This window comes from Ambystoma mexicanum, chromosome 7p (assembly GCF_040938575.1).
Source record: "Ambystoma mexicanum isolate Mex_15411 chromosome 7p, UKY_AmexF1_1, whole genome shotgun sequence".
NCBI classification, from domain to species: Eukaryota; Metazoa; Chordata; class Amphibia; order Caudata; family Ambystomatidae; genus Ambystoma; species Ambystoma mexicanum.
In genome coordinates, this window is record NC_090939.1 from 398,604,115 (window position 1) to 398,676,203 (window position 72,089).

The following is a 72,089-nucleotide window of genomic DNA, read 5'->3' on the forward strand; positions in this document are numbered from 1 at the left end:
GCGGGAAGTTTCACACGCGATTGGAGCGGGGTACGTGTATTTCGTGGGTGCGCTGGAAGTTTCACACGCGATTGGAGCGGGGTACGTGTATAACTGGGGTTCGCGGGGAGTTTCACACGCGATTGGAGCGGTGTACGTGTATTTCAGGTGTGCGTGGGAAGTTTCACACGCGATAGGCCCTGTGCGAATGGGGTAGATGCATTACTGGGGTGCGCAGGAACTTTCACATGCGATAGGCCCTGTGCCAGTGGGGTACGTGTATTTCGGGGGTTCGCGGGAAGTTTCACACACGATTGGAGCATGCTATGTGTATTTCGTGGGTGCGTTGGAAGTTTCACACGCGATTGGAGCAGGGTACGTGTATAACTGGGGTTTGCGGGAAGTTTCACACGTGATTGGAGCGGGGCACGTGTATAACTGCGGTTCGCAGGAAGTTTCACACGCGATTGGAGCAGGGTACGTGTATTACTGGGGTTCGCGGGAAGTTTCACACGCAATAGGCCGTGTGCGAATGGGGTACCTGTATTACTGGGGTGTGCGGGAATTTTCACACGCGATTGGAGCAGGGCACGTGTATTTCGGGGGTGCGCGGGAACTTTCACACGCGATAGGCCCTGTGCGAGTGGGGTACGTGTATTACTGGGGTGCACAGGAAGTTTCACACGCGATTGGCCCAGTGCGAGTGGGGTACGTGTATTACGGGGGTGTTGCGGAAGTTTCACACGCGATTGGCCCAGTGCGAGCAGGGTATGTGTTTTTTGGGGGTGCGCGGGAAGTTTCACAAGCGATTACACTCTCAGAGCGGGGTACGTGTATCCAGTGTGGTGCATGTGGAGTCCCACACGTGAATTAGCACTGTATGTCCTCCCAGGTGTCCCCTCTACCCCCCACGGCCCCTGCAGGCAGCCCACACCACAGGGGACTACCCTGCACCACTGGTCATGTTCCGCAGCCAGTCCATCCACCATGGGCATGCCCCCCAGCCAGGCCACATGTCACCTTGCACTAGTGATCACCAACTCATGTCCCCCAGCACCCCCACCCCCCAGCAGTCAGGGGCACCTGCCAGCAGGCCCCCACTCATGTCCCCCAGCACCCCCACCCCCCAGCAGTCAGGGGCACCTGCCAGAAGGCCCCCACTCATGTCCCACTCATGTCCCACAGCACCCCTACTCCCCAGCAGTCAGGGGCACCTGCCAGCAGGCCCCCACTCATGTCCCCCAGCTCCTAGCAGTCAGGGGCACCTGCCAGCAGGCCCCCACTCATGTCCCCCAGCAGTCAGGGGCACCTGCCAGCAGGCCCCCAATCATGCCCCCAGCAACCCCACCCCCCAGCAGTCAGGGGCACCTGCCAGCAGGCCCCCACTCATGTCCCCCAGCACCCCCACCCCCAGCAGTCAGGGACACCTGCCAGCAGGCCCCCAATCATGTCCCCCAGCACCCCCACCTCCCAGCAGTCAGGGGCACCTGCCAGCAGGCCCCCACTCATGTCCCCCACCCCCCAGCAATCAGGGGCACCTGCCAGCACGCCCCCAATCATGTCCCCCAACACCCCCACCCCCCAGCAGTCAGGGGCATCTGCCAGCAGGCCCCCACTCATGTCCCCCTGCACCCCCACCCCCCAGCAGTCAGGGGCACCTGCCAGCAGGCCCCCACTCATGTCCCACTCATGTCCCCCAGCATCCCCACCCCCCAGCAGTCAGGTGCACCTGCCAGCAGGCCCCCACTCATGTCCCCCAGCACCCCCACCCCCCAGCAGTCAGGGACATCTGCCAGCAAGCCCCCACTCATGTCCCCCAGCACCCCCACCCCCAGCAGTCAGGGGCACCTGCCAGCAGGCCCCCATTCATGTCCCACTCATGTCCCCCAGCACCCCCACCCCCCAGCAGTCAGGGCACCTGCCAGCAGGCCCCCACTCATGTCCCCCAGCACCCCCACCCCCCAGCAGTCAGGGGCACCTGCCAGCAGGCCCCCACTCATGTCCCCCAGCACCCCCACCCCCCAGCAGTCAGGGGCACCTGCCAGCAGGCCCTCACTCCTGCCCCCCCCTACATGAAATACAGATGTACAATCATGTCCCACTTCTACACCAAAATACCAGAGCACGCCACCCCATTCTTGAGACGCAATGATTTCCCGATTCACCCCATACTGACATGCCTCAAGACACAAACCAATAGTCAACTATGTACATCAACACATGTCCGTCACACACACACACTGGTTGGTATTGATTGTGTAAACCCACATTTTCACATGCATCAACCCAATGAGTGAATCCCACACATGGAACTAAAATATGAAAATGTATTATGTACAAAAAAAAAAATCAATGACATGAAAGCATAAAAAAACAGCAAACATGAAATGAAAAGCATGTGCAAAAGATGAGTAAATGAAAAGTATAACCAATCCAAACAAATCCGAAAGAAAAATAGTCCAAACGCTCCCTCCAACAACGCAAATCCAAAGGAAACATAAAAAGAAAAATCCATTGATCCATGTTGAAATCAAATGAAAAAGGTCAAAATAATCCATTGTCCAACTATGTACAATCCATTGTCAAGGGTCCATGAGCCCAACGAGAGAATTGAAACCTAAATAATAAACTACCTAATAAAAAAACTATATACAAATGTGTGTGGCATAGTCCATTCACCACAAATCAAAGAAAAAGGAAAAGGAAACCTAACTCTAAAAACTATTTACAATGCCAGCGGGCTAGCCCGACGGCTCACTTTTTGATGTCCCGGGCCAGGGCATCATCGAACTCCGGCTCAATGTCCTGGAGGCGGTCCACTTCCATGGCCCCGAGGGTTCGCAGGGACGACATGTTCACCGCCAACTCCCTGCGAATTGCCTCGAGGCACTCGGCCCGCCTCAGTGCCCTCCGCATGGAGTTCTCTGCCCTGACCATTGTGAGCCGTGCCTCTTCCGCCCGCTGCCGCTCGCATCTATGGCATGGCCCAACCCGCTGCCACACGGACACTTGAAATCCTGGGTCCTCCTGCCCTCTGGCCGATGCCTGCCCCTCCGATGTTGAAGGCCCCGAGCCATCATTGCTCCCACCATGTTGCTGCTGCTGCTGTGCCTGTGCCTGCACCCTGGCTCTTGCTGCCTACACGTCCTCCTCCGGCTGGGGTGCAGTTGTCGTGGTGGCCACCCCTGCTTGACATCCGACTCCCGACTGTGGCAGGGATGTGTCCTCCACCAGCCTGGCCGCTGGGTCAGAGGCAGCTCCACAGGGTACCCAGGTGATACATGGTGGGAGGACGACTGGCGCGTAGGGGGTTCAGGTGAGGAGGGGGGTTGCAAGAAGGTCCAGCACACGGAGGAATCCAGCACCGGTGACCCATCCCAGCAGGTCAACGTGGTCAAAGAGGCATCCAAGATGACGTGCAGTCTCTTCACAAAAATACCGCAGGTCACCTCGCATGCCCCGTTGACGCAATGCTATCCCGGCCAGGACAGGCTCAACACGGTCCCGGATAGCCATGTCCGCAGGGAGTGGAAGGCCAGTTGTTGTGTGCACATTCCCTCCCTGAAAACGGGTCTGGACGTAGGCATCCCTGCTGGTGCCAGATGATGCAGTGACAGGATCAGGGACATGATTGCACACAGGGACCTCTGCGGCGGCCTGTGCTGCCTCCTGTCCCTGCCCCTGCACTGCACCACTAGCACCAGTGGAATCCCTACCTCCAGACCTCGTGTGTGTCCCTTCCGCGGCCTCCTCCTCCACCAAACCCCCCACCAACCTGGATGACTCGGTGCCATCTTCCTCCGTTGGACCCTGTGGTCCACCTCCGCCTCTTGGACCTACCCTCGGCAGCTGCAGCCTGGGACGCGGCACCAGACTCCTCACTCCCCGACGAGATGACAATCTGGGAGGGGAGCCGGGCCTTGCGTCTCCGGCTGGTGGTGCGATCCCTGCCGCTGTGCTCCACAGCACCATCTCCGCCCTCTTCATCAGTTGACGCTGCAGACAGGGAGAGATAAAACACAGACATCAGGGCACTGTACAATGGACTGATACACACATGACAGTGCACATGAGTGGCAGTGTCAAACTTCAGACATGGCATCACACTCCACGACACACATGTCATTTCAACTCACACACATGAGCATTTCCACAGCAATATTGCACCAGGCAGCTCCATCCATACACATACAACAGCATGAACAGCCGAAGGTGAGCCTGACATCACATGAAACACAGGGAGTGCACTAGACATGCACACACGCCACCACACTTACATGCATTTCTACATCTCCTCCAACTGTCGCAGTGATGCGATCGCCATACATGTCACATCTGGCATTCAGCCTTTTACATATCAGTGTCACGTGCATCCATGTTGCATCATAGTTGCACACTTGTCAAATACACACACATGCACATGTACACAGTGCTGCTGCATGCAGCAGGAACCACCATACATGTGTGACACCACAACCATGCCAACATACATACACAGAAAATCAAACATGTGTGCTCCCACACCTGCATTTGCACAGCATGCTTACCAACACATACACCATTGATGTGTCTCACACCTAAGAGGACTCACATGTGGCAGCCTCACACCCCTATTCATACACAGCCCTACATGGCCCTACGAAAACACATGTGCAACCTGCACACTACTGGCACACCACCACACGCACAGCGTCTAATCAGTATGCATGTACACTTACTGCTCGACTCCAGACGGGTCTGCCTCTCAAGGACTTGGACATGGAGCGCTGGGCATATGTGTTCCAGGACCCTCATTTGGTGGTCGGACAGGTGGCCCTGGCACCCCTTGGCATCCGCTGCCTTCAAGAGGTGCCGGGCCTTGTCGAGGGTCCTGGACCTGAAGTCCTCCCAGCGTTTCTTGACATGTTGTAAGTCGCAGACTGCCACCCCCTCCGCGTTGATGGCTGTCACAATGTCCATCCATATCCTGGTCCTTCCTTCATTGCAGGCGTGCAAACTTCCAAAGAGGGCATCATACTGCCCCAGGACTTGCTCCACCAGGACACTAACTTCCCTGGCACTGAAGCTGGTGGCCCTCTGCCTCTCTAGCCGGGGGTTGCCAGTGGTGCCAGATGGTGTTGTGCCCGACATGGCAACCCCAGAGGCAGGAGTGGGTGGGCAACTGGGTCCTGGGGCTGGGCTGTGGAGCGATGGTATCCCAGTCGGAGGTCTTCGGTTCCAGCAGGGGTGGTCACAGCAACTGCAACCCTGGCTGACATGCAGGCAGCAAATAGCAGGGCACGTGGGCAGCAGGCAGTCAGGCAGCAGCAGATGGCAGGTGGGAGCGTGTTCGGGGCTCTGGGGGGCAGTAATTCGGCCTTCTGGGCAGAAGCATAGTCTTCCGTGTGTTGTTGCGTGGCCAGCTTGATACAGAGTGCTTTGGCACGTGAAAATCTTGCACGTCAGCATGTAATTCGAGGAAAGGCCCTTCGCGCGTATGCGCGTCAGCACACATACGCGGTTTCATTGGACCAAAGGCCCTTAGCACGTGAGCATTTCTGTGACGTGACTCGCGCAGGCATTTCCCTCGTGACGTGGGCATAGTGGTTCAGCACGCGTGAAAAAACTGTACGTCCGCGTGTGAATGCGTCTAATCCGAGGAAAGAGCCTACGCGCATAAGTGACGTGACAAGCGCAGGCATTTCCATCAACACGGGTGCATGTTCATCATAAACGTCCAAAAACTGCACGTCCGAGTGTCAGCTCGTGTAATTGGAGGAAAGGGCCTTAGCGCGTACACGCGTGAGTGACGCTGTACATGTGGGCTGCTTTAAAAGGTACATGTAGGACACCATTCCCTTGTACGTGCTTTTCGTGAAGAGCGAGTGGGTGAATTCTGTACTTCTTGTCGGTTCACACACGATTACTTCACAGCGTTTCAAGTTCGTACTCCCTGTTACCTCTGACAGCGTTTTTTTTTTTTTGGGCCTGTTTCCTCAAACAGCGTCCCCTTCTACTTTTGTCCTGTCTCCTCAGACAGCGTACAATTCTTCTTTTGGCGGGGGTGTTGCCTACGCACACGCATGTTTTTTTCACGTTATTTTTCCAGGCAGACGGTGAGTCGCACATGCATTTACCACCTGTGCTTGCCCCGTGTGTCGCGTAACCCTTCAGAGGTCATTGTAGGCTGCGTGTAACATGCGTACGCTTGTTTTTGTGTTTCTGGGTGCCACAGCGTAGTGCAGGTTAATTTTTCCACGCACGTGGTCTACGAGGGGTTGCGTGCACATTACTTTTTGCTTTTTGTTTTTGCTGTGCCTGTACGTTGCGTGACCCATCATCTTCCCCCAGGGGTCACAGACAGCCTTGCTAGAGCACTAGTGTACGAATTCCATCTAGTACCCTACCCCTTTCACCCCCAATTGGCCAGGACAATTGTTTACTGCAACTCCCATATGCACAACAACATCAGTGCCATGGTTGGGAGGCGACCAAGCGGTAAGGGAGGCAAAGGTGGCCGACCTCCAAAAGGTGGGCATGGTGGGTGCGGTAGGGGACGTGGCAAGGATTTTCAGGGTGCCCCTAGACCCTCATGTGTGGAGGACCAATCAGGGACACCCATGCTCCCCCCCCATGGTTGAGGGAAACGTGACACCATCCCAGCTCAGCCCTTGTTGGACGAGCCCATTGTAGCACCTGACCCGGCACAGGATGACTCCCAGGCTAACTTCTAGGTCAGCAAATCTAAGCCACGTGTGCCGGTGCAAGTTGGTGCCACCAAGCCACGTGGATCTGGGGCAGCAATGTCATCTGCTGCCCAAGTAGGCAGGGTAGGGATGGTGCAGGGGCAGCTGCAGCTCTATCCACCCCAGCTCTGATCTCCCAGCCGGTACAGTGTGGGTCCTGGTCCATCAAACTGGCGTTGCCCCTGCCAACATCACACTTCAGCCAATGCCTGCACCAAGACCTATGGTCATTGTGCCTTTGCACACTCCCAGTACCCAGTCCACCTGCGCTTCTGCCCCTACTGACCAGAGCGGCGCAAGCCACTCAGGCTCTGCTCCACCTTTGAAAAAGAGGAAGAAGGGTGCTTTGGCACTACAGGCTGAGACCCCAGACATGGCTACACAGTCCGGCACGTCAATGAAGCCTAGCTTTAATGACCCCGAACTTGATGCACTTGTGACCTATGCGTCGGCACATAGCCGCGAAATGGTGGTGACTGCAGGGTGCAAGACCACACCTGGTCAACGTAGGGCACACTGGCAGACCATCGTGGACTGCATAAGTGCCCTTGGATTTGTGAGGGGCACAGCTGATGATTGCTACAAGCGGTGGAATGACCTGAAACGCAGAGCAAAGAACAAGATGGCCTCCAATCATGCCGCTACTCTGGTGACTGGTGGTGGGTCTCCACCAGAGGACAACAAACTCACTGAACATGAGTCTGTTGCTGGGACCTTCATCACAGAGGAACAGATCCAAGGCGTGGGAGAGCTACCTGATTACGGGGCATTGTCCGGTGAGTGCCCATGCATGTGTGTGTAATCCATGTGTATGTTGTTTGGGTGACGGGTTCTGATTGAGTGCCAGGAGAGGGTGTGTACTCCTGAGTGTAATAGGTCACCTATGTGTTTCCTCCAATCCATTCATGTGCCCTTGATTTGGGTATCACAGTATCCCTTCTGAACACAGTAGCCAATTAGCCCCACATTACTGCTGTTGCACTTGAACTATCATCTTGCAACATTATTCTGTTTTTTTCTGTGTTCATTCAGGCTGATTGTTTAGATTATCCCATTTTTCATATGCTTTTTTCATCCCTAATGCCACATATGTGACATGCTCTGTCATTGTTTACACCCCACATTGTGCCAATTTAGGTACCTGGTTATGTGAATGTTTAAACCATTCAGGGCGAGGGAGTATTGGCCTTCTGAAATTTATTTTAGGGCCTGTTTGCATGTAGAACTTGATAGTTGTTTCCTGTTATGTTGAAGTGACCAACCATTGATGTGTACATCTGCCTACAATCACTGTCTAATTGTACACTGGATGTGTTGCAGTGTGCGGGACATGCATATTTTGCAACACTATTCTGCATTAATCTTCTCATCATGTCCATGTGACATGGATGTGTGACAGTACTCATTCACTGACATATCGCTGTAGTTGTCTAATTTACCATGGCTATGCTACATGACATCTGTGTGCTGGCATGTGTCATATATTTGTATTGGACATGCCACTCACAGGCTGATGTGTGATGCCAGTGCTGCACGACATGCTGCAAATGTGTTGCTTTTCCATATTGGTGTCCTCATTGTCTGCCTTTTTGACTCCCCTTCAGAATCATTGACAGTGCATGCATGCCAGGGTTATGGCCATGTGGGACATGTGTTAATCATGTAAAGGATCTCTGTCTTGTCAGTCCTATATGTGTGCTATGGTGCTCATGCTTGTTTCCATTTCTTGTCTTTAATGTTTTTGCAGGTGACGACACACTTGATGCTGGTGTGGTTCAGGAGATGGTGCAGACCCAGGAGGATTCTCAGACACAACCAGGCACCAGTGGGGGATGTGGTGTGGTGGTGGGTGAAAACACTTTGGTACTGCAGACCATACTGTTGAGGGGTGCCACTGGGTGCAGCTCCCCAGATGCTGAGTCGGATGATGAGACTTATGTGCTGTCGCAGGTCAGTGTTTCTGGCAGGGATTCTGTTCTGTCCAACTCACCTGGACCAGGGGTAGAACCCTCTATGGGGATGTCAGTGTTGATAGGTCTGCCTTTGGGGGTTACGGATGCAGGGTCACACTCCACAGCATCTGATCCTGTTCCTGGGCCAGCAGATCAGAGGGGGAATGCAGTCCTGCAGCCTCAGGCAGTGCCAGCACAGCAAGGTGCAGATCGCCTTGCCCCAAACAGGTTTGGTGCCCGCCGACACGGTGGCCGTGCGCCACCAGGCAATACTGTATGGGAAAACTCCATGTACGGGTACGGTATGGCAACCCAACAGGCAGCATCAGTAGAAAAGATGGCTCAGGCAATGGAGAGGGTGGCCACTTCCATTATCCCCCCTGAAAAGCAGATGGAGCAACAACAGCAGGAAACAGACTCCATTTGCCAATCACACAGGGAAGACATGTTGGCGTCCAACAGGGACCGACGGGCGGCACTGGAGACTCTGCGCGAATCCATATCAATAGAGTCACAGGGCCACAGGGAAGCCCCGAGGGTGGAACTCCATAACCTCAGGCAGAGTCTTCTTGAACTTGAGGCTTCCCGAAATGTTAGGGCAGAACAGCAGGTGGAGCAGCTCACACGTTCGCTCTCAGCTGAGCTGCAGGCAGCACGTGAGGAGATCCGGGCATCCCGAGAGGCCATGCGTGCAGAAGTGCAGGCAACCCGTGCCGTGCTGCATGGGGATCTCCACACTTTAATCCTCCAGAATCAGACCTTCCAGACCCGCATGCTTGCTGCTATTGGGGTCCATACCAGGGCTTTGCGTGGGCTGCCTCCCATAGTGCCACCACCTCCTGATGCAGCAGCAGAGGGTGAAGAGTCCGACAGCAGTTCTCCCACAATGGCATAGCCGTGCAGGCCATCAGCCCATGGAGGTATTTTTTTTTCCGCAACATCCACGCAGGTGGGTGTTGGTTTGCACCCTGTCCTCGGACCTCCTGGTGCCCCCCCGGGCCCCCACATGGCCATTTCTGATTTTTTTATTTTTTATTTTTACGGTGTGTTGTCTTGTGTGGCTCCTGTGGGCATCCACTGTATTCCAGCTGGGCACATGCAGGCTTGTCCTGAGTGTGGGTTAGATGCTTGGGTTCGTGACACACACACCCCTCCTGCTTCCCGTTTCCATGGGCTTGCAAAGGGTGTGACCAAGTGACAGTGACCTACACAGTGACATTGGGCTCCCATAAGCTGTGTGGGCAGTCTGTAGTCAATACTCTGTGTACATCCCTAGTGGGTAGTGTTGTATTATTGTACACTGCATGGTGTATTGATATGTGCTTGTGCATCCATGTCTTCCTCCTATTTTGCAGGTTCCTTCCTCATGTCTTCACAAGGCCATCTCCTTTGCAGATGGAATTCATGTTGTATGCAGTACACTGACACATTTGCGTGGCAGCAACACTCTACAGTTGGAAGGGGTCGATGTGCTGGCTTATTCAGGTTGTAAGACTACCACTACTTTGACTTAGTACTGTCATGTTTTTGCAATGTTTCATGGTGTGTTGCTGTATTGTGTTGGTGGTAAGTATTTGTTCATGTGTGCTGTTTGTTATTGATTACTGGGAGCATATTGTTTGTGGACAGTTTCCATTGGGACAGTGCACTTTGTGACACTTGTGTCCGGTCTTGTGCATTGCTTTGTTTGCTTTCACATTGCATGACATGCCATGGTGTATTGGGAGGCGGAGCTGGGGAGGGGTTGTGTGACATGGCGCTATTTTCATGTTGTATTTTGCAAGGGGATAGTCATTCATGCAGCATAAATGTGTGTTTTTTTGGTGACACAGCATTGGTTGTCTTTCGGCAGGTAGGGATGCACACAATGTAACACTTCCAGGTGACCAATCTCAGGCTGGTATGGTTGTGACAGTTGACTGTCCCTTATGTCATCATCATTGATTGTCAGCTGGTATGTGTCAGGCTGTGTGCACTCCACAGGGGTGTGATTTTAGGTGAAGTAATTAGCCACCAGCTGCGTACGGGCTGCCTCACCACGTGCCCTTTCCCCTCCCATGCGCAGCGGCTGTGCTTGTGGTTTGGGGATGTGGGGGCACCACCATGTCCACGGGCAGGCCCTGGCGTGTTGCAACATTGTGCAGGACACATGCTGCCACTATGATCCTGCACACTACTAGGGGCGCGTATAGCAGCTGCCCACCAGAGCGGTCAAGGGAGCGAAAGCGTGACGTGAGCACTCCGAATGTGCGCTCCACTATGCCCCGGGTTGCAATATGGGCTGTGTTGTATCTTACCTCGGGGGTGTGGTGGGGTTCCGAATTGGCGTCATCATGTGGGTGCTCAGTGGGTAGGCACTGTCCCCTGGGGAGGTGATGATGGGTATCATTAGTGGGGTTGTGACATTACTCAGTATCCGACATGCATGCATGTGCAGGGGCATTTATATCACCAAGCAGCCATGTATCATGCCACCCAGCTTCTAGGTCCCGGTTTAGTGTTAACATTCTGTAAATGAAACTATCATGGGTGGACCCTGGATAGTTGGCATATACTAAGGTGATGATTCCCTTGGCATAAGGTATATGTGCCTGCGGACTGATGGGCGTGCAGTCATGATGGCCAACACCTGGTGCAGGCAGCGTGACTGCGTGGCCTGTGAGACCCCCCCACTATGGCAGTTGTCCGCTGGAATGAACCAGTGGCCAAAAAGTGCAGTACATTGACCACCTTTTCCAAGGGGCTCAGTGCTTGGGAGCACAGGGTGGGTGATGTGAGGTCATCCTCCCACTCACTCACCAGGTCGAGTATTATGTGAGGTGGAAACCTGTACCTCCCATACACCTGGCCATCAGGCATCCCAAAAAGGCTGGTTCTGGGTGTTAAAATTCTGGGCCTGACTATCCTCCTCCTCATCCTGCGGTATCCCACGACCACTGCTGCGAGGAACGATACATTCATCTTGGCATCTGAGCTTGTTTGTTGTTTGCGTGCACTTTTATGCTGCGCAGGTCCACGTACGCCTGCTTCCTGCTGGCGTATGTGTTTCCGGATTAGCGTGTCTTTTTTGGTGCACGCATTGGCTCCGTTCGATTCCATGAATACGTGTTGTAGACGCGCGTTTGGGCGTTCCACGCATTTGGCTCCTGTACTTCCCCCGTGACACTCACATTTTCACACATTGTTCCCCATTCTCTGTGTTACGCCCCCTGTTCTGCCTACTTTAGTTGTGTGCGCTGCACTATGTGCGCTTTCGCTATGCGTAGTGCACGCTGTTTGGAGACGTGTGTGCCAGCGTGCGCCACGCAGGATTTTAGCACACATCCAGGGATTGACACGAGCACGGACTTCCATGAATCGCTGTGCGCATGTTTTGCTGTGATTTTCGCACTTGCGCTGCGATTCGCACACTTTCGCACGCTTGCGCAGGAATTTTCAGCGAATCGGCCTCTATATATGTAAGACTTCTTTGTTGGGCCTGATTCACAAACGTGTTTTTCAATGGGAAAATCCCATTGAGAAATGCTGTGTTAATAAGGCCACACGTATTTTCCGATATCCTCAGGTACCCTTTACTGTGGAGTGAGGGAGGCACCGGGGACGATTTTACTGAAACAAAACAATTAGTGAAACACTGTGGCCCTCATTACGACCCTGGCGGAAAGTGACTGACCGGACCGCCACAGCGTAAATAGCGTTTCCGCCATTGCACGAAGGAGCAAAGTGCGGCCCATTCCGACCCATCGGGCACGAGCACCAAGGCATGGCGGAAGTGCAAAGTCCGCGATGGCGGAAATGACCCCAAAACGGCCCACACCGCCGCCGTACGGCGCCCTAGGTGCAATACCGCCACCCATCACAGCGGACACCGCAGTGTGCGCCTACCGGAAAGTACGGTGACCGGAAATATACGGAAACGGAAGTTAAAACATGGGCCCGGAACGGGAAACATCCCGCCGTACACCTATAAAACCACTAAAACCACACAACCACTAAAAACACTACCCTGAGACACACCCCAACCCGTCATCCACCCTAGCGAAACCAAGAAAAATGGGAAAAGTAGCGAAGAAAGCGTGCGACCGCAAGCGGCAGGTCCACTTCTCCCGTGAGGAACTCACCGTGCTAACAGAGACCCTCCAGGAGAATGCTGCCGTCGTCTTCTGCACGCAAATGACCAGGACGGCACTTGCAAACAAGAAGGCCATATGGGCTCTGGTGGCACAGCGGGTAAGTGCGGTGGGGACCGCACCCCGCACCCCACAGCAATGCCGAAAGCGATGGGACGACCTGCGGATACGCGTCCGCAGCATACTCTCTGCCAACCGCAACATTGCCACAGCCACCTGGGGAGGTCCTGAATCACCCATCAAGTTGACCCCCTGGGAAGAAATCTGTGCCTCCACCATCGGAATGGAGAGCATAGAGGGAGTCGGAGGGATGGAGAAAGGAGTGCAGACATCCGAAGATTCAGGTAGGTGGGCCAAATAAAACAATGCCAAATCCACAAAGTCCATCCATGTGAAGTACCATGTGTCCACATGTGTGCAACAGAAACACATGTCCAGGAGAACGTCCACACACATCGGCCTGATAGCGCACGTTAAAACCCACAATAAATACATAAATAATTAAAAACCCCTAAAACACGCACTACACATGCAGCAGGCACACCCTAACTGCAGGCTGCCCAACAACTGCACCCTCACTCCACACACAAATGAAAGCACCTCCAAGGCCCCGACCCAAATCACCCTCAGGTACCACCCCAATGCATGTGATACAATGCCATTCCAATTCCCACAGACCCATCAATAACCCTCGCCCTCCTTTACTCCACCACAGGGTCCGATCCAAACGACGAGCTTCAGGACACCCCTACCAGCACACCTGCAAAGAGGGCCAAGACCAACGGCCAAAGACCCTCCACCTCAGCTGCACGCATCAAGACACGGCAGCAGCACAAATCAGGTGGCAGCACAGAGGAGGGAACATCAACAGGCACCCCAGCAGCCAGCATGCCCACACCACCACCACCACAGGTCCCCCCAACGGATGCCACAGAAGGCACTGCCTCTGGTGGCAGCAGCACCATAGGTGACACCCCATTGATGGCAGCATGCTCCGACACAGAAGACGGGGATGTCGAAGTCAGATCCATCCATGACCTGTCCCAATCCCCCTGTCTGTCCCATCCCGTACAACATGAGGATACCACGCAGGGGCACCCACAAGACGACGACTGGCCATCCCCCACAAGCCCTGTGGCAAGGCAACATGAGGACAACAGCCCCTCTGTGACACCCCCGCAAATGGCCATGGCCCAGCAGAGGCAACAGTCCCTCGACCAGTTAATCGTGCAAAAGCAGCAACTGGCCACGCTCCTCAAGGACCATGCCGATGAATGTGGGGGCACTAAGGCAGACATAGAAACATCAACTGAGACACTTAGGGCAGAAATGGAGAGAGGTACAGAGACACTAAGGGCACAAATGGAGAGTAGCACCGAGAGCCTGGGAGTCCAAATGGAGAGAAGCACCGAGAGCCTGAGGGGGGAACTGCATGCGACGTCCAAGGACGTATGTGCCGAACTTGCCGCAGTGCGCCGTGTGCTCACTGAGCTCTCGCAAACCCTTAGGGACATGCATGGACGTGAGCAGGCAGAGACATCATCCGTTGCAAGTTCCGTCCAGGGCAGCCCCCAACGTAGATCTGGGAGGAACCTGCGCTCCACAGGCAGGGGTGCCCCTGATACCCGCAGAGGGGGCTTGCAATAGCGACTGCCCACTGACAATGAGCATCTTTGGACACTGGTGTTCGGGGGGGAGGTAGGAGGGTGGAGGGGGTGTGTTGGGCTCACTTGGGTGGCGGGTCGATAGGGTGTACAACATGATATCACATATGCCATAAACAGTGCACGATCAACCAATGAGATGTGTGGACATTGATCTTTGTGTACTAGGCCATCATAGGCGTACAGTCCATATTGTGCATGTCCCAGACACACACAGTGCCACGAGTCCCGTGTCCATGTATCAGCCACCAGGCGTGAGTGCTAGAAGCATACATCAATGAGATGCTGACGAATGTCACGGCCCTCCGGTGCCTCGCAGACTCCTTGAGGTGCTGCCACATCCCCACCCTCATCATGACCATCATCAGGTGCTTGCAGTTCTGCGTCAGGGGGCATGGGCACATTTCTACGTACGCACATGTTGTGGAGCATGACACATGCCATCACCATCTTTGCAACCTTCTCATGGCGGTACAGGAGTGCCCCGCCAGACCTGCTGAGGCAGCGGAAACGACCCTTCAGTAGGCCGAATGCCTGTTCAATGACTACACGGGTACGTGAGTGGGCATGGTTGTAGTCCTCCTCATGCTGGTCCCGTGGGTTCCGGACTGGTGTGAGGAGCCATCTCTTCAGTGGATATCCAGCATCACCTGTATGTGGACGATAAACGTATGATGTGGAATGCCATTGCTACGTACGCACACCCCCCCCCCCCTTCCTGCCAGGTCATTGCCGAATCACATACCCCACATTATCATGCATGTAATGAGACTCACCGAGTAGCCAGGATCTGTTCCCTGCGTGTCGCTCCATGTAGCGTGGTATTGTAGAGTTCCTCAAGACCATAGAATCATGGGTTGATCCAGGGAATCTGGCACAACAATGTGTAATGATCCTGTTGGAGTCACACACCATTTGTACATTCAGAGAATGAAATTGTTTTCGGTTGCGGTACTGGGCCTCCATGGCATGTGGGACGACCAATTCCACATGGGTGCAGTCGATGGCACCAATGCAACCCGGTATGCCGGCAAGTGCATGGAATCCCACTTTTGTGTTGGTAATTTCCTGCTCCGAGCGTGGTAGGGAGATGTAGTCGTCTGCGTGCTGCAGGAGGGCATCGAGCACTTGCAATAGTGTCCGTGAGAACAGTGGCTGAGAAATGCCATGCAACTGTCCGACTGTGTGCTGGTAGGTGCCTGTGGCCAGGAAGTGGAGTACAGACACCACCTTCAGTAGGGGTGGGATGGCGGTTGGGCTATCTATCATGCTGACAAGGTCAGCCTGTGTCATGTCCACAATGGCGGCTATGGTGTCCCGGTCCAGACGGTAGAGGGTGTGGATCTGCTCATCAGTGAGGTTGAACGGATGTGCTCGGAGGCGTGGGATTGCGGGCTGCCTGCGTGGTGGTAGTGGCTGTGCTGGCGGCCCTTGCTGGCCCTGCCTTGCCCTCCTCCTCCTCCTGCGTCTCCTCCGTGCGGCCGGTTGTAGTTGGTGTTCGTCTTCTTCTTGGAGTTGGAGTACTTGCAGTGCTATCATGTCCCCCAGGGCCAACATCGCGAGTCCTGCCGGTAGCATTTCGGTGTGGTTGTGGGAGGAGACTGGCTGTGCAATTTATGTGTTTTCAGGCTGTATGGCCTCCACCTGTGGTGATTCATTCCACCTGTGCAAACTGCTCTCCCCTTTGGCCGAGCACGTCCCGCGCACAACGCTGCAATTCGGGGAATGGCATCTTGCTATTGCAATCATGTATTTGTACCCGATGGCCGTGTAACATTGGTTGATATGTTCATTCTGCTGTGGTCCCATTGTTTCACATACTATCTGTGCAGTCGCGAACAGACTTGTGAAGGGTCAGTGGAACGTAGTACTCGAGTAACGGTGGGCCCTCATGCATCACTGTACCGAGTTGCAACGACGGGCGGGGCGTCCCATTTGTGGGTGAAGGCAGTTGCCATTTTCACACACAGCCGCACTCGATGGATTAATTAGTGATTTCAAACGGCCACAGATGCCTCTTCGACGTGATGTTGCAAATGAGGAATTCGAAGGGCGGCGCTTTCGGTTTTCAGCTAGCGGCGAGGAAATGCCCACAGGTCTGACTGCAAATATAACGTACTATTGTTCAATGTCCTTGGGACAGGGGCCATGGCGAGGATGCAATGATTGATATGAATGGTTTGGGATGCGCAATGGCGACGTGGGCGATGAGGCCGGACGTTCCCAAATACATGTTACTTCACTACACTGGAATTACGGGCTGGGGCACTGTGGATTTTGCAGGCTGCATAACGCACAGACTCAATGGATATTTCTAATGTTATGTGAGTAAATATTCAGGCGTTTTAATCCCGGGATGAGGGAATGATGAATGGATGCATGGGCAGGTGATTTGATACAGGGTTTGCCATGTACAGGGCTTCTTGGGATCTATCCGCCTCCCCTACGCTATGTGATGCAGGGCTGCCATAGTGGGACCATCGTCTATCTGGCCTTGTTGAGCCCTCCCTGTCTCGACGCGCCCTCAGACACTTGTGTCCATGCACGTTACCAATCCCATCTGATGGATTCTGTTTTGACAGACGCATGCACAGGTACACTCGTTTGTGATGGTGTTTACACCTCGATATAGATAGTTATGAGTCGCAAGTGGTTTTTGGGTGGTGATGGACCTTTGGAGTGGGCTAGCATGCATATGGCTGTGGATTTAATGTGATCATTGAAGTGAGTTGTTGGAATGTAGTTCTGATGGCCATTCTGTTCTTTTTCTTTTCTTTTGGTTGACAGGTATCTCCTCCCCTTTTGCCACTGCCATCTGTATGCCACTCCTGCAGATGGGTTTTACTCCCGACACCTGCTGCTTCGTGTTAATCAGTGGAGCAGCATTACGATCTTATGGGACGATCGCCAATGGGCCACATGCCCTTACGCAGTACTGGTGGCTCGGAGCAACATTTCGGCCTTTCAGCTGGACTAGTGCCTCCCCATTGGGACGGCCCTGCGGTTCTGTGCGCTTCCATGTTGCCTTTTCGTACGTGAATGTGGCTCTGTGTACCATGATGGAACAGGGCGTCACACAAGTAGTGGCTGGTCATTTCTTGCGGATGCAGCCCACAATGGTGAAATGTGTTTTGGAGTTCATGGCCTGATGGCTGTATGGGCTTGGTGATTTTGATGTGCATTAAATTTCTATTCTGATTTGGCCCGTGTAGCGTTCTTCTTTGCAAGTGATGTGGCATATGCCTATTTGGGGAGCGATGTATTGTGAGGAGATCTGCATTGGGTTCCAGCTTCGGAGTTTAGTTGCGTGGTACTGTACTGGGCGCGTTTGCCTACGAAGCCCGTGAGGTCAGGGATGGGGGCTGCCAATATGACTGTTTGAATGTTGTCATGCTCAGGGGCGGGGGATTGGGTTTTGTGTAACAGATGCCGGTCAGCCAGGTGGACTGGTGGAATTATGTGATTTTCGGAATATTGCTGGTCACAGGTGCCTGTGTTTGCGTGCGTTTCTTGGTGGGGGACTGTGGTCATGTCCATTGGGATGGCTTCTGTATTCGTGCCATCTGTGCCCTGCAGCTCCCATTGGCCCCTCTTGTGTTTCATTTGTTCGTTGGCATGCATGGGTGACTTGTACATTTCAATGGTTGCATTGTGACTTCATTGCACCTACGGGGAGTTGTACTTTGTGGGCAGGGAGCGGTGTACAGGCACTCAGTGGGGCCGTTTATGGTTGATTCGCGATGCCGTACTTCTCACCATGGCGGAATGGTACATTCCGCCATGCTTGATGGTGTTAGGTACATGTCCGCTAGGGTCGGAATTGGCGTACCCTTGCGCCATGGTGGTGTTTACGGTTTGGCATGGCGCGCGCGCGCGTGCTTGGTGCAGTTAGCGTTGGCGTTCACTACGGTGTCGCTAATGGCTTCGTACTTTGCGGTGACGGGTCATAGTCGCACCGAGCGCTATTCGATGGCGGTATTGCATTTCCGCCATCGTTTTCCGATTTCCGCCAGGGTCGTAATGAGGGCCTGTGGCCCTCATTACGACCCTGGCGGAAAGTGACTGACCGGACCGCCACAGCGTAAATAGCGTTTCCGCCATTGCACGAAGGAGCAAAGTGCGGCCCATTCCGACCCATCGGGCACGAGCACCAAGGCATGGCGGAAGTGCAAAGTCCGCGATGGCGGAAATGACCCCAAAACGGCCCACACCGCCGCCGTACGGCGCCCTAGGTGCAATACCGCCACCCATCACAGCGGACACCGCAGTGTGCGCCTACCGGAAAGTACGGTGACCGGAAATATACGGAAACGGAAGTTAAAACATGGGCCCGGAACGGGAAACATCCCGCCGTACACCTATAAAACCACTAAAACCACACAACCACTAAAAACACTACCCTGAGACACACCCCAACCCGTCATCCACCCTAGCGAAACCAAGAAAAATGGGAAAAGTAGCGAAGAAAGCGTGCGACCGCAAGCGGCAGGTCCACTTCTCCCGTGAGGAACTCACCGTGCTAACAGAGACCCTCCAGGAGAATGCTGCCGTCGTCTTCTGCACGCAAATGACCAGGACGGCACTTGCAAACAAGAAGGCCATATGGGCTCTGGTGGCACAGCGGGTAAGTGCGGTGGGGACCGCACCCCGCACCCCACAGCAATGCCGAAAGCGATGGGACGACCTGCGGATACGCGTCCGCAGCATACTCTCTGCCAACCGCAACATTGCCACAGCCACCTGGGGAGGTCCTGAATCACCCATCAAGTTGACCCCCTGGGAAGAAATCTGTGCCTCCACCATCGGAATGGAGAGCATAGAGGGAGTCGGAGGGATGGAGAAAGGAGTGCAGACATCCGAAGATTCAGGTAGGTGGGCCAAATAAAACAATGCCAAATCCACAAAGTCCATCCATGTGAAGTACCATGTGTCCACATGTGTGCAACAGAAACACATGTCCAGGAGAACGTCCACACACATCGGCCTGATAGCGCACGTTAAAACCCACAATAAATACATAAATAATTAAAAACCCCTAAAACACGCACTACACATGCAGCAGGCACACCCTAACTGCAGGCTGCCCAACAACTGCACCCTCACTCCACACACAAATGAAAGCACCTCCAAGGCCCCGACCCAAATCACCCTCAGGTACCACCCCAATGCATGTGATACAATGCCATTCCAATTCCCACAGACCCATCAATAACCCTCGCCCTCCTTTACTCCACCACAGGGTCCGATCCAAACGACGAGCTTCAGGACACCCCTACCAGCACACCTGCAAAGAGGGCCAAGACCAACGGCCAAAGACCCTCCACCTCAGCTGCACGCATCAAGACACGGCAGCAGCACAAATCAGGTGGCAGCACAGAGGAGGGAACATCAACAGGCATCCCAGCAGCCAGCATGCCCACACCACCACCACCACAGGTCCCCCCAACGGATGCCACAGAAGGCACTGCCTCTGGTGGCAGCAGCACCATAGGTGACACCCCATTGATGGCAGCATGCTCCGACACAGAAGACGGGGATGTCGAAGTCAGATCCATCCATGACCTGTCCCAATCCCCCTGTCTGTCCCATCCCGTACAACATGAGGATACCACGCAGGGGCACCCACAAGACGACGACTGGCCATCCCCCACAAGCCCTGTGGCAAGGCAACATGAGGACAACAGCCCCTCTGTGACACCCCCGCAAATGGCCATGGCCCAGCAGAGGCAACAGTCCCTCGACCAGTTAATCGTGCAAAAGCAGCAACTGGCCACGCTCCTCAAGGACCATGCCGATGAATGTGGGGGCACTAAGGCAGACATAGAAACATCAACTGAGACACTTAGGGCAGAAATGGAGAGAGGTACAGAGACACTAAGGGCACAAATGGAGAGTAGCACCGAGAGCCTGGGAGTCCAAATGGAGAGAAGCACCGAGAGCCTGAGGCGGGAACTGCATGCGACGTCCAAGGACGTATGTGCCGAACTTGCCGCAGTGCGCCGTGTGCTCACTGAGCTCTCGCAAACCCTTAGGGACATGCATGGACGTGAGCAGGCAGAGACATCATCCGTTGCAAGTTCCGTCCAGGGCAGCCCCCAACGTAGATCTGGGAGGAACCTGCGCTCCACAGGCAGGGGTGCCCCTGATACCCGCAGAGGGGGCTTGCAATAGCGACTGCCCACTGACAATGAGCATCTTTGGACACTGGTGTTCGGGGGGGAGGTAGGAGGGTGGAGGGGGTGTGTTGGGCTCACTTGGGTGGCGGGTCGATAGGGTGTACAACATGATATCACATATGCCATAAACAGTGCACGATCAACCAATGAGATGTGTGGACATTGATCTTTGTGTACTAGGCCATCATAGGCGTACAGTCCATATTGTGCATGTCCCAGACACACACAGTGCCACGAGTCCCGTGTCCATGTATCAGCCACCAGGCGTGAGTGCTAGAAGCATACATCAATGAGATGCTGACGAATGTCACGGCCCTCCGGTGCCTCGCAGACTCCTTGAGGTGCTGCCACATCCCCACCCTCATCATGACCATCATCAGGTGCTTGCAGTTCTGCGTCAGGGGGCATGGGCACATTTCTACGTACGCACATGTTGTGGAGCATGACACATGCCATCACCATCTTTGCAACCTTCTCATGGCGGTACAGGAGTGCCCCGCCAGACCTGCTGAGGCAGCGGAAACGACCCTTCAGTAGGCCGAATGCCTGTTCAATGACTACACGGGTACGTGAGTGGGCATGGTTGTAGTCCTCCTCATGCTGGTCCCGTGGGTTCCGGACTGGTGTGAGGAGCCATCTCTTCAGTGGATATCCAGCATCACCTGTATGTGGACGATAAACGTATGATGTGGAATGCCATTGCTACGTACGCACACCCCCCCCCCTTCCTGCCAGGTCATTGCCGAATCACATACCCCACATTATCATGCATGTAATGAGACTCACCGAGTAGCCAGGATCTGTTCCCTGCGTGTCGCTCCATGTAGCGTGGTATTGTAGAGTTCCTCAAGACCATAGAATCATGGGTTGATCCAGGGAATCTGGCACAACAATGTGTAATGATCCTGTTGGAGTCACACACCATTTGTACATTCAGAGAATGAAATTGTTTTCGGTTGCGGTACTGGGCCTCCATGGCATGTGGGACGACCAATTCCACATGGGTGCAGTCGATGGCACCAATGCAACCCGGTATGCCGGCAAGTGCATGGAATCCCACTTTTGTGTTGGTAATTTCCTGCTCCGAGCGTGGTAGGGAGATGTAGTCGTCTGCGTGCTGCAGGAGGGCATCGAGCACTTGCAATAGTGTCCGTGAGAACAGTGGCTGAGAAATGCCATGCAACTGTCCGACTGTGTGCTGGTAGGTGCCTGTGGCCAGGAAGTGGAGTACAGACACCACCTTCAGTAGGGGTGGGATGGCGGTTGGGCTATCTATCATGCTGACAAGGTCAGCCTGTGTCATGTCCACAATGGCGGCTATGGTGTCCCGGTCCAGACGGTAGAGGGTGTGGATCTGCTCATCAGTGAGGTTGAACGGATGTGCTCGGAGGCGTGGGATTGCGGGCTGCCTGCGTGGTGGTAGTGGCTGTGCTGGCGGCCCTTGCTGGCCCTGCCTTGCCCTCCTCCTCCTCCTGCGTCTCCTCCGTGCGGCCGGTTGTAGTTGGTGTTCGTCTTCTTCTTGGAGTTGGAGTACTTGCAGTGCTATCATGTCCCCCAGGGCCAACATCGCGAGTCCTGCCGGTAGCATTTCGGTGTGGTTGTGGGAGGAGACTGGCTGTGCAATTTATGTGTTTTCAGGCTGTATGGCCTCCACCTGTGGTGATTCATTCCACCTGTGCAAACTGCTCTCCCCTTTGGCCGAGCACGTCCCGCGCACAACGCTGCAATTCGGGGAATGGCATCTTGCTATTGCAATCATGTATTTGTACCCGATGGCCGTGTAACATTGGTTGATATGTTCATTCTGCTGTGGTCCCATTGTTTCACATACTATCTGTGCAGTCGCGAACAGACTTGTGAAGGGTCAGTGGAACGTAGTACTCGAGTAACGGTGGGCCCTCATGCATCACTGTACCGAGTTGCAACGACGGGCGGGGCGTCCCATTTGTGGGTGAAGGCAGTTGCCATTTTCACACACAGCCGCACTCGATGGATTAATTAGTGATTTCAAACGGCCACAGATGCCTCTTCGACGTGATGTTGCAAATGAGGAATTCGAAGGGCGGCGCTTTCGGTTTTCAGCTAGCGGCGAGGAAATGCCCACAGGTCTGACTGCAAATATAACGTACTATTGTTCAATGTCCTTGGGACAGGGGCCATGGCGAGGATGCAATGATTGATATGAATGGTTTGGGATGCGCAATGGCGACGTGGGCGATGAGGCCGGACGTTCCCAAATACATGTTACTTCACTACACTGGAATTACGGGCTGGGGCACTGTGGATTTTGCAGGCTGCATAACGCACAGACTCAATGGATATTTCTAATGTTATGTGAGTAAATATTCAGGCGTTTTAATCCCGGGATGAGGGAATGATGAATGGATGCATGGGCAGGTGATTTGATACAGGGTTTGCCATGTACAGGGCTTCTTGGGATCTATCCGCCTCCCCTACGCTATGTGATGCAGGGCTGCCATAGTGGGACCATCGTCTATCTGGCCTTGTTGAGCCCTCCCTGTCTCGACGCGCCCTCAGACACTTGTGTCCATGCACGTTACCAATCCCATCTGATGGATTCTGTTTTGACAGACGCATGCACAGGTACACTTGTTTGTGATGGTGTTTACACCTCGATATAGATAGTTATGAGTCGCAAGTGGTTTTTGGGTGGTGATGGACCTTTGGAGTGGGCTAGCATGCATATGGCTGTGGATTTAGTGTGATCATTGAAGTGAGTTGTTGGAATGTAGTTCTGATGGCCATTCTGTTCTTTTTCTTTTCTTTTGGTTGACAGGTATCTCCTCCCCTTTTGCCACTGCCATCTGTATGCCACTCCTGCAGATGGGTTTTACTCCCGACACCTGCTGCTTCGTGTTAATCAGTGGAGCAGCATTACGATCTTATGGGACGATCGCCAATGGGCCACATGCCCTTACGCAGTACTGGTGGCTCGGAGCAACATTTCGGCCTTTCAGCTGGACTAGTGCCTCCCCATTGGGACGGCCCTGCGGTTCTGTGCGCTTCCATGTTGCCTTTTCGTACGTGAATGTGGCTCTGTGTACCATGATGGAACAGGGCGTCACACAAGTAGTGGCTGGTCATTTCTTGCGGATGCAGCCCACAATGGTGAAATGTGTTTTGGAGTTCATGGCCTGATGGCTGTATAGGCTTGGTGATTTTGATGTGCATTAAATTTCTATTCTGATTTGGCCCGTGTAGCATTCTTCTTTGCAAGTGATGTGGCATATGCCTATTTGGGGAGCGATGTATTGTGAGGAGATCTGCATTGGGTTCCAGCTTCGGAGTTTAGTTGCGTGGTACTGTACTGGGCGCGTTTGCCTACGAAGCCCGTGAGGTCAGGGATGGGGGCTGCCAATATGACTGTTTGAATGTTGTCATGCTCAGGGGCGGGGGATTGGGTTTTGTGTAACAGATGCCGGTCAGCCAGGTGGACTGGTGGAATGATGTGATTTTCGGAATATTGCTGGTCACAGGTGCCTGTGATTGCGTGCGTTTCTTGGTGGGGGACTGTGGTCATGTCCATTGGGATGGCTTCTGTATTCGTGCCATCTGTGCCCTGCAGCTCCCATTGGCCCCTCTTGTGTTTCATTTGTTCGTTGGCATGCATGGGTGACTTGTACATTTCAATGATTGCATTGTGACTTCATTGCACCTACGGGGAGTTGTACTTTGTGGGCAGGGAGCGGTGTACAGGCACTCAGTGGGGCCGTTTACGGTTGATTCGCGATGCCGTACTTCTCACCATGGCGGAATGGTACATTCCGCCATGCTTGATGGCGTTAGGTACATGTCCGCTAGGGTCGGAATTGGCGTACCCTTGCGCCATGGTGGTGTTTACGGTTTGGCATGGCGCGCGCGCGCGTGCTTGGTGCAGTTAGCGTTGGCGTTCACTACGGTGTCGCTAATGGCTTCGTACTTTGCGGTGACGGGTCATAGTCGCACCGAGCGCTATTCGATGGCGGTATTGCATTTCCGCCATCGTTTTCCGATTTCCGCCAGGGTCGTAATGAGGGCCTGTGTAATTTACCAGCGTTATACACCTGTAAATGAATCCAAAATGAAAGTATATTCGGATACATGGTGTCCTTTGCTTGGATTCGTTTTTTAACGTGGAAAAAAAACAGCTTGCAGCAAAGGTAAAATGAGGAAAGGTGGATGGACATAACAAGTGTTGTGCCTTCAGTCCTAACGAGAGATAAAGAGGCTTTTGCTTACCTTGAATTATGTAGTCGCTGCTTTGATTTCAATCATGTCACTTCCAACTTGGTAGATGGGCCACAGAAAATACTCAGGGCCCGATTCACAACCTGGTCTTAAGTACCGAAAAGGTTGTTTAAAAGGGTTAACAACCTTTTCCGTACTTAAGACCTATTCTGAAGGTGGCGCATTCTTCCGAAGTCGGTAGGAATGCGCCACTTTCGGAAAACATGTGGTGGTTGCTAGGATGAGCTGGAAAACAACCTAGTAACTGCAACATTCCTTACCTGGCTTTTTAGAAGGGTATTCTTGTGGCACTCCTCCAGTTTTATATGTGCGCTAAAGTTGCATACATATACAGTACCATTTTGGTGCCTTTATACTGGAGCAGTGCCACAAGAAGCCTTGTTTGGTGTATATGAAAGTGTTCATATACACCCATGTATATGATCATTTTCATATAGACCAAAGCAAGCAGCTTCAAGGTTGCATTCTGCAACGTTGAAGCTGCTTACTTTGGTGTACATGAAAGTGTTCATATACAACACACGGGTGTATATGAACACTTTCATTTACACCAAAGCAAGCAGCTTCAACGTTGTAGTCTGCAACATTGAAGCTGCTTACTTTGGTGTAAATGAATGAACACTTTCATTTACACCAAAGTGTTCATATACACGGGTGTATGTGAACGCATTCATTTACACCAAAGCAAGCAGCTTCAAAGTTGTAGTCTGCAACGTTGCTGCTGCTTACTTTGGTGTAAATGAATGAACACTTTACTATACACCAAAGTAAGCAGATTCCACGTTGCCACTGCTTACTTTGGTGTATAGGAAAGTGTTCATATACACCTGAGGTCTCACCAGCATTTTTGTAAAATAACGAATGTCGTTATTTTACAAAAATGCTGCTGAGATTTCAGGATTGCGCCCGTTATAACTAAAACAGGTGCAATGCTGAAGGTACACTGTTGTGCACTACGAGGACACCAAGGCCAACTTGAGAATACTGGTGGAGCCTGGGCGTCCTCATTTGGCACAGTGAATCGTGATCTTTAGCATGTTCACTGCGGCAAGTTATGAATCAAGCCCTCAGTCTTTTCACGAGCAAACAACAAGCCTGTATTTCATAATTAATTGAGCACATGCAGAGATCTATCTGTGCACAGGCACATCCCCATACTGTTGCAATGCATGGTCAGTACCAAGGAGATAGTGTTGAGCTCAGAATCCTACAAATAGTGCAGGGACATTAGTCAATGCTACCCACCCCACCTCTGATTGTGTCCCTATAACAGAGTGCACTGTAAAATGAATGATAACAAGTGTTCCAAAGAACAGCTAATTTTACTGCTTTAATTCAAAAGTAAATGGTACACTCTAGGTGTGCCAATAATGGCTTGGGTTAGAGGCAGGAGTCTGAAGGAGATTTCAAATCAAAGACAGGGACTCTGTCCAACAAAAGCTGGGCTAATCTACTCGTACAGGAGGATGGAGCTTAGGGCCGATCACATAGGCCTGAGCACTTTCATGTTCAGATCGGGCCAATCTAATTGGGCGTGGCACTTCCTCATCATTTTTTTTTTGACATGGGGTATTGTCTTTCCCAACAGCTCCAAACAGATCCATACTTCAATTTCATTTTGACTGCCCTCACTCCTTTCAATAGACCAAAGTCATATGGACTGCTGGTCCACAAAATGCTTGGTACGTATTCCAAATGTTCTTGGGGAATGGTAGGTTCCCTTTTCACTAGTGACATTATTCAACTGATATGTGAGAGTTATATTAAATATCTCTTTGTCATCGGAATAGTCATCTGTAAACAAGTCTTCTTCTGTTAAGTCAGTTTATCTGTGCTCTTCATCAAGAGCTATTACTGTTTTCCAGTTTGCCTTTCTTCATCAACTCTGTGCAGAATTACTCTGTCTTCCCTCACTATTGCTGCTTCTAATTCATTGTAATTATCTGCCGTTAATCCACATCCATGGGTACTTCTGGCTGAAACAAGAATTCTGTAGGTAATCTCAATAATCTGTTCTGTATTCTTGGATGCCAAGCTAAAAATATTTGTACCCTGTAAAGGAATGCTTCTGGGTTTAATGGCATGCCTCATTGCGCTTCCTAGCCATAGAATGCTGTTATGAATTCTTATGCATTCACATAATGGATTCCTGTGGTAGAATATATTATCCCCTAAATAAATGATATGATATGGCATTTATAATGCACCTATACACACATGTTTCAAGGCGAGACAAGGCAAGGGAGGGGAAACAAAGGGAAGACAGAGACAACAATCTTACTAGGCCAGGTGGCATTGAGATCATGCAAGTGCGGTAGTGGGGAGAGGAAAAGTGCAAGGGGAAAAGCGAGGGGACAGTGCAGTACATGGGTGCAAGGGGAAAGGGAAGGGAGCAAGTTTAATTTGCTCATTAAGTTCTCCTCAATATGTTAATTGGTGTCTTGTGGAAATATAATAATGGCATGGACATCTTGTGTTCTCCAATAGTAATAGGCAAAGCATCGGTGAAAGGAATTATAGTTGTCACCCCAGAAAGTCCTTATGCATTCATGGCAATGGCCCTCATTACGACCCTGGCGGAAAGGGGAAAACGATGGCGGAAATGCAATACTGCCATCGAATAGCGCTCGGTGCGACTATGACCCGTCACCGCAAAGTACGAAGCCATTAGCGACACCGTAGTGAACGCCAACGCTAACTGCACTAAGCACGCGCGCGCGCGCCATGCCAAACCGCAAACACCACCATGGTGCAACGGTACGCCAATTCCGACCCTAGCGGACATGTACCTAACGCCATCAGGCATGGCGGAATGGACCATTCCGCCATGGCGAGAAGTACGGCATCGCGAATCAACCGTAAACGGCCCCACTGAGTGCCTGTACACCGCTCCCTGCCCACAAAGTACAACTCCCTGTAGGTGCAATGAAGTCACAATGCAACCATTGAAATGTACAAAGCACCCATGCATGCCAACGAACAAAAGCAACACAAGAGGGGCCAATGGGAGCTGCAGGGCACAGATGGCACGAATACAGAAGCCATCCCAATGGACATGACCACAGTCCCCCACCAAGAAACGCACGCAAACACAGGCACCTGTGCCCAGCAACATTCCGAAAATCACATCATTCCACCAGTCCACCTGGCTGACCGCCATCTGTTACACAAAACCCAATCCCCCGCCCCTGAGCATGACAACATCCAAACTGTCATATAGGCAGCCCCCATCCCTGACCTCACGGGCTCAGTAGGCAAACGCGCCCAGCACAGTACCACGCAACTAAACCCCGAAGCAGGAACCCAATGCAGATCTCCTCACAATACATCGCCCCACAAATAGGCACATGCCACATCACTTGCAAAGAAAAACGCTACACGGGCCAAATCAGAATAGAAATTTAATGCACAACAAAATCACCAAGCCCTTACAGCCATCAGGCCATGAACTCCAAAACACATTTCACCATTGTGGGCTGCATCCGCAAGAAAAGACCAGCCACTACTTGTGTGACGCCCTGTCCCATCATGGTACACAGAGCCACAATCACGTACGAAAAGGCAACAAGGAAGCGCACACAACCGCAGGGCCGTCCCAATGGGGAGGCACTAGTCCAGCTGAAAGGCCGAAATGTTGCTCCGAGCCACCAGTACTGCGTAAGGGCATGTGGGCCACTGGCGATCGTCCCATAAGATCGTAATGCTGCTCCACCGATTAACACGAAGCAGCAGGTGTCGGGAGTAAAATCCATCTGCAGGAGTGGCATACAGATGGCAGTGGCAAAAGGGGAGGAGATACCTGTCAACCAAAAGAAAAGAACAAGAACAGAATGGCCATCAGAACAACATTCGAACAACTCACTTCAATGAGCACACGAAATCCACAGCCATATGCATGCTAGCCCACTCCAAAGGATCATCACCACCCCAAAGCCACTTGCGACTCATAACCATCTATACCTAGGTGTAAACACCATCACGAACGAGTGTACCTGTGCATGCGTCTGCCAAAACAGAATCCATCAGATGGGAATGTTAACGTGCATGGACACAAGTGTCTGAGGGCGCGTCGAGACAGGGAGGGCTCAACAAGGCCAGATAGACGATGGTCCCACTATGGCAGCCCTGCATCACATAGCGTAGGGGAGGCGGATAGATCCCAAGAAGCCCTGTACATGGCAAACTCTGCATCAAATCACCTGCCCATGCATCCATTCATCATTCCCTCATCCCGGGATCAAAACGCCTGAATAATTACTCACATGACATTAGAAACGTCCATTGAGTCTGTGCGTAATGCAGCCTGCTAAATCCACAGTGCCCCAGCCCGTAAATCCAGTGTTGTGAAGTAACATGTATTTGGGAATGGCCGGCCTCATCGCCCATGTAGCTATTGCGCATCCCAAACTATTCATATCAATCATTGCTCCCTCGCCATGGGCCCTGTCTCAAGGACATAGAACAATAGAACGTTATATTTGCAGTCAGACCTGTGGGCATCTCCTCGCCGCTAGCTGGAAACCGAAAGCGCCGCCCTTCGAATTCCTCATTTGCAACATCACGTCGAAAAGGCATCTGTGGCCGTTTGAAATCACTAATTATTCCATCGAGTGCGGCTGTGTGTGAAAATGGCAACTGCCTTCACCCACAAATGGGACGCCCCGCCCGTCGTTGCAACTCGGTACAGTGATGCATGAGGGCCCACCGTTACTCGAGTACTACGTTCCACTGACCCTTCACAAGTCCGTTCGCGACTGCACAGATAGTATGGGAAACAATGGGACCACAGCAGAATGAACATATCAACCAATCTTACACGCCCATCGGGTACAAATACATGATTGCAATAGCAAGATACCATTACCCGATTTGCAGCGTTGTGCGCGGGACATGCTCGGCCAAAGGGGAGAGCAGTTTGCACAGGTGGAATCAATCACCACAGGTGGAGGCCATACAGCCTGAAAACACATAAATTGCACAGCCAGTCTCCTCCCACAACCACAGCGAAATGCTACCGGCAGGACTCGCGATGTTGGCCCTGGGGGACCTGATAGCACTGCAAGTGCTCCGACTCCAAGAAGAAGACGAACAACAACTACAACCAGCCGCACGGAGGAGACGCAGGAGGAGGAGGAGGCCAAGGCAGGGCCAGCAAGGCCCAGCAGCACAGCCACTACCACCACGCAGGCAGCCCGCAATCCCACGCCCACGAGCACATCCGTTCAACCTCACTGATGAGCAGATCCACACCCTCTACCGTCTGGACCGGGACACCATAGCCGCCATTGTGGACATGACACAGGCTGACCTAGTCAGCATGATAGATAGCCCAACCGCCATCCCACCCCTACTGAAGGTGGTGTCTGTACTCCACTTCCTGGCCACAGGCACCTACCAGCACACAGTCGGACAGTTGCATGGCATTTCTCAGCCACTGTTCTCACGGACACTATTCCAAGTGCTCGATGCCCTCCTGCAGCACGCAGACGACTACATCTCCCTACCACGCTCGGAGCAGGAAATAACCAACACAAAAGTGGGATTCCATGCACTTGCCGGCATACCGGGTTGCATTGGTGCCATCGACTGCACCCATGTTGAATTGGTCGTGCCACATGCCATGGAGGCCCAGTACCGCAACCGAAAACAATTTCATTCCCTGAATGTACAAATGGTGTGTGACTCCAACAGGATCTTTACGCATTGTTGTGCCCGATTCCCTGGATCAACCCATGATTCCATGGTCTTGAGGAACTCTACCATACCACGCTACATGGAGCGACACGCAGGGAACAGATCCTGGCTACTCGGTGAGTCTCATTGCATGCATGATGATGTGGGGTATGTGATTTGGCAATGTACTGGCAGGAAGGGGGGGGGTGTGCGTACGTATCAATGGCATTCCACATCCTACGTTTCTCGTCCACATACAGGTGATGCTGGATATCCACTGAAGAGATGGCTCCTCACACCAGTCCGGAACCCACGGGACCAGCATGAGGAGGACTACAACCATGCCCACTCACGTACCCGTGTAGTCATTGAGCAGGCATTCGGCCTACTGAAGGGCCGTTTCCGCTGCCTCAGCAGGTCTGGCGGGGCACTCCTGTACCGCCATGAGAAGGTTGCAAAGATGGTGATGGCATGTGTCATGCTCCACAACATGTGCGTACGTAGAAATGTGCCCATGCCCCCTGACGCAGAACTGCAAGCACCGGATGATGGTCATGATGAGGGTGGGGATGTGGCAGTACCTCAAGGAGTCTGCGAGGCACCGGAGGCCCGTGACATTCGTCAGCATCTCATTGATGTATGCTTCTAGCACTCATGCATGGTGGCTGATACATGGACACGGGACACGTGGCACTGTGTGTGTCTGGAACATGCACAAAATGGACTGTACGCCTATGATGGCCTAGTACACAAAGATCAATGTCCACACATCTCATTGGTTGATCGTGCACTGTTTATGGCATATGTGATATTATGTTGAACACCCTATCGACCCGCCACCCAAGTGAGCCCAACACACCCCCTCCACCCTCCTACCTCCCCCCCCGAACACCAGTGTCCAAAGATGCTCATTGTCAGTGGGCTGTCGCTATTGCATGCCCCCTCTGCGGGTATCAGGGGCACCCCTGCCTGTGGAGCGCCGGGTCCTCCCAGATCTACGTTGGGGGCTGCCCTGGACGGAACTTGCAACGGATGATGTGTCTGCCTGCTCACATCCATGCATGTCCCTAAGGGTTTGCGAGAGCTCAGTGAGCACACGGCGCACTGCGGCAAGTTCGGCACATACGTCTTTGGACGTCGCATGCAGTTCCCCCCTCAGGCTCTCGGTGCTTCTCTCAATTTGTGACCTTAGCGTCTCTGTGCCTCTCTCCATTTCTGCCCTAAGTGTCTCAGTTGATGTTTCTATGTCTGCCTTGGTGCCCCCACATTCATCGGCATGGTCCTTGAGGAGTGTGGCCAGTTGCTGCTGTTGTTCGATCAACTGGTCGAGGGACTGTTGCCTCTGCTGGGCCATGGCCATTTGCGGGGGTGTCGCAGAGGGGCTGTTGACCTCATGTTGCCTTCCCACAGGGCTTGGGGGGGATGGCCAGTCGTCGTCTTGTGGGTGCCCCTGCGTGGTATCCTCATGTTGTACGGGATGGGACAGACAGGGGGATTGGGACAGGTCATGGATGGATCTGACTTCGGCATCCCCGTTTTCTGTGTCCGAGCATGCTGCCATCAATGGGGTGTCACCTATGGTGCTGCTGCCACCAGAGGCAGTGCCTTCTGTGGCATCCATTGGGGGGACCTGTGGTGGTGGTGTTGTGGGCATGCTGGCTGCTGGGGTGCCTGTTGATGTTCCCTCCTGTGTGCTGCCACCTGATTTGTGCTGCTGCCGTGTCTTGATGCGTGCAGCTGAGGTGGAGGGTCTCTGGCCGTTGGTCTTGGCCCTCTTTGCAGGTGTGCTGGTAGGGGTGTCCTGTTGCTCGTCGTTTGGATCGGACCCTGTGGTGGAGTAAAGGAGAGCGAGGGTTATTGATGGGTCTGTGGGAATTGGAATGGCATTGTATCACATGCTTTGGGGTGGTACCTGAGGGTGTTTTGGGTCGGGGCCTTGGAGGTGCTTTGATTTGTGTGTGGAGTGAGGGTGCAGTTGTTTGGCAGCCTGCAGTTAGGGTGTGCCTGCTGCACGTGTAGTGCGTGTTTTAGGGGTTTTTAATTATTTATGTATTTATTGTGGTTTTTAACGTGCGCTATCAGGCCGATGTGTGTGGACGTTCTCCTGGACATGTGTTTCTGTTGCACTATGTGGACGCATGGTACTTCACATGGATGGACTGTGTGGATTGTTTTATCTGGCCCACCTACCTGAATCTTCGGATGTCTGCACTCCTTTCTCCATCCCTCCGACTCCCTCAATGCTCTCCATTCCGATGGTGGAGGCACAGATTTCTTCCCAGGGGGTCAACTTGATGGGTGATTCAGGACCTCCCCCGGTGGCTGTGGCAATGTTGCGGTTGGCAGAGAGTATGCTGCGGACGCGTATCCGCAGGTCGTCCCATCGCTTGCGGCATTGCTGTGGGGTGCGGGGTGCGGTCCCCACCGCACTTACCCGCTGTGCCACCAGAGCCCATATGGCCTTCTTGTTTGCAAGTGCCGTCCTGGTCATTTGCGTGGAGAAGACCACGGCAGCATTCTCCTGGAGGGTCTCTGTTAGCACGGTGAGTTCCTCACGGGAGAAGTGGACCTGCCGCTTGCGGTCGCACGCTTTCTTCGCTACTTTTCCCATTTTTCTTGGTTTCGCTAGGGTGGTTGACGGGGTGGGGTGTGTCTCAGGGTAGTGTTTTTAGTGGTTGTGTGGTTTTAGTGTATTTATAGGTGTACGCCGGGATGTTTCCCGTTCCGGGCCCGTGTTTTGACTTCCGTTTCCGTATATTTCCGGCCACCGTACTTTCCGGTAGGCGCACACTGCGGTGACCGCTAAGAGGGGTGGCGGTATTGCACCTGGGGCGCCGTACGGCGGCGGTGTGGGCCGTTTTGGGGTCATTTCCGCCATCGCGGACTTTGCACTTCCGCCATGCCGTGGTGCTCGTGCCCGATGGGTCGGAATGGGCCGCACTTTGCTCCTTCGTGCAATGGCGGAAACGCTATTTACGCTGTGGCGCTCCGGTCAGTCGATTTCCGCAAGGGTCGTAATGAGGGCCAATGCCTGACATTGGGAACTTCGCTTCATTAACACAGGATCGAGTCACCCCATGTCTACTAAGAAGGAGAATGTTTTGTCACCTATTGTCTCCCATATCCTCAGTTCCTCTTGGTGTGATTGATGGGATGGAAAACATCAAGTCTTTCGGTGGGCTGTCCTAAAGCAAGGTAACTGGGTACAAACTAGTTTCCTTCTCGAAGAGGTGTGGTCCGCACCTCTTCTCACATGTGAACATGCAGCTACACAAAAGCAACCACCTTTAAAAAAAGCATAAAACAAACTGAGTGAAGCGTAAGTGGAGTCCAGGATCTAGTACCCATCTTTTTCCTTGTGGATACATGTCCAGTCCTGTGCCAGTGAAAGGATTCCCTCCCACTACTGTCACACCCACTATTCTAGGTGTGAGGCCTGCAGCAATATATTTGCATTCAATGGTGTCACTGCATTCTATTTATTTTATTTATATGTTTTTATTTATTTATTTGTAAAACACATGTCACAGACCCAGAGTCATAATCACACTGACAAAGACAGACCAAGGAAATCACATATAACAAATAAGGCTTAGGGCATACGAGTACCACAAAGGTTGGGACAAGCTAGCGTATATTGGCCACACTCATAAAGATGCCCGAAACCTGTGCTATCTGAGAAATCAGCAGAACATCCATGTTTTCAGGTTCCGTTAAAACTTTGAGAAAGACTGGCATAATCTCAGGTCGGGAGGCATCACATTCGAGCTTGAACCAGGATTACCGACCTAGCCGTTTAAGACGCGGTAGCAATATTTTGAGATGGATGGCGATGCAGAAGCTACTCAAACATCAATAATCAGACTAACTCAGAAAGTTGGCAAAGGTTTGACTATTTTAATGTCAATTATCTAAAACAGGGAGTACAACAGACATCAAGGGATGTCTCACAGCATAATCTCGAATCATTTCATAAAAAAACATGAGTTACATAGCAAAAATGTATCATTACTGATGTCAACCTTTGTAATTGCTGATGTCATCCTACGTGGCAAACTACAAAAACCTATTGGCAAAAGTGATGGGGTCGAAAGGAACATCTAGGTATACGTTCCATACTAGTCTAAGAGTATGATAGGGTCTTTAAAATCAGGTAGGGCAACTAAGCCCACCCTTCAACCAGGTCACTATGAACGTCACTAAATACACAACGTCCCATTGGTTACACAAACTATAGGGACTTTAACCACGCGACCCTCTATAATTGGTTGGCACCCTTACATCCATTAGTACTTTTACACCCATGCCAGAAGCACGTAGGCTGGTCTCCAGGTGCTGGCGGGTTGATCTTCACCATTGCTTCCCACCAATTAGCATGTCATCTATCATCACCTCAGTGGTCTGCACGTCAATTAAGGCTTTTCATTCTGCCTTGGAAATGTTCCTTGCTCTGGAGAATACAAGGGAGTAGAGGCATGCTCTGTCTCCTTGGGTAGGTGTGGTTCATCATGATTGTCCATTTTCACCCCTCCATGTGACTGAAGACCATGAATTTGAGCTGTTGGTGTATTTAAGATACGATTAATTAATAGACCTCTGACGTCTTCCTTGTTTTCTTGCATGTCTTCTGAATAGGAGTTTTTCTTTCACACGTTTGTAGCTAATGTCTGATCATTCAAGTTCAAAGCATCGTTGGCTTCTTGGGGCTGGTCCAGCCTCTCCCTTCTGATATTCATTCCGGTAATTTAATTGCTTTTTAACTGTGACACACTGCAAAAGGCATTTCTTTTTCTGGTCCAGTTATGCTATAATTTGTAGTGGAATCGTCCATACTTCACTCACTCCTATATATATATATATATATATATACTTTGGCGCGTGCCGCAATCTATTCACTACATAGCAAGCCTCAAGAATATTTTGTCTGCTTGCGTTTCTTTGCATTTGTACATGTGTAAAATAACTTGATATCTTCATCATGTCTGTAACATAAACATCTTCATCTCGATCCCAAAATGTTACTTATCTTTAATAATTCCTTGATGCTTATAGAATATCTAAGTTCTCTTGTCTCTGCATTTCTTTTGAGTGCATCAGCCTTGCTTCGTGTGATGTCACCAATGAGCTTGTTTGCAAATATTTCACACTTCTTCTGGTATTTCATTCAAATGACCATCTTACTGTCGTGTATGCAGGAATGGTTTTCTCAATGGTAACCTTGCTTCCAGAATTCTCCCTGGTAGTGGTATTTTTACTGGTACTGCACATACTTCACACTCTGGTTCCCAACATATAGGCAACATGGGCGAGATGCTTGAGGTGGGGGTACTTGGCTCCTTCTCTACAAGCTCTTCAGGGCAGCATAGCGAAATGATCCCTGATTCACACCATCAAGTTTAGACCACATGGCACTTAAAAGCCCCACATTATTTGACCTCAGTGTCCTTCGAACCTGTAGCTGAGCGAGGCGGTTGGTGAGGTAAGCTAGGCTTATTTCATATAAGCACTTGTGCGTGATACAGAGAAGGCTGAATGTCACTCTACTGGCTATAGGAAGCCAGTGTAATGCCCTGCTAGCTTCTGTGATGTGCTAATTCCTCCTTAGGCCCTTAACCACTCTGCATTATTTTGAATTACCTTAAGGCACACGAATTGTCCTTTCCCTGCATCCTGCAGCAAGCTGGCCCTGTAATCCAATTTGGCACCAATATTTGCCCTTGCAAGGGAGGCACAATTTCCCTGTGTCAGAAAAGGCCTAAGCTGTGTAAGGAGTTTGAGATAATAGGAGGTGGATGAGATCAGGTAACTCACATGAGACTTCATGTTGAGTTCCTGGTCAATCACCATCCCTAAGGTCTCCAGTTTCGAGAGGGTGGTGATAGCACATCCTGCTATGAGCAATTCTTTATAGTCTGGGAATTGTTCCCTTAGGCGTGAGGCTATACCCACAATTCTGTTGTGCTAGTGCCTGTCTTTGTATTGGTGCTTGCTGTATCTGCATCAGGGTTTGCTGTGTACGCATTGGTGCTTTTTGTGCATGGGGGGTTATCTTATCTGTTGCTGCATTTGCTTTATTATATATACTGTGTGTGATCCTGGGTATAATATTCAGGTGGTTCTGCAGTACATGGAGGGGGTACGCTGCCCCCTTTTTTGATCAGTCTCGGGAGGATAGCTCAGGTGCAAGGTGCTCGCCTTTGAATCAAGACGACACAGAGCAACACAGGTTCGATCCCTTTGTCCGCGCTTAGAAACCTCTGGGTATTAAGCGCGTTATAAATAACCTATCATATCGGCAGCTTGCAATTCTGTTGAATTCCTCCCCTGCTTCTGCATTCACGTGAAATGTGCCCCAACCTCCCACATGTGCAATATTTCTGTGCCTGTCCCCCAAATCTAGGTTGTGCCCCATTATACCATCCTCCTTGTGGAGCTTGAAATCCAAACCCTCTGCCCCTGGGTGCAAAACCTCCTCCTTGTGGGAAATAAATATACTCTCCCCTTCCTGCTAAATTTCCATTTGCTCCTGGCTGTACCTGCTGTGTCCCTTGTACATTAAAACCTTGCCCTCAATTTGTCAATACTGCTCCTTCTGCTGAGAATTTTGACAGTTTTTTTCTGAACTAATCTTGCTTCCTCAATCTTCTTGTTTTCAATGTGCTTTCTGTCTTTCTCTTGCTTTAACCAACAATGGTGAAAAATCATCAGTTGAATCTCCCCCCACGACTTCGTTTTCAGTCCCACAATCATTTTCAATTGTCTTTGCACTTCCTCAGGAAGTCAGTAGCATAACATGTGATAGAATATAGTTATGTTTTTGTCCCCTAATTTCTAACAGGTGGAACTTCATCCGCTCTCATTTTACGATTCATAATGGTGCTCACATCAGACAAGTCTGAGTACTGAACCCTATGTGATCTCAACATATTAGCTCGACATTTATTGAAGATGCTCTGTCATGCTTGTTATTTTCTGCAATCACTCTGGAATACACCACCCACTTCCAAATGTCATCTGACTGCTCTCCTAATATTACAGCAAACAGGCGTTTTATGTCACCTACTGCTAAATTCGTCCCAGCTGTCATTCTCTCCAAGTCATAGATCCATTTTTCCGCCCCCTGATGTCATTGGTGGCATTTTACAAATCAAATTATATTTGACCATTTTTGGGCACGTAATATATTGCAGCAGTCCCCCCCTTTCTCTAATAAGGGAAATTGTGTGGACCCAGCACCATGTCCGAGTGTAGTGTACCCTTCCTTGTTGTCACCATGTCTACTAATTCTCTTCCATCCTGGTAAATACCTTAAGTTGGTTTACATACAGCATTTTTCTTCTAAACAAATTGATCGCCCCTTCTGAAGGCTGGTGTATTCAACACGCTCTGGCCTCCTCACTGGTTCTTCCAAATCTAACCATGTTAGCTCTTGCCCTATCCCCATGCTTGTAGAATGGGCTTGTGTGGCCTCCTCCTCTCTGCTTTCCTTTCTCTCTTCATATTTGAACATAGTGTAGTCACCTTCATCCACATCATCTTTTCTGTCTTCAAAGTCTAGTCTCATCCTGTGCGTTCCACTCATAACTTCCTCCAATACGTTGCTCCCTCCATCTTGCAGAAACCGTCTTCTTCTCCCCATCATGCTGCCACTGTCATCCCGCCTGCTCCTATAGAGGCTACCAACCCTCCTTTGTATGGCCCCTTCCTCTCTGTCATCTGGAGGAGTGTGCTATTTAAGAATCTCATCTACTTCCTCCTGGTGTCTTTCTAAGCTCTTCTTTCTTTTTCTCGTTTCTTGTCTCTGGTCTCTCGCTTTGTCAGCGAGCGTGCATCCCCTAATAATATCATCAGCATCTTTTCTTCATCTTTCCCTACTTCTCTCCATCTCTCGTTGTTTTTCTCTGTCCCTCTCTTCAGCCTTTTGCTTTTATTTTTCCCTCTCTGCATCGCTCCATCTTTCCCTTTCTCTGCCTTCTCCCTGTCTCTTCTCCCTTTCTCTTTCTGTCTCACTTCTTTTCTCTTTCTTGTTCTTCTTCATTCCTTCTTTATCCCTCTCCTCTCTTTTCCGCTCGCTTTATTTTTCCTCCTGCTCCCTTTTCCCTTGTGTTTCTCTAACTTCCCTTTCTCGTCTTTAAAATTGTCCATGCCTTTTCCATTTAATTTGAGCATTATCTGTGCTCCTATCCATTCATTCGTCACAATTGCCATCCCATCCCCTGTCTTCATCTCGCTTTCTATGGAGCTCCTACTCTGCTTCTGTAAGTTTCGCTTGCAAATCGTGGCACTCCTCATATTCCACATTTGTGGACATTGGTCTTTGCCTATTTATTTGTTCACCACTTATAATGTCTTCAATACTTTACGTTTGACTTTACTTTAATGCATTTTTAATGCGCACCATAGGCTTAAGGGTGCAACATCAAACAGATAACAATGCCTCAGCAGACAGAACGCCAATACACAGGCACACAGACAATCCTAAATAAGGAGACAAATAAACCATAACATAAGTGGGTGGCAGATATGTGGGATTAGCGTACCCTGCTGCTGCTTTTAACTCTTGTAACAAATATAATCCCTGTGCTTCTGAAGATGGATCACTGCTCTGGGGAGGAGGAGGAGGAGCTGTGGGTGCTGTGCCCCCTTCGTCATGCTGATTAAGCATCCATTCTTTCACAGGTGGATTCTCTATCTCTTCCCCATATATTTTCCACAGTTCCAGAATGGCAAGTAGATTCTGTAAGTGTTTTTCTTTATACAAAGTATGTGAATATATGCACGTGTTGCAGTACTGCCTTTGAATTAGTGCCTTTCTGTGACCATGGAATAAACATTTTTCCCGCACCTACTAAGTACAGTACTTAAGGGTATTGTCCTTGTACCAGGGTAACGCTTAGCATAGGTGAATGATGTGAGTGTCTCCCATGAGAGCACATCACAGTTCAACTTATCAATACTTACCACATTTTGCTTCAATTCTCACCCTCTTTTTCACCTCCATTTCACACCTTTTCCAAACAATACTTCTCATATTTCAGATTGGCACCGCAAACGCCACTCACGCTCTGAACAGCCCCATCTTGCTGTTCCCTCCTAACATTACGAGTGACACCACAACTGCCACTCGCTCTGAGCATCCCCACTTCACTGCTCCCACACCAGACCTCAATCCTTTGTCCACACTACAACTTTGCATACTCCACAATACTCCACAATATATACCAATATAAACATAAATGTCACTTTCCACAAAACCTAAGCTGTCTTACAACATGGCGCTGATGTCAGATGCCAGCAGTTATTACACATGTAAATGCTCTACGACTATCTTCTAAACACCTGGTAAGGTTATCCTTCTCTTAATATGACCCTGTAACGAGGTCTACCACGTGATCATTCCCGACCCTTATCAGAAGATATTCCTTTGTCCCATCACAATCTACCAATATACAAAACAATCCTCTCCCCATTTTGCTAGGCCTATGTCATACTTACATCTGTTTATCTGCTGAGGGCCTTCAATATTGAGTTTCCCTCAAATGCCAGCTGCCGTCCGCCCTACGGGAACCGGACAGGATTTCGCTCCAAGGCAGCTCCTGTTGAGCTCTCTCTTTTGCACGTACTACTCTCCATAGGTCATCCTCCACAATCCGAGGACTGTAGCAAAACATCACCTCAGCTACCATCTCTTAAGATGGCCTGGAAAGTAGCAAAATTACACAGAGGTTCTGAAGCCAGAAGAACCCCAGACTCAATAACAAAAACAGACAAAGTGAAAGGCAAAACCCAGCCTTATCAACATCAAAATAAAGCAGGGTCAGCATACAAGCATTCAATGTCCTCACTATCAGCGTCCTCATCAAAAACAGAAGTTTTTATACTCCCTATTTGTCATAACTGACATCATACAGAGATTTTTGACACCAACACCGACAGATTATGGGCATTGGTTATGGGGATTGACTACATATACATTCCACAGGAGTTAAACCTCTGATTGGGTAAACAACAATGTGATGGCTCCTCCTGATACCACCTCTAAATTGATGACAGTAAAAAGCCATCATTTCTACAATAGATTATTGGCTGACATAATACGTACAGGGAAGCCTAAGATTGAAGGTTTTGATTGGTGGACTTTCTACTGACCAACCTTGGGCAACTGCCAAGTCATCAAGACATGGGCTAGATAGGGGTAGGTGGGGAGAGGTGCATGGACTACTTTCCCTTCAGTTAAATCAAATTCCAAATTCCATCTCTTATTCCTAGGCCATGAGCTAGGGTGATCTCTTGGTAGTTGGCCTTGTACAGTGTCTCCTGTCTGGGAATATGCATGTGGAGAGAGACAGGTGTCCTCTCTGTGTTCGTTGCTAATGAATACACCGTGTTCTTGAACTCTCCTTTCACAGCTCAGGTACCTACGCTCCTAACTCCCTTGATTAATTCATTGAAAAATATTGTTACATCCACCATAGTTACATTCTGAAAAATCACTCATCCAATACATAGTTCTTAGAGATTTAATAATTTAATATATGTCTTCAGCTGACACGTGTTTCAACCTCTTTGGGTCTTTTTCAGGGCTGGACATAAATGTGACAAAATCCTTGAAATCCTGTCCCAGATGTATACCACCGATTGATAACTGTCTTCTATAAATTTCCTATCTGCAACCTGCATAACTGTATTTATATGGTGGCCCAATTGACTTTATCCTGTACTGCATCTTCTTCTGAAAGTAATATTGCTTATTTTCCTTTTCTCTTTTTCTGCTCAGTTAATCATTACTTAATTCTGCTTTATCTATGTGGTTTAGTGCATAGGGCACTAATGGGCAGGTGCAGCATTCTTCAATTATGAGTCAAGCATTATGAAAATGATTTCACCCTGCATTTATTAGGATTTTAGCTAATATTAATGTGAATGTTATGGTTACTTTTACGACTGTGGTCACTCTTGAGTTATTCTTCATGGAGTCTTTTGGCTTCTGGTTATCTTGCACCTAGCTTACAAAGGCTGGTTGTTATTTTAATTAATCTAAGAAAATATGGCTTGTGTCTTAGGAAACGATATCATGTGTTTACACTACAACATTCAAATCCTCCTTTTTTCATGGTAACCTTGTCTCGGGTTCCTAGCTACTGCATGGGCTCTGCACAGTTCTGTAATTTGTTATTTCAGCATTTTGAATTCTGGTGAAACCTAGTGGCCTTTGATTTACTTGATGGCTCCAATCTTACCCAACCTGGCAGCTTCATCTAGGTCTAACAACCAAGTACCATACCTAGACCTTAACGACCCTCAGGCATTGCTACTGTCCAGTCACCCGCGCACCACTATAGAAAGGAACCTAGGACTCAGATCCAGACTAGCAAAAATCTACGAGCCCCTGGCCCGCTCTTTGCCCTTCACACAAACATCTAGAATGTTACCACTCTGACCTAATCCCCCCTTGCAAAACAGCAACCCATCACAAAAATTTCACCTCACACCCCTCCATAACTCCCTCATCCAGGGCACTCCTGAACATACACAGGACTAGCGCCATACCTCCATGCCAAAAAATTCAGCCACTACTCCCAAAAACCCAGCTTGCCCTAAAATTAAGGGAGCCTTAATCAATGCAAGATCGCTAGTAGCTCATGCTACAGAAATTGCAGATTTAATCCTCACTGAAGACCTCGACTTCTTGGCCATCACCGAGACCTGGTTACACCCAGCAGCGGGCCCCATGCTCATGTTGGCAGTCCCAGATAATTACTCTATCTTAAGACAAGACCGCCCTAACTCCAGAGGAGGTGGTATCGCCATCATCCATAAGTGCAGTCTCGCCATGACACTAGCTACCTCTACTAATGCCCTCTCCTGCAAAACACTAGCAGTTAAACTACCACTTACCAGCACTCAAACTCTTAACATCTACTTGATTTACCGCCCACCAGGCCCCATTGGCACCTTTGACGAAGACCTTAACTCCATTCGATCCTACAACCTTAAAAGTTCCACTCAAGTTCTCACATTAGGGGACTTCAACCTGGGCTATAATGACCCGGATGACCATCTCGCCAGCGCCACAGCCAACACTCTCACTGAACTAGGCTTCGTGCAAAGATGCACGACACCTACGCATGCAAAAGGCAGAACACTTGACTGGGTGGCTGACTACAACTGCCTAGATAATATCATAAATATTTCACCGTTAGCCTGCACTGACCACCACCTGCTATCATTCATGCTTTCCACCGACAGACCTCCACCTACACCCATCACTAAGGCCCCACCCACTCTCACCAGAAACAAGAAGAACCTGACAGTGGAAAGACTCACCCCTAACTTACTTCCCTCACTCAATACACTTCCTGACAACCTGGATCCCGAGTCACTGGTCGAAGAATACAACAAGATTATGGCCACCTCGCTGGACCGCCCCCCTCAAACTAAGATCTAGTAAACCGAAAACACACCTCAACAAATGGTACACACCATTCCTCAAAAATCTGAGACAGCAAAAAAGAAACTGTGAGGCCATTTGGAAAAAATCAGTCCCCAACAAAATCAAACTCTTCAAACTAGCTGCACTCTACAAAAAAGAAATCTACCTGGCCAAACAAGCTTCCTTTGACTCTCGCATATCCCAAGCTAAATCCAACATGAAAGAACTCTTCTCCATCCTTAAAGAAATAGAAACCCCCATAGCACCCCTTGACACGTGCATCAAAGATAAAAACTGGTGCTCAGAAATCCAAAGTGCCTTAGCGAATAAGATTGTGACTCTTCAAAGCAAAATCTCCAGCAAAAGAGCCACCCTGAATTATACCCTCTACGCAAAAATTCCAGATAAGCCCATGCCCACAGACCCCACCCGCTTCAAGTTCTCCAAAGTCAACATACTGGAAGTTGAAAAAATCATCTTGTCCCTGAAACCGTCTAACTGCCAGGGAGATCTGTACCCTGCACAGCTCATTAAAGATGCTGCCCATAATCTCTCCCCTTTCATCACGAAATTAATAAATGCCTCCTTTGCTACTGGATCCATCCTTACTAACCTAAAACAATCCTGGGTACTCCCACTACTGAAAAAACCCACACTTGACCCAGCCATACCTACAAATTACCGTCATATAACGACTGTTCCCTTTTTACTAAAAATTCTGGACAAGGTTGCCTATGTACAAATACAGAAGCACTTGGAAGAACACAACCTCCTTGGATCTAGACAATCTGGATTCCGTCCCCAACATGGGACTGAAACTGCTCTCATCAACCTGAAAGCACAGATCGATCTGCTCAGAGACAATGGACAAGCAGCCCTACTCCTCCTCCTAGACCTATCTGCGGCATTTGATTTGGTTTACCACTCTGTCCTATGCTCACACCTCGACACCTCAGCTCACTTCTCCACTGAAGCCATCACCTGGATCACATCCTTCTTTAACGGCAGGACCATGAGGGTCTTCTCTCCCACAGCGGCAGCTGACCCTATACCCATCACCTGCGGTGTCCCTCAGGGCTCATGTGTCTCCCCCACACTATACAACATATTTACCAAGCCCCTTTTCGATGATTTGGATCATCTTGGTATCACCTACACTAACTATGCAGATGATACTCAGATCCTCCTTCCGCTTTCAGGAGATTATGGAAAGATTTGGCCTTGCTAAATAGGGTGTACATCATCATCCAGGCATGGATGGCCACTCATGGACTATGCCTGAATGATGATAAAACAGAGTTTATCATTTTAGGTACTACTTTCAGTATAAAGAAACTTGGCCCTGCCTATAATTCCTTCATTATTGACAGGAATAACATCAAAGTCGGACAGGAGGTCAAAACATTGGGATTCTACCTAGACTCTACTTTTTCACTCAAAAGACAAGTGAGTTCTCTTGCATCCTCCACGGCCTATACGTGTAAATTAATCCGCGCAGCCAGACCTTTCCTGTCGAACTCTAGCTGCCTGACAGTTGCCAGAGCCCTCATACTGTCTCGTCTCGACTGCTGCAATGCCATGTACTTGGGGTCTACCAAGGCCACCACCAGTAAATTGCAAACTCTCCAGAATAATGCTCTCAGAGCAGCTCTGGGCATTTCCAGAAGAGAGCACATTACAAAACTCAGCCAACAGAACAACTGGCTCTCTACTAGAGATAAAATTCTCTTAAAAACCGCATCACTCACCCACAAATCCCTTAACAATGCTGCCCCAATCTACCTGATTAACAGATTCCACAGACAATCCTCCTTAGACCAGGCAGAACTATATACAAAGACTGCTTATCTGTTCCCCACTACAAACGGGCCACCATAGGGGGTAATAGTTTCCCGGTAAAAGCTGCCACGCTCTGGAACTCGCTGCCCCCAAACCTTAGAGCAGACCTACCCTATCAGAGCCTCCGATCCAAGGTTGTCTCCTGGCTGAAATTGGAGTTTCATTAAGACAATGATATGCCCAGCACTACCTGCACACATTGTAACCACTTGTGCCTTCTTGCTCACTTGTATATTACGGTCCTATAATATGACTGCTGATTTGTATATAACACTATGTACCTTATTATTGCATCATGTATATTCTATGTGTATTGTAACCAAGCTTTGAAATTTCTTGTAAATGCTGCACCATGATACCCGTTCTTGTTGCATTTAGCTTATGTTAGTATTCTTCATATCCTTATGGATTTCATGCTAATATATTTCATGTATAATTGCATATATTACCTAGTGTTTACATTCTTCATGTTGAGTGCACATGTGCTTTGTGTCTAATGCATGCATATGTATTGTTTCATTGTCAATTATTTTATTCCTGCCATCTTTATCTTGGATCATGTCCATCTCTTGTTGTAGCTGCCTGGGATATGGGTAGTACGGTTGCCTTAGTGAGTAACATTTCTCACCAGTGCAGTATTGGACTGGGGGAGGGGCAGTAGCTATGGATGACATAACCATCTGCCTCCCAGCAATACAGTTTATTCCTACCGTATGTCAAAAAAGTACAAAAAATACAACTCTTTTAAAAAGGTAAAAAGAATGCTTATAATCACAATTGTGCACAACACATTAAACCCATCAATTCCTAAAAGTCTCACAAAACATAATTATTTTTATAGTTATCATTTATAATTGTTATTTTCTAATGCGCTTAATACCAGCCAGTGGTTCATAAGCACAGGACTGGGATTCATACCTGTGTTGCACTGCATTGGGCCTCATTACGACCCAGGCGCTAATGGGTTAACGTCGCCGTAAAAGGCTGCGGCGCCATTAACCTATTAGCGCCTAATTACGAGGTCCCTTTGCGGGACCCGACCTTAACAGCTGGTGTACACCAGCCGTTAAAGTAGGGACCCGCAAAGGGACCTTGGTGTTAATTACGATGCCGCAATTTGCGGCACCGTACTTAGCGCCTTCCCCATTCCCATTGAGCTCTATGGGGCAAAAATGGGAATGGGGAAGGGCCATGGAGGAAGGGGAAATTACCGCCCCGCCAACCTTGTAATGGGGTGGTAATTCCCCCTTCCTCCATGGCAGAGTCGGTAACTTACCGGCATGGACCATGGCGCTAATAACACCATGGTCTTCTGCCAGGGTCGTAATGAGGCCCATTTTCTTGCATCCAAGATGAATGTCTTGGCCCTGAGCTATCCTTTCTTTTCCATGCTCTCTTTACTATGACAGCTGGTTACTAAAAATATATTCAACTACCAAGTATAGAATACAAAGATGCAAATGTAAAACAGTAACCAGTAAACTATAACCAGTAAATCATTGTGTCTTAATGTCCTTTACCTTTAAACTCTTCAGCCACACGTTCAAAATAAATCATTATACAGCCTGAATGATGCTGCTATTTTCTGCAGATGTACATATAGCTATTGTTTCAGAAGGTAAACATGTTGAATTGGCTCACAGCAGTAAATGTAAATATTGAATTCAGGCCATTGCATATCTTAAACAGCTAAAGAGGAAGTGTATCGTTTTTCTTGGTTCATTACAACACAGGAATATTGTGACGAAATGCCATCTGACAAGGGTGTAAAAACCCTGGATTTGTATTAATTAATACAATGATGTGGATAATTCCATCTCACTGAGGGTATTCTGCTAATCAGATCCGCCCTCACTAAGCTCAATGCCAAAATCATAGTGTACACCTCTGCACTTCTGTATCAATATCCTTATCTGCAGTGCCTTATTGCCAGTGGCACAGAGCAGGTTCAGGGGTCAGAGGTGCTCTCTTGACAGCTGCAGGGAAAGCCAAGTCTTTGCAGCACAAGGACTGCATTTTAGATATGCACCTCTATTTCAGAAAACGAAATAACTATGAATATGCTGACATGGTGGCACATTAAACTGTAAAAATAAGCCAGGAGTTTGAGGTATAGTGGCTAGTATCTCTCATAATTATCCACACCACATCAATTTTATATTTCATATGTATCAGCCAGATGAACCCAGCTTTGCTGTGGAAAGGTTATGTGTATTGCCCCCAGACAGGATGTCTATGGTGCTCCCAACAAGAATCTAGACCTAGGGTTTGCCTCACTGTGGTCCTTTGTGAGGGTAGGAAACACCCTCTTCAGTTAGGCAGCCAATCTACAGGAAACTGTCCTGAAAAAGGAATCAAAGGGCAGGACCTTCTGAAAAGGACTAGCCTCACACAAGGGTGCAGCATACCAAAAGGTTTTTGATGCTATTGACAAGGGAAGGTGCAGGGTTAATGGAGACAGAGGGAGCTCAGACCAGCTCAGGAATGTTACACCAGGAAGTAACCGTGCTTAGGCAGTACTGCCCACCTCATGTTTGGGAGCACGTGAAAAGGACTACTCTTGCTGCCGAGGACCTGGAGTGAGACTCAGAGCTCATGCTAGCCAAGACAGCCATGATTCCTGTCATTTCATTTTTGAACCACTGTCAACAGTGATTCAAACCTGTTCAACACTGATTGAACCAACAGGCCACTTCAGAACTGCCTTTAGTAATCGCTGATCTTTGAACCTCCTGTCCCTCACGTTCGAACCCATTTGCTGGCGCTCCATGCCAGTTGAAAGATTGTCATTGCATTGGCTTAAATTAAAGAAACACTCACAAAACTCAAAATGCCATTTGAACCTCCAGCATTTTCATTGCTGATCAAGCTGATGAACAGCATCAAACTAACTCACCTCGCGCATCCTGACATGAGCCCATCAACCATTGATCCTCGAGTCTCGAACCTAACCTGTTGACCTCCTCGATCCACATTGCTTCAGTAGTGCCTCGAACAGCAGCATCCCTCTGTTCGACCCCACCTCATTAGTTGCTGGTTCCTAGACTACAGCAACATTGTGACTTAATTGCCTTTTCTCTCCCTGTCTCATTATAAAGAGAGCTGCATCGTGTTACTTTGGAAATTCTGTGTTCTTTCTACAGGTTTTTTTGTTGTTGATTTTTTTGTTTAGTGTTTTCTATTTAGGTATTATTGCATATGTTGTGCTTAATTAAAGTATATATATTTTTTATAAAACCTTGATTGGACTTTCCATTATTTTGGACTGCTAAATGTTGCTGTTTCACATTCACACCCCTCTTGATAGCATAGCCTTCCCTCAGCCCACATTACCACAGATGGCAAAATTGGTATGTCTCTTAACTGTGCCTGTTTTATCTTGATTGGGTTGGCTCTTTTTCTGTAGATGTACTAGGTCTGAGTAGGCTCTTTAGCATCTGCTCATCTTTATACTCCTGGAGGGCAGAAGTCAATTTATAACACATATATGAACCTTTGGCTCATTCCATGAGTGCGTAAAATGTGTCAGAGGAAGTATTCCAAGGCGGATCCTTATAAATAAAGAAAATGCTAATGGGGGACTGATTAAAATGAGGTACCCCTCATAAGCAATCAGTCGCTCATTAGCAAAATATTCATGCCTTAAACATACTTCTCCAAGGATTCTACAACTTTTTCTTCCAGTTTCTACCTATATAGACGAATCAACATGGGGTTCATCCCAGAATGAATGTTACCTGTATGATTTCACAATTCCACCAAAGCCATAGTAGCACCCTCCTGTGCTACTAAGTTCACCAATGCCTCCTTACATTTTACATGAACAGGAGAGGACCATAGATGAACCCAGTAAAGTGCTAGTTTAAGATCAGCTTCATTAGTGATACTTCTCTGATTTAGGTAGGCGCAAAAAGGATTTAAAAATGTCCTATCACAGGTAGTTTCTCCTTCTTCAGAAAGCCCAGTAGCTCGGACCCATAAGGAGCAGCTGCCTTTGGCTTCATTTTTATAAATCTCTGGGCATAGATCCCCATTACCATGAGCATGTGCAAAGCATATAATTGCTTTACTTAATCTTTCAAAAGTCAGGTTAGATGTTTCCATCTAATCAGCCCAATTGCAATTATTTGCACATTCCGTTCCAATGTTTTTCCATATAGGGATAGTATGCATCAATATGTTTTCTTTTGAGGATGAAAAACCACAGGTTTCTTCATTTCCAGGTTTATTTCGAGACACCTGCATTTGCAAAATTCCATAGGAATTGTAAGCTGGTTTCTCAGACCCAGGAAGGTTGTGGAAGTTAACATTGCATCAACTGCAAAGAACGAATAGAGATATGATGTTGTAGTATCTTCTCTATCAGGATGTGTAAATCTGTAAAAACAACCCTAAACAAGTATAGACAGTATATCATGATGGCCGTAAACCAATTGCATCTCATAACCAACATTGCAAACACAGATTTGGCAGTATAACCATAAGGCATCCATCTTGTGTAACATTCACCATTTTCCTTTTTCCTTTCTGTCAAACGCTTTTGCAAAATGTATAATGCTCTGAAAGCTCTGGAAGCTCATACACGATACAAGGCCACAACTTGCATGTTGATAGATCGACCCAGAAAGGAATGCCAAGCAGTGCAGTAATACATTGTTTTCCTCCCTCACTAAGTCCTTGAAAGCAAGCAGAAACGGCATTTAATCAACGAACCAGGTGCCGGGCTGTCTCGCTACAGCTGTAGCATAGGCAGTAAAAGCATGAATTATACTTTTCTAGTCTTCTCCTTCGCGGATCTTCCTTAGAACAGGCTGACCCTTAGTTCACGAATAGAAACTAGTAGATGACGTGCTTTGGAATGTGTCTCTCTCGCGAACACTGTGTCCCTGAATGAACAAGTGCTTTGTGTTCTTAATAACAAAGAACTATGTCTGCAACTGTTGCTAAAGTATAAAAAACTTGTCATAATGTGTCATATTTGTCGCAATTGTCAATCACTGAACACTAGCTTCAAAAAGATACATTATGGGCGGTTCTGATGTGCCGTGAAGGCTGTTGTTTTGTATATATGTAACTGTTCGTATGATGTTCACTCTCTTGCGTCTCACGAGGTCTGGGCGATACATGTTGCCAGTCGGCAGACTGAGCATATTTTTTCTGCAATAAACAATAGTACTTGGAAAATCGAACATCGTATCTGTTGTATCAGATGTATATGCTGATTGTACCTTGTCTCCATATGCGGAGGGTCTTCAGGGCCTAGCAGCTGTTGAAGAAGATGCCGAAAACAGGAGGGGCCAGTACACATCCTTTTGCACCTTGAATGGTGCAGTAACTTCCCAAAGTGTGTTCCATCGAATAAAAACTTACTGTACAAGATCTGAATAGCTTATAGGAGGTAGCTAAGTATGTCCTTACTAGATAGGGCTTCCCAAAATGTACTCCATGGCACACCCTCAAATTTGGTTCTCAGGTCGATAAAGACTACACACAGGTTAATCTTTTTGCATACAACCATACTTCTGCTGAAAAAGAAAGCTAACATGTCTGCTTAAGCCTTTTTGGAACCAACCTGGAGGGGATTAATTAAGGAATGACCTTCTACTCATGTTATCAATCTTGTGACCACCACTTTACCATACATGTTCCCAACTGCTTTTAACAAGGAGATTTGAAGCTAATTAGATGTATTAGTTTGACTACGCTTTTTATACAGAGTAACAATCTATAATTTTGTCAATGAAATTGGCAATGTAAATTGAATAAACAATATAAATTCAGTGCCTACATTCCAAGATGTTTTTTTTTTTAATACAGATAGTGGCACTGTGTCCGGGCCTGGGTAGTTAGCAACTTTTTGACCCAGAATCATGTTATGGATGTCATCCTTAGGAAACTCGATTACCCCTGGCGATCAGTGCTCAAGTCGAGGGTACACGCGGAGGGACGGAGTCCACCCAGCAAAAATGAGAAACATTGAATGTCCTCTTTGAATTCATGAATTAAAGCTGACCTCAGGGATCGAAACACATTTGCAGGCCGGACACTTCACCACTGCACTAAATAACCTGATGAAAAATAACAAACTAAAGGTGAAATGTCCCATTTTGGTACTGCAAGTCCCATGGAAAGCATTTGTATTGGTTCTTGGAGTTTAAAACATGCACACTTTTTGACATTTTCAAACACTCTATTAGAAGAAAATATCCTCTCTTGGTTTTGTCTGTGTGTTGATTTTATGAAAGGCAAATGCCTTTCGTCCTGTGCAATTTGGGTAGTTATGCAAAGGCAATTTAATGGAATGTGCATATTTCACCTTGATATGCTAATTTCTGGTGACATCACAAACCCATTGCGTTGGTTGATGAGTACCCCCTCTTTAATTTTTAGGACTTGACCCCAGCTGGCGATTCTACATCTCATACTCAGCACCCCATCGAGTCTACATTAGCAGTCAGAGTAAAGTCAATCGTTTATGTGTATAAGGCTTGAACATGTTTAGACCTCACAACGTGACTGATGTTCCCACAAATAACATATCCACTTACTATATTCTTCAATGGGCCTCATTACGAATCAGGCGTTAAGGGGTTAACGGCGCCGTAAACGGCGCCGACCCTTAACGCCTGATTACAAGGTCCGTTAGCGCCATGGTGATATTAACGCCTGCTTTTTGCAGGCGTTAAAATCCATGGCGCTAAGTGACCATGGTGCTAATTACGCCACCGTAATTTACGGTGGCGTAATTAGCGCCTTCCCCACTCCCATTATGCCCTATGGGGCAAAAATGGGAATGGGGAAGGGTAAAATGGGAAATGGGGATTTACCGCCCCACTCACCTTGGAATGGGGCGGTAAATCCGCCATCCACCATGGTGTAAACGTAGTTTACACCATGGTGGTAAGGGTACGACCCAGGCGGTAACTTACCGCCTGGGTCGTAATGAGGCCCAATGTAATGAGTTTTCCAATTCTTAACTATTCTATGGACGGAGTCCAATAGGACATTCCACTTTCCTGCTGCGGATGTCCACTTTTTATCATATATGAACTCGTTTATGGGCACATAACAGCACATAAACCATCCATGCCAATATGTGCCTTATTTTTCACACACAAAATAAGTTTCGCTTTAATATGCCAGCACTCATACCAAAAGGGATGCTAGTTGGCAAACAGTATTATTTTGCTAACTCTTTTTTTTTCAACAGTCTTAATTCTCTCTCACCATATCATCCTACGACTTTATGATTTCATGATTGGTCAAGTCATCCTTGCAATAGAGTGTCTCAAAGGGACCTATAATGTTTTTATATAGGCTAGATGAAACATTCTATTCACTACCCATGTAATAGTGCACCTTGTATGCTCCTAAATCTTGTTAGAATTTCTACGGTTACTCTCAGGATTTTTCAGTGACCATAAGTCAAAGCCGAGGGCTGCACTCAATGATTTGTATGTAGTCACTCTTCAAGTGGTTTAGCACTTTACAACTCTTAACTGCATGCAAGTCACTAATGAAAACAAGCACAATGTTTATTTGCGAGAATGTGTTGATAGAGATGAATGTTGGTCCGACCGATCACCATCAATCCTCCCATTGCATGCTCTTAAATTGAGGTTACAGAGGGTACGAGCCACATCAAGAACATGTTTATGATATTGAAGTGCCTAATCAAAAAAAAAAAAACACTCTCCTCGAGCTGGAGCTTTTCAAACAGACTATTCTACATTTCACCACAAAGATGGTTTCTCTGCCATTGATTTTAACTGGACGGTTATAGATGTTACCACATATGTAGAATTCCCCTGTCTCCCCACACAGTTGTAATTCCTGTAGATCATTGGATCTTGCATTAAAGGACTTGACATTACAATTCATATCAAATGGACATACATAGCAAAATAGGTAGTACGCATATATCAACCGTAATAAACCTTGGTTTAGCGCAATATGAATAGCATGATTTGGGGAGGACGTAGGTAGCAATATTCGTTTTTTTAATGTTTTGTTTTTTAAATGTGTGTTTGTCTAATTGATGCCATTCAGTGTTCTCTGAAACCCACACTTCTGAGCTATATCAGGCAATAGCTCTATCTGTGGCATTATGTAAGGCTGATATCTGTTGGCTGCTTACCTAGATTCTTAAATACCTGAGGAACCAAATTGTTTTGCCTGCATTAAAGCTATGGCGTAATCATTTGTGTGGGGAAAAAAACAATGATTTCAGAAATGGGTTTGTCTGAATAAATGAAGGATTTGATTCTTTCCAATGGGACTCACACTAATCTAAATGTTTGATTTCCCGGCATTAATGGCTGTTAAAATGGATTTCTAACCTCTGCTCTGGTGAACAGAAGTTTAGGAGGCCACCCTTGTTAGTGAAATAGGGAACATTCCTTGGAAGATAGCTAGACCAATTCACTGTAGCTTGGAGAGCAGTCAAGGTAAAGTCACAGGAGAAGTGGGGGTGATCTGAGGTCTTTGATGAGCATACACAGCAAGACAGTAGTATACGAAACTATACAATGTATTAGGCCCAAGAATAAACACAAGTGAATAATGAAATGCACAGTAAAAACACCACTCAAGCAACACACTTTGTAGAATATATACAGTCACTGATGTCAAATGTGGTAAAGTACTAAACACCGCCAAAATCTCAAAGGAAAAGGGCAGGCAAACTTTATAGCATAGACAGTCTTCAGAGATGGATAACCTAACTTTATAAGTCCAGCCCTACAATGAATGGAACCGTGTGCTCAATGTTCGATGCACGCGTAAATCCGCTCTTTCGTGCATAAAGTCAGAAAGTACAATTTCTTAGGAGCTGGCAAAGTAAGAGACAGGATTCTGAACGGTGAAAACAAGTTCCAAAAGTCAGGGGAGTATCTGCTGCGATGAACAAAGCTATTCCCAACTTTTGGAAGACTTTAGGAATCAGAGGCTACCCAAGACAATGAGCGGACCACAAGGGATCCTTTGTGTGTAATATACAATGGATGAACAAAGGGCCACCAGTAAGTGGTTTCAGTACTCACCGCCCTTGGATTGGTTTGGGTCCAAACTTGGCATGTCTAGAGAAGGTCGCCCGAGGTACGATTTACCACCCTTGATTCGACTTCAAAGTGCACAGGTGCTGTGGGGGCAGATGCAAGTCCATTTTACACCAGGAGCTGGATCTCTCATCTTGGTTGAAGAACAAAGAAAACACAAATGCAGCTGATCTCGGTGCACAAGAAGGAACGCAGGAAAACCACCTTCAGTGACCGTCACTATCACACAGTGATGCTGGGCCACCCAACTCCTCTCACAATTTGAGATCTGTTGCTGATTTGCTGTTTTTTTGTATGTGAGCGCTAGCTTTAGCACATGTTTTCAGTTATCAGAAGCAAGTGCTGAGAGCATATCTCATTAGCTTTGCAGGGCAAATTGAATTGTTTTGCGTGTCAAACAGCACCGTTGTGCAGGGCTTTTAGAGCGCAAGCCAGTTGTGCGTGCTTGTTTCTACCGCAGTGCTATTATCATGGCTGTTGGTAATAAGTACTATTACGCCAACGTTCATGTGCCACACTGTAAAAGGTTAGTAATTTCCTGTGGAAAAGGGACTGTCAACGAGCTGCCAATCCTTTTATGGTTCCCTCTCAGTGTGCAATGTGTTTATTGCACTTAACCAAGCCAGAATAGCCCCCTCCCCTAACCTACTTTGACTTTCTCTATGCTCCCTCTGCAAGTGCCCAATCGATCACAATTTACTGAGCCACCTTCTAGCCCCTCTTCCCAGCTCGCAACTGTGTTCACAACATCACAGTCACCCTGAGCCTGCACAGTTTGTCCACTGGTGCTTGCAGTCTGTGTGCATGTCTGCTGGACGTGCAGAGAAGTACTGTACATATTCTGGACAACACATCTACGTTACATGGCAAACTGGGATTGTGGGTTTCAGCTTTTGCAAGTTATTAATATTTGGATCATGGCTCCCTGAATTCCTGGACTTGACATCAGTTACTGCTAATGTCACTACTAAACTACATATCCCAGAAAGCATAGTGCTATTGATTAAAACATCTATAGTAGTGAAATGGTCAAAAACGCACCCTTCTACATGTTACGAATTGATTATGAAGATAAAGCTCACACTATAAAACAAAGTGGTTGTTCATTTCCATATAATTAGAAAGGACCATTATTTGCTGCACTTTGTACATAATGTGTGACTGAAAAGTGGAGGAATGCGAGCATTGTTTCCAAGCATCAAAGCCTACAATTGTGATAATTCATCTTATGCTGAGTGAGAAGTGTCCCTGACCTTTTCTCAAGTCCCTCACATGCCTACCTTTTTCCATCCAACCCCATCTCACTTTACTTTCACTTACTAAAGAAAATGAAGGCAGCCCTACCACCAGTGTTCCACATGCGGCATAGCTTGCATTGAGCTGTCACTGTGCTGCAAGGGAGGCCAACTGCCCATAACAATATCAAAGAGGCACTAAATTTAGCAATTATCAAAACAGTACTTTGCAGAACAGTACTTTTCAGATCTTTGATAATTACATCTCCCTTGCAGAGACGCTGTGATATGATATGATATGATATGATATGATATGATATGGCATTTATAACGCGCCTATACACAAGTGTTTCAAGGCGCAACGAGGCAAGGGAGGGGGGGCAGAGGGAGAACGGACAACGATGCTACTAAGCCAGGTGTCATTCAGATCGCGTAAGTGCATGGGAAGGGGAAGGAGTAGAAGTGCAAGGGAGAAAGGGGAGAGGACAGTGCAGTACATGGGGTAAAAGAAACAAAATTAACAATAAGTAAAAGTACGGTCAGCAGGTGGCAAGTGCAAGGATAAGTGCCCACACCAGGTGTCAGTGCTGGTGGTGGGACTGTAGGATACAGAAACAGTTCCCAAGTGTGTGGGTTGCCTGGAGGGCAGTGCAGGAGTGCGACTGCCAGGGGAGGGGACCTGGGCCCGTGATCAGGGGGTGACTAGGTAATCAGTGCAAATTCAGTGCCAGCCAGGAAGTTAGCAAGGGAGAAGAGGAGAAAAAGCAGAAGCAAAGAGAAAGGTTTTGAGTTGCTTCTGGAACCGAAGATGATTCTCCTCAAGTTTCAGGGAGGCAGGGAGGCTATTCCAGAGGGAGGCCCCAGCCGAGGAAAGAGATCTACCACCAACATGTTGCTTGGAGAAGCGCCTGACCCTGAGGGAGTTTGAGGTAGATGAGCGAAGAGCTCGAGAAGGAAGGTATTTGGGGAGAGAGAGTTGAAGGTATTGAATGTACGATAATGGGGAGAAAGTGACCATTCCGGATTCAGTGCTAAGTAAAGTTGGTGCAGAGAGCACAGCATAGTACCTTTGATAATCTGGCCCCAGACATCCTGGCACCAGTAGTGTGGTTTCGGACCAGACTGACAAAGCCCACTTCCTGCGTACCCACACATATGACCTGCAGAAGCCCACGGAAGACACAGCTTTTCAAATATATGCTCAAATAAGACTGATATGCAGGGATATTTCTCCTCTGTGAAAGGGACAGTGATCTAAATACTTGGTTTAGACTCTCCCAGGGGCCATCCACCCAAGAACAGGTCAATGGGCTGTGTTCGTGCAGGTAAAGAGATCCCCAGAACCCCCTTTGTTCTGTATATTAAGTAACTTTGGGTCTCACCCTAAGTTACCAGGGGAATCCTGACGTGGACCCCTTGCTCACTGTTCTCAGAGAGGCACAGCTCCAACTCACTGATGATGCCCAACAAGGCTGAAACACGTTTATGGGGTTGCTGTTGGTACTCATGTTCAGAGAAGAATTGCCTAGCATTTCGGTGTTGGACTGCCCCTGGGCAGGACAAAGACTGATATGCAGGGATATTTCTACTCTGTGAAAGGGGCAGTGAGCTAAAGACTTGGTTGCCACTCTCCCAGGGGCCATCCACCCAAGAACAGGTCAATGGGCTGTGTTCGTGCTGGTAGAGAGACTCCCAGACCCCCCTTTGTTTTACATATTAAGTAACTTTGGGTCTCACCCTAAGTTACCAGGGGAATTCAGACGTGGACCGCTTGCTCACTGTTCTTACAGAGGCACAGCTCCAGCTCACTGATGATGCCCAACAAGGCTGAAACAGGTGTATGGGGTTGCTGTTGGTACTCGTTTTCAGAGAAGAATTGCCTAGCATTTCGGTGCTGGACTGCCACTGGCAGGACAAAGACTGATATGCAGGGATATTTTTCCTCTGTTAAAGGGACAGTGAAGACTTGGTTGAGATTCCCCCACGGGCCATCCACCCAAGAACAGGCCAATAGGCTTTGTTTGTGCTGGTAGAGAGACTCCCTGACCCCCCTTTGTTATGCTCAAATAAGGAATTTATGGCTCACAAAGACCAGGGGGAAGGCCAAAGGCAAAATGGCCAAAGTAGTAGACAAAGGACCTTGTGGCACAGCCATGACACACACTAGCCACAGTCATGAGACAACCGCAGTAAGAACGGTATGGCTCAGTAAAAAGTTATAAAGGTACACAAAAAAGCTTCTGCTGCCACCAGCCCACTTCTAGGCACTTTGTCCCGTCACCACCAAAAAATGCTTAGTGGATGACTAGGGCCAGAAAACACAAAGACCCCATTGCACGGCCCAGTAATGTACTTTGCACAATGATAACATGTTACCAAAATGGCAACAAAGTTTCTCAGTACTAACAGCCTGAAGGATGTGTCTGTTTTCCGGTAACGATGGGTGAAAGCCCAGTGGAGTGCAGATGAAGGCTGTGCTCCACTGGCAAAAGTCGAAAGACTAAGAGAAACAAAACTTCTCAGTACTGACAGACTGAAGGATGTGTCCGTTTCCATGTAACAATGAGTGAAAGTCCAGTGGATTGCAGCCGAAGGTTGTGCTCCACCTGTAAAAGTCAGGATGCTGAAACAAAAGCAAAACGGTTGGAGGTGTCCACAAATATAGAGATAAAACAGCCGTAAGAGAAATGTTTGCTAACAATGGCTGAACCTTGCTTGACATATATGAGCTGTAGTGATCAGTCAGCTGCTGCAAAGGTAATGGAGCTCTAGTAATCTACACTTTGTCATGAGCACAACCTAGTAATGGAACTAGAATTTGGCTAAAAACTGGTACGTCCAAATTTAGACCGCATAGTTCACTCTCTTACAAATTAGCATATACATTTAAAAGAAGGGAGAACATGTAACAACCCAACCTGGGGCATACAACTCTACTGAATGCAAGTGCCTTAGTTGTCTCACCTCTCATTCTGACTCTCAACTCTAGCAGTAATATTAGAATTTAGAGATCACAACATTTGGGGCCACCATTTTGGTATATCCTCCCGAAATGTCGATAGTTTGCTCTGATTTATCATATCAATGTTGGAGGACAAATCCATGAAGGCAAAACAAGTTGTATAATTTGCTTACACATTTTTGCCAGTTAAAAGATTTAGGTTAATCACGTGTTATATTGTGACCAGTCCTGCCTCGATTCCCCTTAGATCGATGACAAGATGTTCTTTTCCAAAGCAAAGGACAATAATTTATGATACAGAGGTTTGCCAAAAGGTTTACATGTAGCATCTAAAAAATAGACCAGATGAAACACATTTTGGGATTTTCTGTTCCCTTTTTCCAACAAAAGTACAATTAAAGGTTGAAATGAACCCAATTATCCCTAATGAATTAAGAAAAATAGTAAACAAAGGAGTCCAGAAACCCTTGTTACTTTTAAGTAAGCACATATTAATGGACCTGCCATCCTGGACCAAATGTTTTTACTGTTTTTTGTTCAAGCTCTTTTTGTGACCAGATTAACTTAGTTCATTTAAATTTGACTAGCTCACAGGATCGTTAAAAAGTCTTTAATAGATGCAAGATGGCAGATTGCTCTCCTTTAGATGCTTCAAGAGCCTGATTTTTTCCTTTGGCAGACTGCCAAGAACCATTAAACTTGTTAGACAGGTTTACTACATTGACAATGATTGTTCTCCTTAGTCTGTTTAACAAATGAATCTTTACCTTTGATAGGTATTAACAAATATTGTCGGCCATGTTAAGTCATGGGTACAACATTCCCACCCAGCACTGCTGACATTTAATGACTGCCTCCTGCAGCTACTAAAGATATAAAATCCACTTGGATCATATTGGTGCATTTTACATGTGTGCCACCTTTTACAACCTCAACATTATAAAGAAAACAAACATTAATAGCAAAGGGAGCACACTATGTAACTTGTAGTCTTAATATTATTGCCATATGGTAAATGCGCATGTGTTCCTTTACTTCCATATTATGTTCTAATGGACATTGTTGACTTCAATGGAAATAATCTTTCCCAGGAGTAGCTGGATTATATCTGAAAGTGTTCTATGATTTTATGAAAGTAAACTTCAGTTTGAGAAAAACTGATGGAAATGTAAACCATTAGTATCCCACTGAGGATCTGTTCACTTTTATCTTTGGGAGACTGCAGCTAATGCCTTGGTTGTTATCTAGAAGGCCTGTATATAGTTAGTTACCTAGTTTTAAATTAGAAGCACCTTCCCCTAATATGATGTAATCTTTCTTATCATCCTCTTTACATTAATAACAAAACAAAAGAGACAGACAAATGTGAATTGGCAAATGTAACAAACATCTGCTTGGAGAGTTCTACACATTTGCAATAAGTAATGTATAAGTGCCATCGAACCATAGCCTAATGACTTGAACATAAGGGTAAACATATTAAATTGTTTCATCCACATAATTTAGCATAACACTACCTCAATAACCAAACCTCTAACATTTCTAACATTATTATTTCTTGTTGTAGCTTTTATATAGTCGATAAACCATAAAGTTTTGGAGGGTTGATAGGACAGGTCTCTTACAATAGTACTACGTCGGACCCAGGTACTGTCCTTTCTGCTCCAAGTTACTATCAATTCTTGTGATGTTAAAGGACAAAACCCTAAGACCTTTATTGCTGTGCCCGAGTTAACTCGTCAATCATTATGCTAGGCAATATAGATGCATTGGATTGACTCTTCACAGGCAATGTTCTTCTCTACATAGACAAAACAGACATTGTTAGGTGAAGCTCAAGTCAATCCACCTCATCCAGTGGAGTAAGTGGGTCAAACCTATCGGATAGCTCCAGCCGAAAATTCCAACATTCCATGGGCAGACTATGAGCCTAATTCACAGAAGTGTTTTATAATGGCAAAACCCCATTGGAAAACATTCTATGAACTAGGATGTATGTGTGTACACTGAGGTGCAAGGTAGCAGAGTTTATAATGGGGACCGTACCTGACACCCCTCATAACTGCCATATGCCAATGGCATCGCCCTCTGAATATGTTCGACTTACTATGAAATGGGCCACAAAAACACATGTGGCCTAATTTCAATAGGGTCCAAGGCAGGGAAAAATATCCAACCATCTCAGGATGCTTTCAGCTATGTAATGCGTATAAAAGAATGGCGTGTACGCGCATTGTCCCGCGCTATGTACTTGCACCCATGCCTGATGGATTGACTGACGGCCTTTATGTGCCTGCTCTGCACCTTTGCCATCGCTTCCACACGGGCCTGTTTGGCCTCAATGATGTCCAGTCGGCCCATGACTGCTGCCCCAGTGACAAAGGGCTCCCCTGGTGCATCCCGTGGTGGACCAAGACTTGTGTGCTGTCAGTGGGGGGTGCTGCATGGTGACATGCCACCAGCCTGGACTGGGCTGCCTGGCTCAGAGTGCTGCTCCTCTGGGCTCCCATAGGATGGTGTGTCCACATCCGGCTGCGGTGTGCTGCAACGACGCACAGGCACATGACGACTCCCTGCATGCTGTCTGCCTGGCTTGGGCTTCCCTGGGGTGTTGACACCCCTTCACCATCACTACTACTGGTAGAGTGTTGTCCTGCGGCATGATGGCCACGTGGAGGTGTTGTTCCCACGTCGGGCTCCAATGCGATGGTGTTGAGAGCTTTTACATAGCCCGGTTGTAGATATCCACTAGGGCAGTGGGGTCAGAGCAGGTGGAAGAGACCGTGTTCAGAAGAGGGAGGATGAGTGGGAGTAGTTTTTTGTTCGTAATATACTCCTTGTTGTGCGTATAAGTGGGCAGAGCAGTGATGGGTTTGTCTAACGGTGGGCTGGAGTTGAAGGAGAATATTATTTTATGGTGGTCAGACCACGCACATGGTGATACAGAGATTACGTTTACTGCACAGTTCATGTCTGCGACCCAGTCCAGGATGCGACCCTTGATATGGGTCGGTTCACTGACATGTTGGGTGAGGCCAAAGTCAGTCATAACACTGGCTACGTCACTGGCTTTAGAGTCATTTGCATCCTGGAACCCCATGTTGAGGTCTCCAAGTATAATGATTTGAGATTTGGGTTTGGTGCTAGAGGCTAGGATTGATGAGATGTCCTCTACAAATATAGAAGTGGGGCCAAGTGGCCTGTATATGAGGTGCACTAAGAAGGTATGATTAGGTGAGATTGGGAGTTTAATAGAAAGTATTTCAGCTGAGGGCAACTGTTGGGTTTTAGCAACTCTAAGATTAAGGGAACTCTTGAATATGAAAGCTAGTCCACCCCCCTTAGTTTGGTGAGTATCCCTGTCACACCTGATGATGGAATAGCTATTGGGAATAGGAAGGGTCAGGGCAGGTCCCGAGGCTGCTTGCAGCCAGGTTTCAGTGATTGCCAGGAAGTCAAGGTTTTCAGTCAGGATGAAGGGCCTCATCACGACTTGGGCAGTAACCCTTAAAATCAGCGGTAATGCTCTTAGCACCGATTTTAAGGGTCCGTCGAATCACGACTCCAAATACCACCGGCGCCATTACAGCCGGCGCAAGTACAGCCGGCTGTACAAGTGCCGGCCATAACAGCGCCAGGAACCGTTCGTGCTAAAACATCACCAATCACGAGTACGGCGTTGGCGCTATTAGCGCCATAAAAGCGGCAGACAATCCACCGAAAATACCTCCAGAAAAAAGCTGGACGTAACAGAACACAGGCCACAGCAATAAGGACCCAGGTGGACCCACTGCAAATCATAGGCCTACAAAGGAGCCACCCATGCACAACACACCCTCCCCAACACCATAACACGAGCAGGAGCAGGGAGGAGACAGCAATAAGGACCCAGGTGGACTCACTGCAAATCAGAGGCCTACAAAGGAGCCACCCATGCACAACACACCCTCCCCAACACCATAACACCAACAGGAGCAGGGAGGAGACAGCAATAAGGACCCAGGTGGACCCACTGCAAATCAGAGGCCTACAAAGGAGCCACCTATGCACAACACACCCTCCCCAACACCATGCTGCCAAATTGAGCTGGGAGCCTAGAGTTTGACTACTAGCTGCTGCGCCTGGAGCTACAGAGGCCAGCCAACCAGCCCAGGCCCCTGGGAGTGCAGGGGTCAGTGGGGATGAGGAAAAGGAGTTGGAGAGCAGCACCAGCAAGGCAGCCAGTTATCCCCAGGGTCAGGCCAACACCCTGGGCCCAGACTGATGGCCAGTTGGTGACAGATCATCGGCTGGACAGGGCGACCATCACCCAGTAGCTGGACACAATCCAGGCTGCCATTGGCAGCCGCATAGGCATCAGCACAGCAGTACCTCCCCTAGTGAAGCTTGTGTCTGTGCCACAATTACTTGGGACTGGCAGCTACCAACATACCGTTGACATGATGCATGGAATGGCCCAGTCCACATTCAGGGCCATGCTTGGACAGGTGCCTGATGCACTGTTGAATCATGTGAACGTAGACATTGCATTGCCAGCCACACAGGCACAGTTGCACCAGCTGAAGTGTCAATACAATGCCATTGGCCAAGTCACGAATGTAACAGCAGCCCTGTACTGCACACATGTGGCACACGTACCACCCCAGGCACCTGAGGCTGCCTACAGAAACCTGAATCAATACCATTCCCTCAACGTGCAGATGATATCCGACCATACCTTCATCCACTGCTCTGGCCACTACCCAGGATCCACCCACGACTCCATGGACCTGCGCAACAGTAGCCTGCTGGCGTACATGAAAATGCAAAACACATGGCTACTGGGTGGGTACAAATGTATACCATGAAGCATGTCAATCGACAACAGATGGTGCCTGTCACAGAATCCATCATACTCAATAGTCAGCAGGATTACTACAGCATACACAATCAAGCACCTTGCACGATAAACCACGGACACATGCCACACAGCAGAACACACCCATGCAGGATGTAAGACATGTGGTGGCACATTGACATTTGCAAAACCCACCTCAATAAACCCACCTGTGTGCGTTACACCATGGCTCTGAACACTGACACAGTACAGAATCCCCAACCTGGCCACCCGACAATGATTCTTTTTCAAACCATAAACTAGCACAACCACAAACGCACCACACATAAGTAGGCCGAGTAATGACGATGTTCATCCCACTAACACTGTCCCCAAAATGTGCAGGGAAATGCATGGAGAACAATACAGAGCAGTGACAACCAGCAAATTCAACTGTAGCCAAATGGATTTGCAATGACAAATGAGGCAGCCACTTCTGTCATGCAGAAGTAGATGGAAGTGCCCCCTTATCCTGCGCCAACTGAATGAGTACTCTTGCATACAGATAGATAGGCGTACCAAGTGGAGAGTACCCCATTGATTCAATCGTGCCCGTAGGACAGCACACTCCACAATGTTATAGTCCAAATGATATGAAAGGCAAAATGACACTGATGACAGAGCCCTGTACACCCACTGGACTTACCTTGTCCCCATACCGTCTTCCTCTCCCCTGCAGGTGATTCTGCATATTCCCAGTACACGAGGCACATGACCCCTGTGTGTCACCCACACATGGCGGTGGAGCGGGCATACAACCTTGCCCATGCCCATACACGTATCTGCGTGGAAAGTGCATTTTGACTGGCGTAGGCACACTTCTGGTGTCTCGACCGTACGGGAGGGGCAATGATGTATGCACCAGAATGAGTTGTCTAAATTGAACTGACATGTGCCATGCTGTACAACATCTGCTGTTGCAGAAATGTGCCACTGCCCCCTGATGCCATGTGCATCCACCTGAGGATGCTAGTGAGGGCGAGGACGTGCCGTAATGTGATGCACATGCACAAAGGATTGGGCTGAGGGAGGGGAGGTTGGCCAGACAGGGATTGATTGATGGATTATATTAGAAATGGGTAATGGGTAAGTCAGAAATAAGTGACTTCCACATTGAATTGCATCAGTGAAAATCACTACTGTCCATGCATTTTGATTTTTCTAACGTGATTTATTTAACATCCAACAATCCCCCCTCCCCCAGTTAACACCCAGCACACAATCCCCCCTCCCCCCAGTGAACACCCAGCACACAATCCCCCCTCCCCCCAGTGAACACCCAGCACACAATGTCCCCTCCCCCCTAGTGAACAACCCCCAACTGTGCAGTTGTCTCATCAGACCAACAACAACGATGCCATGCACCACTAGGATGAGCGCGGGTGCTTCCCTCTCCCAGGCCCCTCCGGTGTGCGTGCCCTTAGGTGGCGCATGGACCGGCACCTCGGAGATGGCTCTAGGGAACCCTCCGTGGGTGTGGTCGAAGTGGAGGGGACAGAAGCGGTGGCCATCATGTGCTGTCACATGAGGTTGTTCGATTTGCGTGTCTGTTCAGCAAGTGCTGAGACTGCCTCCGTGAACTCCCGGACTCATTGGCCAAAGCCTGTCAGGGCAGCGGTGCATTGTTGGACAACTTGGCGTGTACGCGCATTGTCCCGCGCTATGTACTTGCACTCATGCCTGATGGATTGACTGACGGCCTTTATGTGCCTGCTCTGCACCTTTGCCATCGCTTCCAAACGGGCCTGTTTGGCCTCAATGATGTCCAGTCAGCCCATGACTGCTGCTCCAGTGACAAAGGGCTTCCCTGGTGCATCCCGTGGTGGACCACGACTTGTGTGCTGTCAGTGGGGGGTGCTGCATGGCGACATGCCGCCAGCCTGGACTGGGCTGCCTGGCTCAGAGTGCTGCTCCTCTGGGCTCCCATAGGATGGTGTGTCCACATCCGGCTGCGGTGTGCTGCAACGACGCACAGGCACATGACGACTCCCTGCATGCTGTCTGCCTGGCTTGGGCTTCCCTGGGGTTTAGACACCCCTTCACCATCACTACTACTGGTAGAGTGTTGTCCTGCGGCATGATGGCCACATGGAGGTGTTGTTCCCACGTCGGGCTCCAATGCAGACCTCTCTCCCTCAGCATCGGGGCTGTGGATGGTGGCTTGGGGTGAGCTGGCGGTCACCTCCCTGTGGCCATGTGGCTGCCGCTGCTGTCTGGCGGGGCTGCGTTGGGGTGAGGTGGGTGTTGGCCTGGGTTGTGTCCCTTGTGTGCCACGTCTTTGTGGGGTGCTGGTGCTGGTGGAGGCCCAGTGTTGTGGGCGTGGTGACGGTGTGGCCTCCTCCCCATCATCTTTTGGCCGTTGGGATCGATGTGTGCCTGTGGGGTACATAGGGGGTGGTTTGAGTTCAATGCTACATACATTTGTGCGATGCAGGTCATGCCAACAAGTGTGATTGAAGACAGTAACAATGATGCATTCAACTTGCATTCTGTTCAGTCGCCATGTGGTGCTTGTTGTGGATGTGCATGGAGGTACACTGCATGGGAATGCGTGGTTGGGGTGGACTGCGCTCAGGCTTTTGTGGGTGTGTTGATGCACACTACAACTCTACGTAGCTGTCCTATGGCTATGGAAGTCTATCCCCTGCCCCTGTCATTCATACACTGCACGTACAGGGTCATCTAGGCAGCACTACCGTTCTAGGGATGTGGGCCTCACTTACGGGTGTATGCAGTGCCTCAGACACATGTCTTCACTTTCATTCAGCTGCATGTATTTGGGGATGGGACTCACCTGCGGTTGGGTTGATGCCAGTCCCTGCCTCCGCTCCACCAATGCCCTCGATGGTTCCGACGTCGATCATGGCCGTCAATGTCTCCTCCCATGGTGTGAGGTCGGGTGGGGGTGGTGGTGGGCCTCCTCCAGTGCCCCTGCTTGCACTTCTGTGCTGTGACAGGATGCCACGGACTCGCACGCGCAGGTCATTCAGCCGCTTGCGGCAGTCCTCACCATTCCGGGGCACGCGCCCCACAGCACTGACCCTTTGGGCGATAGATCGCCATATTTGCCCTCTGTGCTGGGCACTTGTTTTCCGCTGCTGCAGCTCTTCTTGGTATATGAGAGCCTTCACAACAAGTACCTCGAGCTCCTGATCACTGAAATTGGGTTTCCTCACCCTGTCCAGTGCAGACTTGCCCCTAGTGCGCTCCTGAGACATTTTCCGGCCTTGGATGGCTTCCAGTAGCTGTGATATCCGATGGATTGTGATTTCCAAGAGGGCCGCCGCTTTATTTCCCGTTCCGGCGGTGACGCGTTTCCCGCACGCTCAAAGCGCACGCTAAAAGTGCGCGCACTCATAGCGCGCGCTATGAGCATGACATGGAGGTAGCGCATGGTGCGCCGGATTTAAGGGTTCGCACTATTCGCGCTAACGCCATGGACCGGGGCGCATGCACAATGACTTGTGATCTGGCGGATTATCCGCCGGGGGCCTTGTCGTTAGCGCTAATTAGGTCCGGCGGATAATCCGCCACATTTATCGCCCAAGTCGTGATGAGGCCCGAAATCTGCAATGTCTAATGCGTGTGCAGGGACAGAACGTGCGTTGATGAGTGCACCTTTAAGTTTGGTGTTGGAATTAGTGGTTTTGGGGGCCTCGTCAGTTATCAAGGCAGCCAAGGCAGGGGAATTTTTATAGAGGAAAAGGTACAATTTCAACCTCTCCTATTATCCGCATGTGAAGAAGGCAAAGGCCCTCTACTGAATTTAAGGGCTATTCCACTGAATGTAAGCGCTGCATGGCCCTGAAGCAGTACTAGAGTAGCAATATGTCCCTATCCTGATCCTCCAAGAAATCTGATGAGCTATTGCTGATGCTCTCACAATATTAGATGATATTAGTTTGGACTGTATCTAAGCATTATCTGTAGGAGGTAAAGTCAGCTGTCTACCCTTCAGCTCAGGACAACTCATAGTCAGGGATGCTATTGATGTTACAAGAGAGTTGATTCTTAAACATCTCAATCTATAATTAGTGGATCGAGCCTTATCCTTCCAAATTGCACAGTGCTAAATAATTCAGAGGGAATCAGGCCTGGGGAATCTAGAGTGATGACCTCTTGTTCATCATCTGAGGATTGGTCTCATTCTTTCTGAGGGTATTATTTTTATTCCCTCTCGTGTGCCTTGGATGGTGTGGGCACAACTAATCCTCAGATTTCTCTTAGATCATGGATTGCAAGTATGAGACTGGTGCATGAATTAGCACAAATTATTGGCATTCCTGATTCACTTAAGACAGGTGAAACATGTCTTTGCAGAGGAAGACATATTTGGTGAAGGATTGATTGGCATAGCCACTGCACAGAGCTGCATTGCATGTGTGCTTCTCCAATGCATACATCCATCAGAGCTGGTGGTCTATTCTAACATATACATCCCTCCTCCAGATCCTATTAGGTTTGGGAGCTGAAGCATCTGCAGAAATGACATGTAACACTATTATAGTGCAATAAGCAAACTAGGCAACAGCGTTGGCATGCTCCCCACTCTCTTCCACTGACCATACAATGATGTGAGACTAAGAATGCTCTGGCATGTTCTCTTCTCACCTACAAAACAAGATGTGCACCTAAGAATGTTTAGCATGCTCTCTTCTCTGACATTTAATTTAATGTGCAAATAAGAATGATTTGGTGTTCAGTTCACCACCTCCAAATGTAATGCTTGCTTAAGAATAGTTTGGCTGCTCTCCCCTCTGCCTATAAAATGTATGTGGGACTAAGAATACTTTGGCATATTCCTCATTTGACCTACAAAAATATAGTTTGTATGTATAAGAATGGTTTGGTGTTTCTTTCTTAACCTAAACCAAATAAATAAAGGGTGCCTAAGAACACTTCTGGGTGGTTCGTGCTTACCTACAAAATGAACATGTTACTAGGAGCAGTTTGGTGTGCTTTCCTTCGTCTGCAAGTATAAAGTGTGCTTAAGAATCCCTTTGGCATGCTCTCCTCTTCATAAAAAATGCAATTTTCCTATGAATGTGTTGGCATGTCCCTTCCCCGCCTAACTAAAATTAAATGCTCCTAAGAAGGTTGGGTCATGATGCCCTTCACATATAAAATTAACATGATACTAACAATGCTTTGACTTGTTCTATTCCAGCACCTAAAAATGTTTTGGTGAGTTCTTACTCTGCCTATGAAATGCATGTGTGACTAAGAATGCTTTGATGTGTTCACCTCCCATCTTAAAAAAAAAATGATGTTCACCAGGATTTGCCATTCTTTCCTCTATCTAAAACCTAAGCATGTGTCTTAGAATATGTTGGCATGATTTGTCCTCCACATATTAAACGAATCTGTGACTAGGAATGCTTTAGAATGTTCTCTTCTCGCCTATAAAAAAAAGATATGCACCTAAGATTGTTTTAGCATACTCTATTCCTTGACATTTAAATAAATGTGCACCTCAGAATGGTTTAGTGTGCTGTCCTCCACCTCCAAGAGTAATGCATTCTTAGGAAAAGTCTGCATGTTCTCATCCCAAGTGTGTGTGTATAAGAATGGTTTAGTGCTTCTTCCTCAACCTCGACAAATAAATCAAGTGTGCCTAAGAATGCTTTGCGAGGGTTCTAGCTTGCCTACAAAATCAACATTTTCCCAGGAATGCTTTGGTGTGCTTGCCTTCATATACAAAAAGAACGTGTGCCTATGAATCCTTTTGGCATGCTCTCACCCACTTACAAAATAATATTTTCCTATGGTTATGTTTCCCACCGACACAAATTATATGCTCCTAAGAATGTTTTGTCATGCTGCCCTTCACATATAAAGTTAACATGTTGCTAACAGTGATTTGGCTTGTTCTATACCCACTTATACATTGTTCTGCAATTAATAATATGTTGGTGTGTTCTTACTCTGCCTGTACAATTAATGTGTGACTAAGAATGCTTTGATGGATGTGTTCACCTTAAAAAATGATGTTCACCAGGTTTTGGCATTCTCTCCTCTACCCATAAAATAAACATGTGTCTTAGAATTGTTTACATGAAATCTCCTCCACATATTAAATGAATGTGTGACTATGATGCCCTTGTTCTTTATAGATACCTTTATGTTTTTATTTATTTAAAATGATGAGCTCCAACAAGAGTTTGCTTCTATAAGGCTACAGGAGCAATGAGGTCACAGAGTCAGTGGGCCTCACTACGAGGTTGGCGCGCAACGACCTTGAAGCACTGAATCTGCCGCTGGACTTCTCGATGCCACCCGGACATCACAAGTCCCGGCTGAGCGGGAAGTCAGGTGGGGGATTCGATAAGTCCCCATTCCTGTGGAGTCCCATAGGACTTCAGGACTCCATGGGAATAGGGACTCAGAAGCACCTGAACCACTCTAACGGTGCCGTCCAAAACTGGCTGATATCGGGCACAATGGCCCATGAAAAAAGTCACTGACCTATGAGCAACTCCCCATTCTCAACAGGCTGTGCGGCTAAACTGTACTGCCGTCGACCGATATGCAAAGAATATTCCAGTCAAGCCCGTTTTCATGCAAATATTCTACACAAAAGGAGGTACATGGACAGATGCAAAACGCTCCCATTCTCTCACAATGTACCTGCACCACAGTCTTGCTATAGGTTGAACTTAAGCAAGCTATCTACACCAAATACTACTTTACATACCAAGCTAAACTATTCTTGGTGCTTTTTTTTAAACCTTCAAATAATGATAAAGTGAAGCCTTTGCACGTATTGGTGGATATCTCCTGTAGCCATCTCACCATTTCGATCAACTAATTATGATTTATAACTTCCACCATCGGATCCGCATCGAACTTGGCAGGATACTGTATTCCGCAGACACAAAGCATGGATTAATACACTTAAATAAATAAGTAACTTCACAGCTGTTTGTCTGTGTTCGTGTCATTAATGACAGGATTCTACCTTCTGGGTTGATTTATCATGTTTTTCTTTAGAGCCCTAACATTTTGTTTTTTAAATCACAATGCTTTGTGTCTGCTCTATTTATTTCGAAAACTAAGACGGGACCCAGCCCCTTCAGAAGGATGACAGGGAATTTGAGTGAAATGCAAATCAGTTGAAATGCATTGGGAATGCATGTTATTTCTAGCACCTGAATCTGCAACACAACACCAAATACAGCAGCACTGTGACGATATCTGCTTAATCACATTTGACAAAAAATAAATAAATAAAAAGTGGAACAATTCCACCTAATGAAGTGCGAACGTGAAGGTAGCTTTGCTTGTGAGTGAGTTAACTAATGAGGCAATAGCTTTTTCCATCTTTGAAATGCATTCTAGGTCAATGGCGTGTGCATTAGCATAACATTCATATTAATACTTTTCAAAATCACATAGAGAAGGAGAACACGGATTCGAGTCTGCTTAATCATGGACTTCTAATTTTCAAAGCGGTTTTGGGTGCTCATTAAGGTGATGGATGGCACTGCTGAAAACACAAACAATTCCATAAGATCTTTCCAATATTCTATGTTTTCCCTTTAAACCTACTCATTTTTGTAAAGCCTAGCACACATATTGTATCCATGATGTAATGCTCGGTGTCTCACCGTGCTGCGTCAAGAATTAACTACATATCCAGAGATCAAATTCAGTATACTACTAAAATGCTCAACTAATCGTATGAGTCTTTGTTGGCAAAATAATGCTCTGATGCTTTCAATAAAATTGTATTATTCCCAAAAATAATCCCACGCTTAAATTGTGTGTAGTACATATTTGCCTGCACACATTAAGAATAAACGTGTCTATGTTTCTTTAAACCTTACAATACTATCTAAAATACATTGGTATTGTTATAGGAGCAGGATTTCCCAAAATAATATTCAAATAATTTATTGAAATATCTTCTATCCTCATAATAAACATGCCAACTATGAGCGCCCACTCTCCATTTTTTATTTCCGCTTCTAGATTAGAATTTTAAAAAAAGAGTTGCTGGTGAACCTCCAACAAATCAGTGTATCTCACAATTGACCCTCAACAATCCAAGACAGCTGGGCCTCATTATGAGGTCGGCATTAATAGTCGTCACCATGCGGCGTGCTGCCACTGACCCCGTAACACTGTTTCCGCCGCCCAATATATTATAAGCGGTGGCGGAACGGTAAATACCCATTCCCGTGCAGTCCCATAGCACTCCATGGGAATGGAGAAACTGAAGCAACAGCACTGCTGTTAATGGTGCCGGTGAGTCAGTGAAAACACGTCTGGTAGGGGCCTGAAGTCGCAGCATGTCAGGCCTGCTGGGAGTACCATGCCCCTGCAAACAGACTTATAGTAAACACTTCCGAAATGGTGCCGGTACGTTGCTACCGGCACCCTCATTTCCCGACCGCCAAACTTATAATGAAGCTCGATGTTTGACTTTGCTACGCATTATATTATTTAGGCAAGTGGATTACTGCCACTGCCACTTCTGTGGTCAAAAACAGGAGAACAGTGCTGGTCATTGATTGATTGATATTTTATTTCTATCGCGCTCGTACACAAGTGTTTCAGAGCGCGGCAAGGGAGGAGAACAGGGGAGAGCAAAACAGCGATCTTACTAGGCCCAGTGACATTGTGAACACGCAAGTACATGGGAGAGGGGGGAGGGGAAAAGTGCATGGAAGGGGGGAGAGGTGGAAAGTGCGGAGCGGAGGAGAAACAGATAAATAACAGTAAATAAATAATAAAGGCAACAAACAGTGGTAATGCAGCCAGAAATTTGCAAGTGCTAGGTTTAAGGCAGCAGACAGGGTAGGTCCAATACGTGCAGGAAGAAAAAGGGGGGCTGTATGGGTACAGATACAGACCCCAGTCCAAGGGGTGACAGGATGAGCAGGTACCTGGGCCCAAAAGACAGAGGATGGCCAGGTGCACGGTGCCAAGAGAGAACAGATCAGCAGGGGAGAGGGGGAGCAAAGGCAGAAGAAAAGAGGAAGGTCTTGAGTTGCTTCCGGAACCGGAGATGGTTCTCCTCAAGTTTTAGAGTGGCAGGGAGGCTGTTCCAGAGGGAGGCCCCAGCCGAAGACAAAGATCTACCCCCAGCTCGTTTCTTAGAAAAACGACTGACCCTGAGTGAAGAGCTTGAGGGGGGAG